The sequence below is a fragment of the Equus caballus genome, chromosome 7, assembly GCF_041296265.1.
Source record: "Equus caballus isolate H_3958 breed thoroughbred chromosome 7, TB-T2T, whole genome shotgun sequence".
In the NCBI taxonomy this organism is placed as follows: domain Eukaryota; kingdom Metazoa; phylum Chordata; class Mammalia; order Perissodactyla; family Equidae; genus Equus; species Equus caballus.
This window is the reverse complement of record NC_091690.1, coordinates 53,527,303-53,599,391: the sequence shown is the minus strand read 5'-3', so window position 1 is coordinate 53,599,391 and position 72,089 is coordinate 53,527,303. Positions and strand designations below refer to the sequence as shown.

The following is a 72,089-nucleotide window of genomic DNA, read 5'->3' as shown; positions in this document are numbered from 1 at the left end:
GCATCTTGAGGAAGGGGTTCCTTTTTCTAACAAGCACGAAGGTATTTCATAAGACAGGGGCAGCCTGGTGATGGCAATCCAGTAGTTTCTTGCTACAGACACACTACCCTGTCCATGCACTCTGGACTTCAAAGAGGAAAGGAGAATGAAGATAATAATCACTGCCATGGCTACTTGTTAGCTCATAAGGAAGTAAACACAGCTGGGGCTGTGTCTTCCTTCTCTGTCTCCAACTCATTGGGGCACCAAATGTCCATTCCTCATCCCTGTTAGTTTATCACTGAGCTGAAGAAATCAAAGTAGTGAGTTATCAACTGTCCTGAGGTAAGAAGTACAAAAGGTTGTTGTCCTCAACAGTTTTCCCTGAACCTGGAACCAATTTCCTAGTTTACTGGAAGTCCACTTGTGGGATAGAAAGTTGCCCTAAATTTAACCCAATCTCTACCTTTTCCCCAAGACAGGCAGGTGCATATTTTCTTTTAGCTGTTTGATAATTAGACTTTAGGGATATTGCTCAGGAATATATTCTTCATGCTTCATTTCTATCTCTAGTGCTGAAGTCACCAAAGTATCCCAGGAATTCATGAACTGCTGTCCCTAGCAATATAAAGCTACATCGCGTTTGATACACACACAATTATTTCAAAAGCAAAGTTTACAACTAGATAGAACACCTGTTTTTTACAAGTCAAACACTAAAGGACCAATATAAAACTGGCTGCAAACACATATCAAAGATGCTATCACTTGGTTAAAAACAAATTAATCTCTGGCTCATTCTTTCTCAGAGTGTATTCTTCTTACTCTGAAATTTCTGGGCAGTTATTGAAAAGTAAGCCTATGAAGGGGAGAAAAATATTCCTTCAAAGGCTTTGTGGCTGTTGGAAAATGGCTATGTCTACCAAATCAAAGAGTGCTACATTTATTTCAAACCACAAGATTGGAACCAAACTGTTGCCTGTCAACTGGAGGATGCCAACTTTTTTAGTGGATAATATTTTTTGAAAAAAACAAAGACACAAGAAAAATAGGAGGGGTCTGGGTCTCTAGGTATAGACCGTGAGAGACTTGTGAGATAGGAAAAAATCTTCAGTGGGTCAGACGATGGTCATACCATACAACGACTGAAGACACACAGAAGACACCCTCACTGCAAAAAAAAAAAAAAAAAAAAAAAATAGTTTCAGCCTTCAAGTATGTACCGCTGGCTATGCTCCAGTTGCTGTGTTAAAACTTGGGTGAGGGAACTCTTATAAGGTAAGACGTAAGAAGAGCAGTCTTTTATACTCCTTGCTACCCTGGGAATAACCCCCCTGGCCTATACTGGGCAGTTTAAACCCGGTCCCGGATTACATCAATAGCTCCCTCAGCCCCGGAGCTATCTAATCTCTCCCAAGACAGATTTTAATTCTAGGAGAGGAGGTGAGGGAGGCGGGGCAGAAGTTCTGGAAACCCTTCGAATCTTCAGCGTGTACAAATCCCTTTCAGATGAACAGGCAAGGCTAAGGTTCTTGTGCCTGAGAGAAATATGTAAATTTCCTCCTCCTATTTGGAAACCCAGAGAGCAGAAGAGGCACGGAAGCGATGCGAGCAGTAAGCCGGCCTAGCGCACAGGGAACCAGAACCTCTGGCCCTCCCCACCCGCACTATGGCATGGCCGCCAGAGCCCGCTGCCCTCCCCCGCCCTCCAGGTGCCAGGGACCTCGCCAAGCGCTGGAAGCAACGGAACTCAGGCACTCTGATGGGCTGTGTCTGCGGCTGCGGCCCTATTATGAAAGAGCAGTGAGGTCTCAGCACTCAGGGTGCACCTGCACTGAGGGCTGGCGGGTACCCCGCTGTGCCCCCTCGGCGTGCCCAGGGCCCGCACTCTGAGCATCGCGGGTTGCCCACCCGAGGGGAAGCCAGGTGCGTTCTGCACGCGCGAAGAGCACCAAGCCCTCTGGCCTGCCCAGCTAACGCATCCTTGAGGCGCCCAGCTGTCTTCGCCCCGGATTCCCGAGGGGCTCGCTGGGCGCTCCTCACCTGCTTGCCCCGGTGGAAGAGGAGCTGGCACTTGGGCCGCAGGTCGAGGAGTGCCCACACCCGCTCACGCAGCTCCTCAGTTGCGGCTCTGAGAGACACGTCCTCAATGGTGCTTGTCTGGGAGCCATGGATAGAGCGAACCTGGATCCACATCTTGGCGCGAGGAGAGGGGGTGGCCCCGCTTTGTCTCCATCTGCACTCTGGGCGCTGCGACCCACCACACGCCGGCCCTCCTAGTGGAGCTGAGGAGGGAAGGAAACTGGAACAGTCGGAGGCACTGCCGCCACCGAAGACACTGCTTCACAAATAGAAAGAAGTTTTTATTTTTAACATTTTTATTAAGAAGTAAATTACATACATGAAATTCACCCATGATAATGTAAGTTAAATGATTTTAGTAAATTTATAGAGTTATGTGTGCATTACCACAATCCAGTTTTTAGAATATGTCTAGCACCTCAAAAAGTACAGTTGTGCTCAATTGTAGTTAATTCCCACACCTACCTGAGCCCTAGGAAACCACCTATCACTATCTGCCTCTGTAAGTTTGCTTTTTCTAGATATTTTATGTAAATAGAATCATACAGAATGTGGTCTCTTGTATCTAGCTTCTTCTACTTACCAACGTTTTTGAAGCTCATCCATGCAGATGCATGTATGAATACGTTGTTCCTTTTAATTGCAGAATAATATTCTATTGTATGTTTATCCCACATAGTGCTTATCCAGTTACAGCTGATGGACATCTGGATATTTCCAATTTGGGGCTATTATGAATAATGCTGCTATGAACATTCGTGCACGTGTCTCTGTGTTGACATGCATTTTCATTTCTCTTGGAGAGATATCTTGGAGTGCAATTACTGGGCTATATGGTAAATTTATGCTTAACTTTTTAAGCATCTGCCAACCTATTTTCCCGAGTGTCTGCACCATTTTACATTCCCACCAGGAAAGCATGAATATTCCAGCTTTTGGACATTTTCACCAACACTTACCATTCAAGAAAAACTTCAAACAGGAAAATACGCTTGAATGTTGAAGACCAGTAATGAGTAGAAATTTAACTGGAGAGTAGGTTTGGGTGACATTCAAGAGACTTTCAAGAGTGAGGCATATCAGGAAGATACATGGAACTTATGGCTGAGATATTAGAAATAACTTTGGATATGTAGATGGAACACAGACCACTGAGAGTCTAATTTGACATATAGAGGATTTTATAAGCAGTTGGGCACCAGAGTCGTGCTGTAATTATATGTGCAAGATGAGGATTTTAGGATTGCCCTGACTGAGAGAAATTGGAGGCAGAGGGCACAGTTAGGAGGGTGTAGGAGCAGTCCGGGGAAGACATTGTTATGCCAGTAACAATGACATGGGTAGATTTTGGAAGAAAGATGTATTAGTTAGGATTGCTACTGTAACAAATAGCTCAAATTTTGGTGGCTTAAAAAGACACAAATTTTTGATCTTCCAATTTTGGAAGGCAGAATTCTAAAATGTATAAGCAGGACTGCCTAGCTTCTGACAGCTCTAGAGGAGAACCTACTGCCTTGCTTTTTCCAAATTCTAGAGGCCCCCTATACACATTGGCTTGTTTCCTCTACCTTCATCTTCAAAGTCAACACTATAGCACCTTCAAATATCTCTCTAGTCCTAGTTTCCTCTTATAAGAACCCAAGTGATGACATTGAGCCCACCCAGATAATTCAGGATAAATTTCCCTTCTCAAGATCTTTAACTTAATTACACCAGCAAAGTTCCTTTCATCATCTAAGATAATGCATTTGCAGATTCCAGAGATAAGTACATGTACATCTTTTGGAAGCTATTATTCAGCTTACCATAGATGTGTGTGAGTTAGAATTTGCCAACAATTACCTGATAAAGTCTTGAGCTGAGAAGGCGGAGGGTCTGTCATGACACTCCTTGATGATTCTATTTGGCATGATCATCTCAGGGTCCTGGCTCATGTAAAGATAAGGCTGCATTATACAAGTCTGCTTTACTGGTAAGTGATAGAAGAGAATTTTGTGATTGATCTGATAATACCTGAGCAGGGGTTCAACTGGACACTGTACACAGGGACTCAAACACTATGAGGATTTCCTTTCAGATTATCATCTTTATTTTTGCACAGTGGCTACCTGACTTGGAAAGAGTTGCTAAAACCAGCAGATCTCAAAATTAACCCCTGGTAGCTTCACTACTAAAGAGGAACTAGATTAATTTTAGCTATTCGTGTTTTAAAAAAAATTTCAGAAGAGTTTCTAATTGACACATTCATGTGCTCTTTCCACCTTGGACCAATCAACTATGGTCAGGAGACAGTGTTACCAGCAGCCCCTTCAAGACCACGTTTGTTTGTTCAATTTATCAAAACTTTTTACTGAGTATTTACTGTGTGTCAGTCATTATTTTAGGCTCAACTCCACAGGATAAATAGGATCATGAGGGTATGGAGGGCAGCTTGTCATGTTATAAAGGATGATTTAATAAACCTAATTAAGAAAATTACATTTGTGGAGACATCAAATGAGTTAGGTGAGTGCATGTATGGGGAAAGAGTGCCCCAGGTGGGAGGTGGCCTTGGGGTAATGTGGCTGGAACAGAGAGGGCAAGGAACACAGTAGAAGAGGAAGACAGGTATCGGGCTGATCATGTGCGTCTTTCTCTGCCATTGAAGGTCTTTTGCTTTTATTTACTCTGAGTCATCTGGGGAGTCATTGCAGAGTTTTGAGCAGACACATGACATGAAGAGGATTTTAAAAGATCAGTCAGGCTCCTGGCTTGGGAATGCATTGTAGGATTTGAGGAAGCCTGCCTGGCGCTGAGTGCAGCAAGCCAAGTGAGATATAGGTAGCTGGGACCTGGGGAGATAGGAGTAGAAGGATTGTGAAGTGGTCAGTTGAGCTATATTTTTAAAGTAGAGCCAAGAGGATGTGTTGAAAAGCAGGATATGGGAGTGAGAAAAAGAGAGGAAATAAGCATGATTCCAGGGTTTGGAGCCTGAACAACTGAAAGAATGGAATTGGATCTATTGAGACAAGGAGGGCTATGGGGAGAACAAATTTGGGAAGGAAAGGGGATGACAGCAGTTCATATTTTGAAATGTCAAAAATGAAATCTTCCAAATTGACAAATATAAGATGCTTCCACTTATATGAGGTAACAAGAGTAGTCAACTTCATAGATACAAAAAGTGCAATGTTGGTTGCCAGGAAATGGAGAAAGGAGGAAATAGGGAGTTAGTGTTTAATGGGGACGGAGTTTCAGTTTAGGAAAATGAAAAAATTCTGCAGACAGATGGTGATGAATGTTGCCAAACAATGTGAATATACTTAAAGTGTACAGAATTCTACACTTAAAAATGGTTACAACAGTACATTGTGTGTTATATAAATGTAACCACTATAAAAAAAAGATGAAGCAGCATGAAACAACAGAGAACATTTGTGAGATTGTAACCACAGGCACACTAGGGCCAGTTTGGACTAACCCCACCTCTTATCAACACAGTGATTTAGAGTTACTTTTCAGAAAATTTGTAGTCACACGACCAAACCATGTGCATAAGAGGAAATCTTGACCTAAAATAACACCTGAACCAAAGATTCTCCTCCCAAAGAAACCAAAGGTCCGGGACATGGCCAGAACTCGAAAGTTGAACTCTCATCAGAAGCAAATGGTCCATCGTCTAGGAAGATTCCGTATTAAAACCCCTTTTCCACCTTACCATAAATGTTTAAAACCTTACCATAAATGCTTAAAGTCCTTCAATCAAAACCTCCCTCACCAGCATTTCCATGTGCCAGCCCAGCTTTTCCTAACCTCTTAAATTTTGCCTCAGATCCTGAATCAGGGAGATAGATCTGAGAGTGTATGCCTCCTGTTTCCTTGCAGATTGATCTCATATTAAAGCTGGTTTCTTTTCCCCAAAGCTGATGCCATAATTGGCTTTTTTATGCACCTCAGGTAGGAGATCTTTGTGCAGTAACAAGATTTTTCAGATAATGTTTTCAATATAGTTATAAAATAATAGACAATGGCTGTGATTTTTTTTTGGATAACAGTTTTAACATTAGTCCTCAACAATCTTTACCAGGATGCTTAACCTACCACAATATTAACATTTTGGTCTATATAGTTATTTTTCCTGAGGGCCTATCATGTGTATGGTAAGATTTTTAACAGATTCCTGTCATCTACCCACTAGATGCCAATACTGAGTTATGATAGCCAGAAATATCTCCAGATATTGCAGGTTGTCCTGTAGGGGGGAAATTCTGCCTGATTGAGAACCACTGGACTAGAACAATACCATGGGTGCCAGAGCTGATGGTGTTAGCTTTCAAAGAGATGGCAATCACTGGAAGAGAAACATTTTAGAGGTGATAAAACATCAATTCCATCTTGGAAAGCTTGAGGTGAGGTGCAAACAGAACACTCCATTGGTGCTATTGTCAGAGGTCAAATGTATTGGTTTGGTGATCATCAGTCTGCATAGGTGGCATAAATCAAGTAATTGTACAGAGAAAGAGAGAAGGTTCTGCTTAGAGAGTCAGGAGTTAGAAAACAAGCTGACTGTGGCTTGAATCCTACCCATGATCCTTCAGTTCTCAGTACAGGCCCCACTGGATTATGCTGTCATTGAATACTATGCCATCCATCACAACATTAGCCACTGTAGTAACTAAGTAATTATTTTATTAGTGACTGTTAACAACCTCCACATGAAATTTGAATCCCATTCCTTCCCAACTTTGGGGGAAACTATGCTATTCCTTGTTCTTTCTTCATCCTGAATATTCTAATGTCTTCATCCAATATTATACTTTCCCATGACATGGTAATTCCACAGTCTCATTTTTTCATTGAAAATGAAACTCACTCATAGATTCATACTCCCCTTTGGGTATTGCGCCAAACTTTTGGAGAATTTGGTCTATACTTGCAACTTTCATTTCCACTCTGCTCACTCTCTCCTCAACCAACTTATGTGGAGTCTTTCTACCTCCATCACATTTACTTTCCCTGGGGCTTGCACTAACCTTATGTCCACAATAAATTCTAAGGGGTATTTATTTCCATTCTTCAAAATTCTTGATTTTTCAGTAGCAATGTCACTAGTGGCTGCATTTTCCTTCTAAAAATAGAGATTTTGTCATGCATTTCATTCTTATGACAATGGGATTCTGAGCATCAAGTCTATTGGGCTCCTTATAAGATTAACACATCCCTCAGGAAGAAATTCCTAACTTCCAATTAGATCCTGCAAAGGGGAGGCAAGAATTAGGGCAGTATCTTAAGGAACCCTGGGAGACTTCTTTGAAGGAAGATAAAGAAATTTTTTAATCTCCTGGAGAATGATCTTATTGACTGCAAATGTTTTAACGTACCAGATAAAAAGCAATAATTAGAATAAAGAAATTCATCTCTCTCCACAGCTATCTTCAGGGAAACAGAAGTAGCAGAAAGTTTTGTTTCTTCTCCTTCTTCCCCAAGGGAGCTTGATTCTCTAAAGAGTAGAATGAGAATAGAACAATCTACTTAATGAGATGCTTGGAATTCAACCCCCAAGAACCTGGAGACATTAAATAACATTACAGTTTCCACAAGGAAAATTATTTTGGGACTCCCAGAGATATAGGTTATGAACTCCCTGCCTGGAACATCTCCTTGTACTTTCTCAGGACAAGTCAGTATAGGATAAAGAGCCATGACCACCAGGGGTTTCCATGATGCCATCTGAACATCTGAAAGAGCCAGTATATCCTAGCAAAGCATAGGCGTGGGATGGGTGATGGAAGATATAAATGGCAGAGGGAAAACTTCTATTAGACCAGAGTACTAGGGAAACAAATGTGTCTCTCAGAGTGTCTCTAGACCAGCAGCATCAGCATCCCTTGGGAGCTTGTTAGACATGGAAATTCTTTTCCTTCATCCCAGATCTACTAAATCAGAAACTCCAGGGCCAGGCTCAGGCATTTGTGTTTAATAAGCCATCCAGGTGGATCTTATTCACAGCTAAAACTTGAAAAATGCCCCAGTAGCCTTGTTGAAATAGATGATGAAGAATCCACCTGGGGCTCCATCTTCAGCAATCTGAGGGTTCTCCACCTTCAAAATATTATGTACATATAATGATACATTTGTCTTTGACTTTACACTGCTTATGTCCCTTTCTCTTCTCATCTTATGCATTTGTTTGAATTATCAGAATAATATTAAATACTTATGGTTCATAACAGCAATTCTTGCATGTTCATTAATTGTCTTTTCCTAATGCTTTCATGTCCAGTCGAAAGCTCTCTCTCATTGAAAAATCCATATTATTTTTCACTTGAAAGATATATCCTAGTTTTTCCTCCTTTAAGAGCCTGAATCCCTCCTGCATATATGTACACACCACAATTTGCAGGAATGGCTGTTAAAAATTATCAAACACGTTTTGATTCCTATTGAACTTAGCTTTTGTTTTGATGTATTTATGCAATAAATGAATGTGAATAGATTGCCTAAGGTTGAAGCATACTTAAATTCCTGGGATAAGCATTATTAACCCATGGTGTATTGTTACTTAACATACATTTAAGGCTGATCAAGTCAGCCTTAAGAACAAGCAAACAGAAAAACAAACTCACAGATTCAAAGAGCCGCTTGTTGGTTGCCAGAGGGAGCAAGAAATGAATGAAAGAGATAAGAAGGTAAAAACTTCTGGTTATAAAATACATAATTCCTAGGGATGTAATGTACAGCATGTAACTATAGTTAATAATATAATGTATATTTGAAAGTTACTAAGATAGTAGATTAAAAGTTCTCGTCACAAGTAACATAATTTGTAACCACATGTGGTGATGTAAGTTAACTAAATTTATTGGTGTTATCATTTCCCAATATATGCAAATATCAAATCATCATCTTGTCCACCTGAAATTAATGTAATGTTAAATAATTATATCTCAAAATTTTTTTAAAAGTTGATGGAAATTTCCAAAGGGATGGACTCTAGTGAATGCTGTGCTACGTTGCCCAGATCCTCCTTCAGGATTAAGGGCTTATTCTTCCAGATGCAGGTGGTGCAGTCTTCTGACAGCCCTCAGCCCTCAGCTCACATCAGGATTGCTCGTAGCTAAAGGAACCTGCCTCACTCAAGGTCACACCACTCAGATTTCTTGTTGGGGGTGCATGACTTACCAACATAAATCTGCATCCACCAATGTGTTTGCACAGAGCTAGCTCCTGGACTACTCCCAGCCACTGTCTGAGAAATGAGCACAGCAGAGTGCAAGTTCATGCCCATCGCTATGGTCACACAATGACATTGATGACCAGGGTCAATTACACCTGTCAGGCTGGTGACACCTCTTCTTCACATGAGAGAACTGAAGTGCCAGGCAGTAGAAGTTCAATGAGATTTTGCCATGTCTCTGGAAGGCTTATTCCTTTAGAGTCAAGACCTCTAAACCTGCAGAGGCCAGAGGTGTGGAAACTTGAAGCACAAACTCCTGACATGGCTCACAGTGAGTGATGTTAGACAGTGTTGCTTCTACTTCAAACCCTTGATTTCTGGACCCATGTATTCTTTAAATTGGAGATAGAGCACATTATGGTTGTCATTGATGTCTAGTGTTTACTGCATCCTGTGGCTTATGTAGTCAACACTTCCTGTGTATTAAAATGTCTGCATGAAATATGATCTTCTCTTTGAAATGAAATTTCTTCCTATATCTTTCATTGATTTATTTTTTATTCTCCCATGCTCGATACTCTCTTAGGCTATGATTTAACACTGTCCTCCTCTTCCTTGTCAAACTTTATATATGATTTTTACTTGCCACCTGTATTTCCTCAATACTCATTATTCATCCCCCTCAACCTGGATTACTTCTGCCCCTGCCCCTCTATTTAGTGGTAATAAATGGAGTCCTCCTTATATCAACAAATGACTCCATGTCACCAGAAATGTCAAGGGATATTTTTCAGTCCTCATTTTATTAGTCCTTTCAAGAAACCAAAACTATTAGTTACCCCACTTTTATTCAAAAAGGATCTATTTGCCTTCATGACATTGTGGACACAAAGTGATCCATAAAAATGTCCCAAGATTCTTCAAGGGAAGAACGTCACAGAAAGTTGGTTCCTGGGTTTGGTCCCTATAGAAAGTAAACTTTTCTTAGGGGACACTTTGCAATTTTTAAATAAAATCAAAGAAAGAAGAGTTTCTCCTTAAAGGAAATAAATTCATTTCCCCCTTTGCTGCTTGCACAGACACAACATTGACTGAAAATTTTCCATTCACTTACCTTTGTATCCCAAGGAAGTTGAATTGTTTGCAGAGAGGGAAGTCAATAGAAGAAAGTATTTAATGAGACATTGAAAAATTCAACCCTTGAAATGCTAAAAACTTTAAACATGTTTCTGTTGCCCGCTACCTACAATTCTCTGGTCCTAGCCAATGCAACCCCATTGGGCTTCCCGGGGACAAACATCAGAGAACAGAAAGCTTCAGTGATAGCCATCACAGAGGGTCAGTGTATCCCAGTGAGAGCTGGTAGAGTTGAAAGGAAAAGAGAAGAGAAAGCAGGTACTGCGCTTTACCTCTAGAATAATGAGACTGGGGCAGTTCCATATTTATTTAGTCTGCAAAGGTGAAGTTTCTAGTTTGAAGGCACTTTAGTTTCCACTGAACCCAGTCTTTTCCAGTGCTTGTTCTCTTTCCTTCTCTCTCTTTTTGGAATCTAGAGCCTCTCCCCCATAAGAGTTAATTTCCAGAGAGTTTCCACCTCTTCTCCACTCTTTCCCAGAATTGTAGGCTCCTTTTGGATTTCCACCATCCAATCATTTATTCACTAAATACTCACTGGAGATCTATCATTCTTCATGTCCATTTTATTCCTCATATGATGGGATCTTTCTATTGCATTCCCTATTTTGCAGCAGATTTGACTCACTGATAGCACTTGAGAGTTCTATATTGATTGTTGTTTCATCTTAGTGTTCACAATATCATCTAAAAATATTATAATTATTTCTGATGTTCAGCATTTAGCCCAATTTCTTTTTCTCATTTTACCAGTGTCTTTAAATATTCAGAATAATATCAAGTGATTGAAGTTGGAGTAGACTGCCTTGGTCTCTTCATGAATTTAACACAAATATTTTTGTGTTTTAATGTAGAATATCCTTTTGGCTGAAGTTATAAACAACCATTCTTCATTGAGTTAAGACGCTGTCCTTAATTTCCTCATTTAACAGGAGCGTCTGTCCAGGCCACTGACCACAGTAATGGCTGTTACATTTTCTCAAATGCATTTTATATTGTGATTATGGTTATGATTTCTCTTCATTGACTTATTCTTGTGATGAATTGTTAACAAACATCCAGTATTAAACCAGCTTCCCATTCCTAGAACAGGAATTACTTATTCATAGTGTGTTATGCTATTTAAATAGATATGAGTACATTTGATTTAACTTTATTATTCAATTATGTGTGTACATTCAGACATATGTGATCTTGAAGATTTCTATTTTTTTGTCATAGTTGATGTGTTGTATCTCAGTCTTTATTACACATCTAACATTTGTCTGTATTGAACACCTACTGTGTGCCAGGCACCATGTAAGTCACTGGAAAGACAATAGTGAGCAAAGTACTTATGTCCTCTGACCCACAAATAAGCAAAGTTACAAAATTACAGGCTCATCAAAGAATAGTACTGCATGTTGGACTTGTGGGCCCCATCCCTCTGTCCTCTTGACTATAACAATCTGTTCTCCATTTCACTAACGTCTCGAGTCCCTTCTATTCCCAACTCATCTACCCACAGTGCAATCATGAATTCTGTTCTCTAAGCCCAAAATGCTTGCTGTTTCTTTACTTCTCCTGGTTAACAATTACTGATTCTTCCTCTCAAAGTTTAAATATTCATATTTCAGAGAAGACTGTTCCACCCACATCTGCAGACTATATTGGTCCTCAATGACTTTTCTTTCTTCAACTAGTCAGCATTCTCTTGATATTAGTAGCACTGAAGCTTTTTCTCTCATAGAGAATATAAACATTTATTTTTAAATCTTAAATATGACTTTCAATTTTGGGGGTGATTTGATTTGTAGATGATTTGAATATTTTAATCAAATCTATCAATCATTTTCTGCAATTAATTACACTGATTTTCAGTACAACACATCCCCACTTCTGAACATGTACACTGAGCACACACTCTGTGTATTTTATTTTAATGGTTTTGTAATTTTGTTCCCTCCTCCCATCTGTGTAGTCCACATGATTTTCCCTAGTCTTAGAAGAATCCACCTGGTATGCAGGCTCTGACAGAGGGAGTCATAGGGATTTTCATTAATTAGTGCTGCATGGCAGTCAAAAGAGGTAACAGACCTGTTGCATTTACAATGATCAGAATCCATCCTTGATGAATGCTCTATTTTAAGGGAATATTGAGAAATGATGGTCTTGCAAGACAGATTTACTGTGATGGTGAGAACAGAAGCTCACATTTATTGTGTCAATTGTATTTCACAGGAATCACAAGAAAAATTATATGCATTGTCATTTAATTCGCTCATCAGTCTTACTGTGTAGGGAATAATTACTACTCCCATTGTAGAGGTGAGGTATCTGCAGTGAGGAGAGATTAAATAAGTTTCTCAAAGTCACACAGATAGTAAGCTGGTGGAGCAAAATTCTGTTTTAGGAAGTCTGGCTCATGATCCCATTTTCTAAATCACAGCTCTATACTGTACATTGGGAGAGCTATAGATAAAAAAATAATTGTCACAGTATTGATTGTTTGCATTAAAACTCATGTTTTAATCAGTATCACAGAGTTATTAGAATAAAGCAAGTATGGAGATTATCAAAGAGAATATCTTCAACGTCTTCAATTTTGGAAGAATCATATCAATGAAGAAAGTGGTTTATGTTAATAGATCCAAATACAACAATTAAAACCAGTGAGTAGGAGATAAAGAGAGAGAAAAAGATTTCTGCTAAATTAAAGTCTGAATGATTACACACATTTAAAATGGAAATGGGGTACCACTTTACTGAGTGAATCACTGTCATTGGAAAGAGTCAACAGAGGGTGAAGTTTGTCCACCTAAAGGGGAATCAAGAGACGCTGACTAGCTGAGGTGGCAGGTGGATGTTTGTTGAACATTCCATTTGCCTCCTTCCCTGGCAGACATATCAACTACATGGAAGCAGGAAACCACGCAGAAGTATCAGAATTCCTCCTCCTGCGTCTCTCAGAGGATCCTGAACTGCAGCCCCTGCTCTTTGGAGTCTTCCTGTCCATGTATCTAGTTAACATGCTTGGGAACGTTCTCATCATCCTGGCCATCAGCTCTAACTCCCACCTCCCACCCCCACGTATTTCTTCTTCTCAAAACTGTCCTTTGTAGATATCTGCTTCATTTCCACCACCATCCCAAAGATCCTAGTGAACATCCAAACACAGAGTAAAGACATCTACGTAGGATGCCTCACTCAGGTGTATTTTTTATGGTTTTTGCTGGAATAGATGGTTTTATTCTGACCATGATGACTTATGACTTGTTTGTGGCCATCCGGCACCCCCTGCATTACATGATCATCATGAACCCATGCTTCTGTAGCCTTCTGGTCCTGGTATCTTGGTTGATCCATCTATCTCTCTCCCTGTTGCATATTCTACTGATGATGTGGCTGACTCTCTGTGTCTGCACTGAAATTCCACATTTCTTTTGATAACTGGCTCACATTCTGCAATTATCCTGCTCTGACACCCTCGTCAATAACATTTCATTGTGTGCGGCCACTGTCCTGCTCTGTGTGTTTCTTCTCACTGGGATCCTTTCTTCTTACTCTCAGATTGTTTCCTCCTTAATGTGGATGTCCTCTACAGGAGGAAAATATAAAGCATTTTCCACATGTGGATCTCAACTCTGTGTGAAATACTTGTACTATAGGAGAAGCCGGGGGTCTAACTCAGTTCTGCTGTGACCCACTCTTCCAAAGGAAGCTCAATCGCTTCAGTGATGTACACCGTGGTCACCCTTGTTCTGAACTCCTTCACCTACAGCCTAAGGAACAAGGATGTGAAGGGGCTGTTAGAAAAGCCTTCATCTAGGCAACATCTTTTCCATAATGGGCCACTAGCATCAAAACATAGTGGACATTTTGGGCCCCAAAAGCAAATATTGCAATTTTAAATCTCCTTTTTATTTTTATCCGCTAAAAAATATGCTTGATTTTTTTCTATTCCCAAAGCACCTTCTGACTTTTCTTTTATTTGTTTTTGTGTCAGTTTCTGGTCAATAATCTCCTCAGTAATTCATTCTTGACTTTTCTTGGTTATACATTGTCCATTAAATTTCCTTTTTTGATCAGCTTTTTGCAGCTATTCTTAAGATTTCTAACTTTAGATACAAAGTACTTATCATTTTAAGTCCTGATGTGGTCTCCCCAAAAATTCATCTGTGAAATATTGATGGTCTTCATCTTCATTTGGTGGTGTGCTTGTTTTCTCTAGAAGAAATGGAATGAAAATTATACAGTAGTCACAACAAGTGCTTACCACATCAGGACTGTGTTTATTTCTTCACATGTATGAATTTATTTCATCTTGAAATATTTCTTGGAGATATTTTCAATTATCATTGTAAAGTACTAAAGAATGGTTTGGATCCTTTAGATAACAATTTTAATATTACTCCTCAACAGTGTATTTTAGGATTTATCAACTTTAATGATACTGACATTTTGGGTCTTTATTATTTCTCATAGAGAGCTGTACTATGTACTGTATAATGCTGAACAGTATCCCTGGCCCTACACACTAGATGCCAGCACTTATAACTGACATCCAGAAACGTCTCAAGATATTTCTAATTGTTCCAGTGGAGGCAAAATCAGCCCAATTGAGAACATGAGTAAACAATTCATGAATGCCAAACTTGGTGGTGTTAGCTTTCAAAGAGATGGAAATAACAGGAAGAACAACATTTTAGGGATGGTAAAACATCAGTTGAATCTTGGAAAGCTTGTGGCGAGGGGCAAACAGAACACACTATTGGTGCTATTAACTCAGAGGTTAAATGTATTGGACTGGCAATCATCAGTCTTCATGTGTGGCAGCATAAATCAAGTAATTGTACAGAAAAAATGGAGAAGTTCCTGTTGAGAGAGCTGGGAGTTAGAGAGACAAGCTGATGCTTGGCTGAATCCTACCCATGATCCTTCAGTTCTCAGTTATAGAGCCACACCAGATATGTGCTCTCATTGGACACTTACCATCCATCACAACATTTCCCACCATGGTAGTTAAATAATTATTTCTATAATTATTTTCTTAATGACTGTCTCTTAAAAACCTCTACCTGAATTTTGAATCCCATTCCTTCCTAACTTTTGGGGGAACTTACACTATCTCTTATGCTTTCTTTATCCTGTATATTCAAATCCCTACATACAATGTTATAATTTCCGATGTCATGGGGATGTTCCACAGTACCTTTTCTTTCAATGAAAATGAAACTCATTCTTAGACCCATACTCCCCCTTGGATATTGCTCCAAACTTTTGGAGAATTCATTCTACACTTATTACTTTCATTTCCACCCTGCTCACTCTTTCTTAAACCAACTCATCTGGAGTCTTTCTACCTCAATCATAAATTGCTCTCCCTTAGATCTGCCATGACCTTATGTCCCTAATAATTTCTTAGGGATTTTTCCACTCTTCAAAATGCTTAAATTTTCAGTAGCAATGTCACTATGTCTGCCTTCTCTTTCTTGAAATAGTGGTCTTTCTTATGCATTTCATTTTTGTGACAATGGGCTTCTGAAAGCCAAGTCTATTGGGCTCCTTGTTCTATGGGAGAGTCCTGGGGATCTACCTCAGTTCTTGTGTGATTCTCCCCAGAGAAGCTCAATAGCTTCAGTGATGTGGACCATAGTCATGTCCATGCTGAACCCCTTCATCTACTGCTTGATGTACCAGGCTTAGTTTTCTATTGCCATCTAACAAACTACCACAGTTTAGTAGCTTAAAACAATGTACTTTTGAAAATTTCACAGTTTTGTAGGTCAGAAGTCTAGTTTGGCTTAAGAGATTTCTCTGGTCAGGTAATGACAAGGCCAAAATCAAGGTGCCAGTCAGACTGAATTCTTATCTGGAGGTTATAGGAAAAAATTGCTTCTAAACTCACTTAGGTTGCTGGCAGAATTCAGTCCTTTGTGGTTAGAGAAATAAGTCACCTGTATTAGTTTCTTATGACTGCCATACAAATTACCACAAACTAAGTAGCTTAAAACAACACATATTTATCATCTTACAGTTCTAGAGGTCAGAAGTATAAGATTGGTCAGCAGTGCTGCATTCCTTCTGGAGGTTCTAGGAGGAAACACATTTCCTTGTCTTTCCCAGTTTTTAGAGTTCACTGGTATTCCTTTGTCCCTCATCCACTTTTTTCATCTTCAAAGCTAGTAGTGTAGTCACTCTCTCTCTGTCTCCTTCCCTCTCCCTCTCTCTGTAACATGCTCCCATTTTTACGTCTTCTTTTCTCACTCTGATCCTCCTGATTTTCTTTTACAAAGATCCTTGTGATTACATTGGGATTGGGCCCACTTGGATAATCCAAAATCTTCTCCTTATTTCAAGATCCTTCATTGAGTCACATCAGCAAAGTTCCTGTTGCCATGTAGGGCATGTATTCCAAGGGTCCAGTAATTCTGGAATGGGCATCTTTGGGCTCTACTGTTTTGTCTGCCACAGTCTCTATTGCTTAGTACATGTCAATCAAGGGACACTCAACTCCTTGAGGCTCCCTGCATTCCTTAACACATTACCACTTCCTTCTTCAAGCAAGCAATGGTATGCCAAATCTTTCTCAGGCTTCAAATTTCCAGCCTCCTCTTCTTTGACCAACTAGAGAAAACTCTGGTTATTTTTAGGGTTTATATCATTAGATTAAGATTATCCAGATAATTTCCTATTTTAAGATCCATTGAGTCAGGACCTTAATTTCATCCACAAAATCTCTTCACAGAAGCACCCAGAATATGGTTTGATTGAATAACTGGAAGAAACTGTGCATGCTAGGGGCTGAGAATCTTGGAGAACAATATTAGAATTCTGCATGGGAGTGCTGGGAACATTCCTGAGCAGAACATCTTCTTGTCCATGATGAATTTGGGATTTAAATGGATCCTTTCAGTAAGTAGCAATGGTAAAACTTGGCTCATTTTTTTTTTTTTTTTTTTTTGAGGAAGATCAGTCCTCAGATGAGCTAACATCTGCTGCCAATCCTCCTCTTTTTGCTGAGGAAGGGTGGCCCTGAGCTAACACCTGTGCCCATCTTCCTCCACTTTATATGTGGGATGCCTACCACAGCATGGCTTGATGAGCGGTGCCATGTCCGCACCCTGGATCCGAACTGGCGGATCCCAGCCTGCCAAAGCAGAACGTGCGCACTAAACCGCTGCACCACCGGGCGGACCCCTGGCTCATATTTTAATACATTTTCTTCCTGCCCACTATACCTTTGGTATCTACAACTTTATTTTTATACAGTAGGAAAATCAAGCTTTCCCTATGTAGTTTCTTTAAGAATTTCTTTTCTCTCTGCTGTCTGTAAATTTATGTCTTTGATCAATTTGTTTGCATCTACACCAACAAGCAGGAAGCTTAGATTTGAAGCACCTCTAGGCATACCATGAAATAAGAGTAGTCTTAAATAATGATAATGATCCTAATGATGATGATAATAACAATGATCTAAAAGTATTGCTTTTTAAATTTTAATTTAGTTCTATGATTGAATGTGTCTTTATGTGCATTGCTTCTGCTCACACATTTGTATTTCTGCACACATGGTGATTAACACCATCACAATACTAATGGAGCCAACATTTATTAATTATTTGCCATGTGCTAGACTCAATACTAAGCATACCTTCATTTCCTGTAACAAATTAAAGATGGCTACAAATTCTTTCCCATAGACAGGTGATGTCTGTTCTCTCCTTTAATCTGGAATGGACCAAGAGGGTTCAGCAAAAGTGATGCTGCCTCACCTACAAGACTAAATTATGAAATCCTTGGACTCTGAATAACTGCTCTGGCAGCACTAAGCCACCATATAGGAATTCTGACTACTCTGAGACTGGCATGTTGGAGAGGCCATATGTAGGTGCTCTGGCCCTAGTCTCAGCGGAGGCAAACTTTCCAGTTCTCTCTGCTATGGCATCAGAGATATGACTGTCATCATTTTAGGCTTCTCAAGCAGCCAAACTGCTAGCTGAACAGCACCATATAATGTAGAGCAGAAGAATTGCTGAGTCCTCCCTGAACTCTTGACCCACAAAATCAGGAGATCACAGTAAAATGGTTCCCATTAAGCCATTAAATTTTGGCTTGGTTTGTCACGTGGGGATAAATAGCTGGGATATTACCTTAGTTGATTCTCAATTTTTTAAAAATCAGCAAAATTATAGTTATTATTGGTCTCATTTACAACTAAGAAATTGACATTTTGAGAAGCTGGATAACTTACCCAGAGTTCACGGAGGTAGTAAAGTAGTTTCAACTGTGATCCAAACTTAGCATCACAGGTTAAGATTGAAGATGGGGGACCTGACATTTGAGATGAATATCAAAGAATTTGGGAACCATGTTTTAAAACTGCACAATTTGAGTCTATATGGTTTTACCAAGGGAGCTGCATGGAGAATCACTGTATGACTGAATAGGTCTTAAATTGATAGGACATAGAAAGAGACAGAGAAAGGGAGAGGATGATAAACCTTTTGGTTGTTCTATAAGGCAGCCACTAGATTCCACTGTCCTTATCTTCTATCCATGAAGCAGATAGCATCCCATGTTTCTGAACATTATGGCCCTGCCTGTGGCTCACCTGAATCTGCATTCCTTTCCTGACAGTGTCCATGCAATTGTCCCCAAGGCTACAGGGCTTGAATTCATTCTGACACCAATACACAACAATTACCCCAGTTAAAGCTCTCATTTCTAGGGCATCACATCAAGCAAGATACAATCTCCACAACTCAATATATTCAATTCCTTCTTTTCTCTGACCAATACTAAGAGAGAAAATCCTTGAGGAAAGACAGGAAACATATGGTCCATCTGTCTCATATACTGTTCAACCTAGCCCCCTCTTGGCACCAATTATACTTTCCAGAGCTTCTGCATGCGGGAGAAAGGGGTGTTTAGGGTGGCCATCCCTCATCTAGCTTGACACATTTTCTATTCTTTCACATATATATATATATAAATAACCACAGAAAATGTGTAATCATGTATTGTGTTTTTAACCAGATGGTATTTTATTGATTATATTGCTTTACTGTTTTTTAATCAAAATGCTGCATAGGATTTCAAAGTATGATTTCCCGGTTTATTCAGTTATTTCCCTTATCGATGGGCATATAAGGATAGGATTATCTTGCAACTGGCCTTTAGTAACTGGAGGATTATTTCCAGGGTCACTTGGAATCAGGATATTAACTCTTCTCCAAGACATAAGTGAAATATAGCTCGCCCAGAAGTTTCTGTATCAGCTTGATCCATCTTCTATTGAAAATTAATAGATCCATGGTCTGCAACTGGATTATGTAACCAAGTTTTGGCTCTGTGACCAATGGGGTATAACTGTCATTTCAGTAAACTCATGCCTTTGCTTTCCTGACAAAGAGATATCTGCACTTATCTTGGTGGTTTGCAATTTGAAGATAACACACATCCTGGGCTTCTGAGAGAAGTACCTGGGGATACTTGGATGTCTTGGATCCCTGTGATGTTTTTCTATACTTGATTTCTCCCACTGTACTGTACCTCTCTCATTTTAATCCCTATCATAAGTACGTTTTTTGCTCACTTTTAGAATTTTAATGTGATTTAATAAAGCCAAAATTCTGATATATACTATGGAAGTTGCCATTTCAACCCAAATTGTTCTTCAGAAAACACATCTGCCCCTCTCTCAAGGCATTAACTAGTGATCTTTCTTCTTTTTATGATGGAATTGCATCTGGTGTCTTGTTTACCATTTAACACTGGGATCTTACACAGTACTTGGCCTAAATCTTTCAGTAAAGATTTGGCTAAGTAATAAGTTACACCTAGGTACAAAGCCCTTGTCAAGACCATCAGATCCACTAATCTGACATCCTGACTTTCTACCTCTTTTGTTTTCTCTTAAGAACTACCAAAGTACAGAATAGGGGTCATTGGGACTTTCCAAGATTTGTTGTTCAATGCCCTAGGACAGTGTATCCTAGAATGTCTGATCATTTGGTATGCTTTTAAGAGCAGATTCTCAGGATCCATCAACTTCATGTCTAGGTATATATTCAAGAGCATTGAAAGAAGTAACTCAAATAGATTCTTGTACACTAATGTCCATAGCAGCATTAATTACAGTGGCCAAAATATGGAACAACCCGAGTGTCCATCAACGGATGAAAGGATGAACAAAATGTGGCCTATCTATTCAATGGAATATTACTCAGCATTCAAAAGGACTGAAATTTTAATACATGTTGCATCATGGTTGAAACCATTATGTTAAGTGGGATAAGCCAGACACAAAAGGATAAGCATTATATGATTCCACTTAAATGATGTACCTATCATAGGCAAATTCATAGAGACACAAAGCATCCCAGGGGCTTGGGAGAGAGACAAATTGAGGGTTCTTTTTTAATCTGTGCAGACTTTCTTCGTGGAATGATGAAGAATTTCTGGAAATGGATGGTGGTGATGGTTACACAACATTGTGAATGTGCTTAAAGCCACAGAACTGTATAATTAAAAAATCATCAAAATGGCAAATTTTGTTTTATATACATATGTGTGTGTGTGTGTGTGTGTATCCAAAACAAAAATATAAACAAAAAATAAACAAGACAAAGCTGTTGTAATTGTCTTTTAAAAGTATATTCTCAGATTTTTCCCTGGAGATGCTGACCAGGTAAGTCAGGGATAAAATGGTAAGCTATATAATAACAAAAACCTCAACTGATAGTTTTGATAAAGTTAAAATGATGGAACATTGCCCTAAGGCAATGATTCTCAAACGATCATCATGGGAACCAGCAAAATCTGCAATTTGTGAAAAATCAAACTGATCACATCCAAACCCAGACCTACTGAACTAGATAGTAGAAACTTGAGGGTAGGACTCAGAAACTTGTGTTTTAACAAATCCTCAAGGTCATTCTGGTCAAGGTTAACATTTGAAAACATTACCCTAGTGAATCCTGTGACCATTCCTTAGTCAACCATCTTCCTGATGATGAAACTACAAGTCAGAAAATGCTGGCATTTGTCCCCAAGAGGAGATCCAAGGAACACTAGAGTGATTCTTACCAGAGGATAAAGACCCAGAAGATAGGAATCACAGCTGGCCCCACTGTTAGTCTCGCAGGGATAAGGAATTGACAGGTCAGACACCCCTTCCTGTGTGGTCCCTGCCCTTGAGGAGTCAAACTATCAGGAGTAGAAGATCCACTGATCAATTTATCTAACAAGCTTCACAGGGGATTCAACCCCCAGGGCCACAAAACCTGTAACACATCAACTTATAGTCGCCAAGGTTCCCGTGTGCCAGGCTCAAGACACTCATGCCTTCTCCAGGAGAAATCAGCCAGGTCCCATACAACATGCCTGTATCCCTGCTCTTTTGGAGACAGACCTTCTGCCTTCATCACTCATCCTCTATGAGACAGAAAGTTCCAGAGGAGCTGGTTCCTGTGGTGGGCCCACATTGCCAAGACTGCATGTTCCAGTAAGTGTTGTGGGAAATAGAGAAAAGAGGTGGCCACATAGAAAGAACATTTACTATTGTTAAGAACAGGGCAGTGGAAACCCAATGATGTCTATGGAGAAGGAGCGCTAGGGGCTAATTGCTTGGGAGAGTGAATGGCTGGACTCCTTGTTTGAAGCTGCCATTGCATAGTGAGTTTTTACTTCAATTGTATGTTATGTGAGTGGATGGCTGATGGCGAATGTAGGAAGCGGAAGGAAGAGGCTAAACACTGGTCCACTCTTTGACACTATAGCACTTCCCAGGACCACACTATGTAGTGGCACAGTTACCAGTGTGAGTATAGAAATGGATGCCACCAGATACTGGTAGAGCTTTGTGTCCTTCCCAGTGAAGTCTGTATCTCTTCTTGTTCTGTTATCCTATTACTTGGCCCAAGAACTCCAGAGCCTCTATCTTCATCCATCCTAGACAGATCTTTCTGACTTCTCTGTCATCCTAATTTGCTTGGGAACATTTCCTGCTTCTCCAAAAGGTTCTGCTCTTCTTGCTCCTTCTGTACCCTTATTCAAAGTTCTGATTAGAGACCTTCAACAGAGGAGGGTCTGTGTTCCCTAGTATCTAAGACTGCAGTGTGTAAAGACTGGGGTGGGATGGATGAGAGAGGGAAAGTGCACAGAAGAAAGTCCAACATCCAGTCCCCTCTTGACATCCCACCCTTTTTATCTGGGAACATTCTGGGAAACATTGAAACTCACACGTCCCTTCCCCATAGTTCCTCTTAATTTCACTTTGGTCTCAGGTCATATCCTTAAGCAGGGACATGAAATCATTATTAAGATATTGGAATGATATCCTCACCTCCTCTGGCCTTTGTTCCTCCTCCATAAAACAAGTGGCTTGGTCCCTGCAACTCTAAGGACATGAGGATTCCAGAAAAGTTCCCTTTGCCCTTAGTTTTGCCTGCCTTAAACCCATATTTCACTCCACGCACCAGGGAAAATTGTAATATGCATTGTGCTACTCCTTTGCTTGCAGTCTCTCACAGCACCCATCCTTTACCCAATATCCTTTTCAAGGTTCCTGGAGATGTGGTCCCTGCTTACCTCTCCAACCTCATTTTTCACCATTCCCATTTCCCACTTTATGCTTCAGCAAATTGCTAAGAGCATTCTGTCCCATGCTACTTCTTGCTCATGGGTCTTTTCCATTGCTCTCTTCTCTGCCAGAAAAGCCCCTACTCACTCAGTCTTTCCCCTAAATAACTTCTCACTCAGCTCCAGGAATCTATCCCTGACTCCATCACTCCAGGTTGTATTTGGGACTCCTCTCTGTACACTACTCTGCAGACTGCGTTTATCTTAGCATTTAATCCACTGTATTACAATGACCAGTTTCCGCATCCACCTCTACCTCTGGAAGGTGGGCTCCCTGAGGACAAAAAACACAGCATAAATCCTCATATCCTCAACAGTTTACACTTGGCCTGTTTGAAAGAAGCCCTTCTTGCAGAATGTCTTCCAGAACTTTTTCTGTGACTGGCAAACAGTATATTTCAATTCTTCTCTGCCGCCTAGAATGCCTCAATGAAATTTCCCACTAAGACTAGACACTGGAAACAGAATAGGACATATTTATTTGGTGCGTGGATTAATGGGGAAGTGTAAGTGACAAATGACTGTATTCTCTACTTATAATTTCTAACCTATGATCCTAAAACATTTCTAATGTTGGGAAACTTTTTCCTATGATGAATGTTATTATTCATAATTGCATAAACCATTTGAATCACAATTCAGCCACTATTACAATCCCAGGTGGGACTTTACGAAAGAAGTAATCATTGCAGTGGATTTGAATTCTGAGAACCTAAGCACAAACCTTGAAGCAGCCATACCTGCTTTGTCCTTCAGAGCAATATTGATTCTCACCAGTTTCTCTCCCTTGTGTCCTTTGTTTTTCTCATGGAATATTTTTTGTTGTCTCAATCTTTTTATTTGTCATGAGGAGGCAATAATTGACTATCCTAGAACATGAGGAGGCAACATTTGACTATCCTTGGAATGAAACCATCTCTCCGGCCAAATAATTACCAACTCACTTTCACCAAACATAATTACTTTCTAAATCTTAAAAGTTTGCATGGACTGTACATCTCTTTCTTAGGGGAAGCAATATGCACCTGAGAACACATTCCAGATTCAGGGGCTGACTCTTTGTTTAATCACTCCTCGAGTCAGAAAAGGTCATGAAAATAATTTTGAGTTGTATCCTCCATGATGCTCATTAAATACTCATAAGAAGAAAGACACTGCACCAGGAGGTTTACATATGAGCCTGAAAGGAGGAAGGGCAGACATAAGGCAATGCTTAGAATATCACCAGGGGGGAAGAGACAGGGGACATTTCTCCAGTGTCTGCCCATCCTCTGGCTCTCTCATTTCCAGTCCTTGAGGGTCCTGTAACCAGAGGCAAAGGAATAAGAATCTTTATCCACTTTCCTGCTATTGCTTTCTCCTGGAAACTGGATCTTCAAGTGTTTGAGGATAGAGTGCAAAGGAGGCAAGTTCTCATCATTCAGGGGTCAAGTGAGAATATGAATGTTGAGGTACCTCCAGGAAGGGAATTTGGAAGATGATGAGTGTCCTCATTTATAATCTCAGGAAAATAACTTTGAGATAATTAATCCTTTGTGAAATTTCTTGGAAATGTGTAATTTTCCTATTGAGTCTCTCAGTTACTTCCTGGTTGTGCCTCTAGATAATTAGAACAGAAAGTACGGGACATGCACATAGGTATTTCAGAGAAATCCTGTGTAAAAGCTGTTGCTGATGCTTCTGTGGGTAAAGATTCCAGGTGAGAGAGTAGGTAGATGTAAGAGCAAGAGAAAATAAGCTACAATGTTGGGACTGGTGAGGGGTCAACTTTGGAAATGATGGTTGAGAGGAGGTCCTGGCTACTTAATGAGAAGGAATTTATATTCTTTTTCTGTCTCCCTTTCTACCCTTCTTCTACTAGCATCTTCTTTCTTTTATCCTCTCCATGTAGTAAGCTCTTGAAGGGCAAGTGTTGCTGAAAATTCTGGGGCCATAGACACCCAGGAATCAGGCACTATGAGCTGCAACAATGGAAAAGTGTTGGTTTCTATGTTCCTCCATTTATTAAAATTCAGCCTCCAGCCCAATATGGAGAGTCTCCTGTGTGCTAAGAACTCAGATGGTATTGAAACCGGGGGAGGTTGGGAATCACCTAAGCAGGTGACAGCTGTGCCAAGTACAGAACATCAAGTATGAATTAAGACAAGATAGTAGAGACAGGTTTAGGCAGAGGGAGAAGGTCTTGAAAAATTTCCAGGACATAAGAGATTATGACACATATAGGCAGAGGGAAGATTTTCAGAAGGATCAGAATTTAGGGTAAGAGTTGAGAAGTGTGAAGAAATAAGGCAGGCGGGTCAAAGTGGAGCTAGGATACTTTGGATGTTTTCAGAAAGTGGCAGGAAGGTGCTCTAAGGATTTTAAGTAGGCAAGTGATATGATCAGATTTTTATTTTGGAAATATCAAGTGGCTGTGTGGGGGAATTGAAGGTGAAGCTGGAGACCATGAAGGAGGCCCTGCAATAGATCTAGTAGGAAATGACATTGTTTCCTCTTGTCCAATGCAGTTGATGCTACTAACATGCACAGCACACTCCAGGGAAGACCCAGAATCTTGGGTATTTCCCATGCACTCTCTTCTATTCTGCACAATAAAACAAATTGGAATGAAGAGAGCAAGCCACAATTATTAAATGTCAAGAGAATCTTTTAGAAACTGTCATACTTTAAAGATGCATTATAATAATTTGTTTAGAATACCTCCCAATGAGTCAGAAACCACCAGAGCTGATTGTAAACTACTCATCCTCCAAAGGTCAGAACAAAGATGAACATCCATAGTTAAAGAATTTGCATAAAATATGGCCTTTTTTTTATTACTCCAGGGACATTATCTGCTTTCATTTTTTATAGCTAAGAAGACTGACAGTGATGACAGCCAGTGGTGGCATTTTTCCTTTCTAGTTAGGGGCATTACAGAATTGTAAGTATGCAAAAATACTTCTAACAAGACAAAGCAGAAGAATGAATATCACTTTATAATCTCTTATTGTTCCTTGTGCTATGTGACCCATTCCTTTCTGTCTAGGGACAGGACCCCCAGGACTTAGAGTGGAGAGAGTCAGACAGCATATGGGTTCTACATCGGTGCCCTCATCTTCACAGCCAAATTCTAAACATCACGTTAATGTGAGGGCCACATCTGATCCTCACCTTTTGAGGTTCATACACAAACCTCCTGGTGCACTTTCTCTCTCCCTCCAGTATTTAATGAGCACCATAGAGGATTTTACTCAAAATTCTATCTGTGACTTATGTAGTATCTCAGCTTATAGTACTGAAGTCGTTTAGGTCTTGCTATCCATGCTTTCCTTGGACAGTTTAACCAATCGTTAACTTCACAGATGAAGGCAATTTTGTTAAGTGGAAAATGTCCAGGAAACATCTGGACCTGCTCCTGCAGGATGTTGATGATACGTGTTGCAGGAAACATTAAGCATTTATGAACGTGGTTTATTATTTGGTGAAAACATCTTCTTTTTCTTTCTCTCTTTCTTTTTTTTCTCCTTGAGAAGTAAACCTCCATTCTACTCATCCTCCAATACTCCATCCAGATATTTGAAATATTCCCTCAAATTTTATCACCTTTGAGACATGAATGTCTGACCCTTCTCTGAGTCCCAGAAAAGGCAGACAACAAAGATCAAGTTACTGAGCTTGACTGAAGCTCATGTTCCACATTTGTGTTAGCATGAGAATGGTTCAAAGTTGCTCTTAACTTTTTAGATTTGATGATTCTAAGCCAGAGATAAAGAGGATTGATGAATGTCCTGGAGGTGGAGCAACATTATGGATGTTGCATATAACAAATAAAAGAATGCAGGATTCCTAAATTTTGTCATGTTAAAGTGTTTATGCTCAATCCTTCACTTAAGAAATTAAAAAAGTAGGGGCCGGCTCTGTGGCTGAGTGGTTAAGTTCACCGGCTCCACTCCGTCGGCCCAGGGTTCGGATCCTGGGCATGGACATGGCACTGCCTGTCAGGCCACGTTGAGGCAGCGTCCCACATCCCACAACTAGAAGGACCTGCAACTAAGATATACAAGTATGTATGGGGTGGGGGGGGGGGGGCGGCGGTTGGGGAGATAAAGCAGAAAAAAAAAAGATTGGCAACAGTTGTTAGCCCAGGTGCCAATATTTAAGAAAAAAAGAAATTAAAAAAGTAGAGAGACTCTAGAGTCTGTCCAGTGTCTATTTCATGTTCTTTCCTTTATCAATCATCTAGCTGATTGTGTCAGCAACATGGAACCAGGAAATCAGACAATTATTTCAGAATTTTTACTCCTGGGATTTTCAGAAGACTCAGAGTATCAACTCATCCTGTTTGGACTATTTCTGTCCATGTTTGTGGTCACTGTGCTGGGGAACCTGCTCATCATCCTGGCCATCACCTCTCATTCCCACCTCCACAGCCCTATGTACTTCTTCCTCTCTAACTTGTCCTGGGCTGATATCTGTTTTACTTCCACCACTGTCCCAAAGATGCTAGTGAACATTCAGACACGGAGCAAATCTATCACCTATGTAGGTTGCATCACCCAGATGTATTTTTTTATGGTTTTTGGAGGTATGGACACTTTTCTCCTCACTGTGATGGCCTTTGACAGGTTTGTGGCCATCTGTCACCCATTGCACTACCCAGTTATCATGAACTCCCACCTATGTGGCCTGCTGGTTCTTGTGTCCTGGTTTGTCAGCTTGTCATACTCCCTGATCCAGAGTCTGTTGATGTTGCGACTGTCCTTCTGTGCCAATCGCGTAATTCCATACTTTTACTGTGAACTTGCTCAGGCTCTCATGCTTGCCTGCTCAGACACACTTGTCAATCACATCATTTTATATATGGTGACTGGCTTTCTTGGCATTGCTCCCTTCTCAGGCATTCTTTTCTCCTATACTCAAATTGTCTCCTCAATCCTGAGAATCCCATCAGCCAATGGGAAATATAAAGCATTTTCTACCTGTGCATCTCACCTGTCCATGGTTTCTTTATTCTATGGGACAGGCCTTGGTGTGTATCTCAGTTCTGACTCATCTTCCTGGAGGGGCATGATTGCCTCAGTGATGTACACCGTGGTCACTCCAATGCTGAACCCCTTCATCTACAGCCTGCGGAACAGAAACATCAAGAGGGCTCTACAAAAAGTTCTCAGGAGAACACTCTATGGTCAGTGATGAGAACACCCATCGTGGGATTTTGAACTGACAGTGGCTGCAGCAGTTAGCTAAAGAAATTCTGCCTCTTAATCACACAGGATTTTGCTCCTCACCCACCTCCATATTTGATTTTGGTCAGAATTGCCCTGTGAGTACTCTGTCTAAACCTCTTAATGTGACTTCTCTGTTATTCTTAGTTCTGCTCTCCTCTGTCCTTTTTCTTATCCATTACTACACCTCAGCTTGGATTTCCAGCACTGCAGGTTGATTCTAGCCACATCAAGTACTGACTCAGAATAGTTGAATAAGAATTATGAAATATTGCATTCTACCAATAACCATAGCTAGTTCTTATCAAATTCATTTGACAATATTTACTGAGAACTTTTAATGTGCCAGGATGTTGTGGTTGTTATGGAATACAGCAGTGAAGGAAGGAAAAAAACAACAGACAAAAATTGTTGCCCTCACGGAGCTTAAATCCTGGAGCTCAGAGTTCATCAGATCACATTATATGTCCAAACAGAAAATGCACTGATGGATAAATTATTTATTTGGTGATTAGTGAAGCTGAACTTTTCTCCATATGTTTGTTTAGTGCATTTCCAAAATAACATATGAAAATTTATCATGAGAGACAGAAAAACCACAGGGTCCAGAGTGTTGGAACTGATCTGGCTCTAAGAGGCTGTTCGGTCTAGTTGCTTCATTTTGCAAGTGAATTCACCAAGGCCCAAATGCAGAAGTCCAGACAATAACAAAGTCTGCCTGAAAAGGGCCATATCTTCAAGTATGGTGTCAGGAGAGAGCACTGGGTTACAGTTCAAGAGAGCAAGAATTGAATCACAGATTTGCTGCACTCTGGATATCTGAGGCTGAGCAGCTTCATATGATGCAGAACATGCGATGACCAGTGGATCTCTTGATAAGTGTTTATTTTCATATACTCTTCACCATAAAGAAATTGAGTAATGTGTTAAGTCTTTGGAAGACGGTATTTGACAAGTCACTGCAGGCAGGAAAGGCAAACATAAATGTATAAATTATTCATGTTGGTAAAGATGAATCACTGTCCACTGTAGGGTGGAAGGAGTCTGATGAATCTTGCCACCAAGTTGAGTCCTTGTGGGAGATTACCATTTTGAAGAAGCTTATAATGGACTTCTAAGAGGGGCACCTATCTGCCCTTTAATTTCTAGGCTTTGAGTCTAAAAACAGGCTTGGCTTTGGAAACTAGGAGAAGATCATGATTTTCCATTGTGGAAGCTGGCATCTGACTTTTGCTGACTTGCTTTTGATATTTTTGGCCACCTAAGTCAAACATTAGTGTTGATGTCTGCTCATCCATGATCTGTCACCACCACTACAGATCCCCGTAGGTCATGGACCATGGTTGCCATCCAGGATTTGTTGCTCAATCACCTACCTTGCCTCTCACAGTTAATGCTACCATTTGAGTTAAAAACTCAAGATACTTGTAAAACATAAAACTTCTGCTTTAGTATAGTGTCATATTCAAAAACTCAAGCATTTCAAAATTGGAAGAACAGTGGAAATGTTGGATATCCATTGACTAAGACTACCTTAACATTCCCCACAGTTTGACTAACGTTTAAAAAGGTTTCTTCCTGACCATAGACCAATGACCTCTCTTTTCTTAGAGCATTTATTTTAGAAAACCTGTCATTACAAATTCTTTCTCCATCCCTTTGAAATGTAGATAAATCTTCTCTCAGCCTCTTGTCGATTTTACTACCCAGGAATGTCTTTCTTAAAGACCTGAGGGGCCATCCCTTTGAAATGTAATCAAGAAAGGTAGTGTCCCTATCTCTCAGCTTCTATGAGAGGGTAGGAGCCTTATATCAATAAGCAGGGATTATCAAACACAGATGGTCTAGTCATATCAACCAACCTCTCTCTAACATCTTCCAGTACTTTTCCATCAGCTCACCCCAACTTTAAAACTCCTCCCATCTTTTGTTTCAGCAGAGATAACTTCAATCTCTCTCTCCCTTATTTCAATAGTCTTGACTCCTACTGCAATAGTCTTGAATAAAGTCTTCTTACGTGTTTGACTATGATTCAATTTTCCTTTGGTACAATCAGTGACTTTCTAGACTTCATAACAAATTTCTACCAAAGTATTGTTTCGGCATTGAAGTGTCCCAATGTCTTGCCTGTTTAAGCTGGTACTATCACATCTCACAAAAAGCTTCAGACTGGAAGAGCAGCAAAACTCATTTTCTTGATGCATCAGTTTAATTTGGAACAGAATAGCTGAGGCAGCCTGACAGAAAGACTGCCCTTCACAGTACTCAAAATGTGTGAGTTCACTCAAAAGTTAATGATAGTGAAAGAGGAACAGAGACTAACTTGATGGAGAGCACATTAGGAGAATTTAGATGGAGGGTCAGGGAAGGCATTATTAAATGCTGATATTTAAGTGAAAATTTGAGAAGGAAAGGGGAAGAAAATTCTAGGCAGAGAGAGAAATAAGTGTAGTGGTCTACAGGCTGAAAAGAACATGGTCTGTTTGAAGAAATACAAGAAAACCACTATGTCTAGACAAGCGGTTCTCAAAATTAGCATGCAATGGAATCACCTGGGGGGCTTGCTAAACTACAGCTAGCTGGGTTCCAGCCACAGATGTTCTGATTCAGAAAATCTGGGACGGGGCTTGAAAATTTGCATTTATAAGATCCCAGGTGATGCTGATGGTGCTGGTCCACGGACGAGTGATGGAGCTAGAAAGGGATAGGAGAGACTAAACAAGTAAAGTCTTATTTACCCTGGCAAGGAGTGCAAATTTTATTCTAGAAGTAACGGAAAATGACTGGCATGTTTTAACCAGAGAAATCATGTTTTGTTTACACCTAAAAGATCAATTTGGCTGCCACATAAAGGGGGAGAAACTGAATATTGAAAAAGCCACCTATAGGGCCGACCCTGTGGCTGAGTCGTTAAGTTGGTGTGCTCCACTCCTCGGCCCAGGGTTTTTCTGGTTTGGATACTGGGAGTGGACATGGCACTGCTCGTCAGGCCGTGCTGAGGTAGCATCCCACATGCCACAACTGAGGACCCACAACTAGAATATACAACTGTGTACTGGGGAGAATTGGGGAGGAAAAGCAGAGGAAAAAAAAGAACATTGGCAACAGCTGTTAGCTCAGGTGCCAATCTTTAAAAAAACAAAGAAAAGTCACTTACGGCACTCTTGCAAGAGTGAAATGTTTATATGAACTCTTTTTGAAGAATGAGAAAAGCAAATCATATAACTGAGGCAGTGCTGTTCATATGATTTAATTGCTTTGAAAAACAGAAACAAGGATCAAAAATCACAAAATTTGGGGGGACCTGAGTGACCTGAAAGGAAGTAGGTCTCTCACCTGAAAATCTGAATGGCTATATGCTACTGAATTTTAATAGTGTAAGCAAGAACAAAGTAATATGTCTTCTGGCATAAAGTTAAAGCACCTTCCAGTAGTTGATGTCACTTGTCTATCTCTCGACTCTAATGGAGAAGGTTTGGAATGTTCCTCAGTGTTAAACACTGAGATCAGCCCCAAGCTCAGTGCCTTTAGAAATATAGTGAATAAAATAATTGAGGAGCCTTGGCCAAGCTTGTCAAAAATTGGGGGTAGGGTGCTTATGATTGGACCACTGATTCTAGAAATTTGAGGAGGAGAAATTTCAGGAGGATGGGAGAGGCCAAATAAATTATTGTTTTTAAATCATATTTTATTTACACCATCAGGTTTAATATTTTTAAATAAACATTTCTGAAGTATAATACACACGCAGATATGTATGTTACCTTATTGTTTCAAGCTCTATGTTCACTTTCCATGAAATATCTCTGAGTTTGGATTTCATGATTCATTAAGATTTCCTATGGGGACCTCCCTACTGCCTCCAAATTTCTACTCTTCATTTCCTCTCCTTGAATTTTCCCATCACAGAACCTAGCTTTGGGTTTGTAATTCACAGAACACCACTAACTATTAAAAGAACTACCTGGGGACTGTCTTCAAAATTTTCTTAAATTAATTTTATTAGTGTCCCAAGTTGAGTTCCTTGGGAAGCAGAGCCTGAGACAGTGATTAGCACTCAGGATGTTTACCAGGCAGTGCTCCTCAAACCAACACCTGTGGAAAGGTAGGTGTGTAGTAAGGAATTCAGCCTCGCCTAAAGAGAGATGTGGCTATGTCCCAGCTCCTTGGAGGTAACATTTAAAGTTCTGAAATCCCCCTAGTGATAGGAGTGATTGGTTATTTATGGTGGGCCACCCCAGGGACCATACCTGATAGTTTATGCTAGTGAGATGACTCAGAATGCAGGCCAGCCCAAAAGACCAATCCTGTGATTAAAGGGTTGGAGCCTTGAGAAAAATGATAGCAGCCCTGGAAATTGAGTTCAACCATATGGGCAATAATTCAGCTAATCATGTCTATGGAATGAAGCCTTAACAAAAATTTTGCACATTGAAGCTCAGGTGAGCTATCTGGTTGGCAATACTCTCAGTATTGTCACACATTGTAGCCAGGAGAAGGTAATGGGTCTGGGGTCTGGACTCCATGAGGAGAGGACAGGAAGCTTTACATAGGGAACTTACCCACATGCATATGCCCTATGTGTATCTTCCTTTGGCTAGTTCTAATTTGTATCCTTTTGCTATAATAAAATTATCATCATAAGTACAATGCCTTCCTGAGTTCTGTGAGTCATTCTGGTGCTTTATTGAACCTGAGGGATTCCCTCAGTGTGAATTATTCTAGTGAATTATTGAGTGTGAGGGAGTCCCCAAATTTGTAGTCAACAGGGCTGAAAGTGAGGATGGCCCTGGGGACCCCTGAACTTGTGGCTAGTGTTTGAAGTGAAGGCAATCTTTCAGGGACTGTTCACTCAGGCCTTGCAGTTTGGCAAACCCTTTGTAGCAAGGAAGAGCAGTGGAAAATTCAAGCCAAGTTGAAGCCCATCGAATGCCTCTGTAAACTACCAGGGAGCTCTGGAGCTAGGATAACCCCTGGGAGTTGGCTGGAATTAGGGCAAAGGGGCCAAATGTTCACACCTCCACATCAAACAGTCATTGGATGTGGCCTTCTCCAAGAAGAAGGCATGACCTTGATTAATCTGTCTCTCTGCAGCTGAGGCAGATCCCTATACAGGTTGATTGCTGAGGGCTGAGTAACAAGCCTAACATTTTGAGCAACATGTCCCTCATTCCTGACAGATAATTTTTTATTGTGTTAAAATAACATAAAATTTACCATCTTAACCATTTCTAAGTGCATGGTTCTGTGGCATTAAGTACATTAACATTGTTGTGTAAACATCACCACCTTCATCTTCAGAACTCTTTTCATCTTGCAAAACTAAAACTCTGTTCCCATTAAACACTAACTTCCCACTTCCTCCCCCAGCCCCTGGCACCCGCCATTCTACTCTCTGTCTCTATGAATGTGACTCCTCTAGGAATCTCATATCGGTGGAATCGTACGGTATTTTTCCTTTTGTCTAGCTATGTAACATGACCAGGGTTATGTTAGATGAAATGGGAAGGAGAATTATCAGAAAAACTTGGAATTGCCTTTGCTCTGGTTGTCCTCTCTCACTTTCTTCTTGGGAATTATACATCCCAGTTTTCCTACAAAATCCCTAGTTGATAAGTGTTTATTTACACTCAATATTAATAGTGTCCCATTTCAATTACAAAATACTACCCTGTTTGGGGCAGGAAATTAAATAGTTGCCCTACTTGCTCAAGAATCTGATGGACATCATTAAGGAGAAAAATACTACAGATGTCTTGGTACTTAAGGTAGGCTTTAGATCCTCCTAACATATAGAAAATAAGTCAGGGGACAAGTACAGAAATAATAAATAATAAGAAAGAGAGAGGTATGATTATTTTGCAACGACAGAACAAGACTGTTCATCACCAAGAGTCCTGGATAATGCTTAAGGAAAGTGAGAAGGGTATACAGATGTACAATGCATAACTCTGGAGGGACTATGACTTAACTGGGAGTCCAAAATAATCTCCCAACTGCATTAGAGCTACACTAAGAGGGAAAATTTTGTAAAAAGAAAGCAGAGGAACCATATGGATACACATATTTTATGTGACTGCTAATTCAGAATTTCTTCTTGCCCATGTTTGATTTTGCTGCTTTTTCCAGTCCTATGAATCAAAAATAGGGCACAGGTGTAGACATTAGGCTATACTGATGACAATCCTCCACAAGGCATTCCTGATGTGCCTGTTTCTCAGGCTGTAGCTGAAGGGGTTCAGCGTGGGGGTGACCAAAGTGTATATAATTGAGGCCACTGCATCCTTCCTTGGGGAAGATGAGACACTGGAACTGGGGTGCACCCTAAAGTCTATTCCATAAAATAAGCAAACAGCTGACAGGTGAGAGCCACAGGTGGAGAAGGCTTTGTGCTTCCCACCTGATGATGAGACTCTCAGAATGGAGGAAATAGTTTGAGTGTAAGAGTAAAGGATCCCTGTGAGTGGAACACCACCAAAGATGGCAACAAGAAAACAGATCAATGTTATTGGTGGAGGTGTCAGAACAGGTAAGTTTGAGGAGCTGAGGAACATCACAAAAAAATTGAAGAATTTTTGACTTCTGTAGAAGCTAAGATGTGACCATATCAAGTAATGCATCTGGGAATCCAAAAGTCACCAGGACCAACAAGCCAAAAAGGTGGAGGTTCACGACCGGGTAGTGCAGGGGGTGACAAATGGCCACCAACCAGTCACAGGTTATCACAGCCTGGAGTAAATTGTCCAAACAGCCAAAAAGAAAGAAAAAAAGACATCGGAGTTAGGCAGCCTGTGTAGGTGATGGATTTGCTGTGTGTCAGAGGTTCACCAGTGTCTTGGAGGTGGTAATGGTGCTGAAACTGATGTCAGCCAAGGACAGACTGGACAGGGGCAAGTGCATAGGCATGAGGAGGTGAGAGGCAGAGCTGACAGTCAGGATGATGACCAGGTTCCCAAGCACAGTGACCAGGTACATAGTCAAAAACAGCCCAAAGAGAAGGGGCTGCAGTTTTGGATCATCTGAGTGGCCCAGGAGGAAGAATTTGAAACACCTGTTAAAACCTGTGGCTCCATGTAGATGGGACACCTTCTGAAAAAGAACAGAGTGTTGAATAAACAAAACAAGTATACAGGCACCCAGATAAATGTTAATATTTTGGATTCAAGAAATTTCACAACTAAAGTATTCACACTTGAGGACCTTACACCACAGTACCTTCAGAGATATTTCTCAGTTGTGAAATCTCTTTAGAATTCGTTCCTTATTGATGTCTGTGATACCTCACCCTCTCTATACACATCCACTTTAGAGCTACTGGGCCAAAGAATATTAGATAAGCAAAGACATTTTGAGATAATGAATCCATGACCACAGTAAAATATCTGCCCCAACTTTTGAAAGAAAAATATGGAACAAGAAATATCCTTCTCTCTTTAAGAAAAAAATGTAAATTAAATGATATTAAATTGTGCAGGGAGACTAGGCTGTTCTGTTGAGGAGCCTCTGCAAGAATTCTTTTTTTAGGAAAATTAGCCCTGAGCTTACATCTGCTGCTAATCCTCCTCTTTTTGCTAAGAAAGACTGGCCATGAGCTAACATCTGTGCCCATCTTCCTCTACTTTATATGTGGGACGCCTACCACAGCATGGTTTGCCAAGCGGTGCCATGTCCACACCCAGGATCCGAACCGGCAAACCCCAGGCCATGAAAGTGGAATGTGTACACTTAACTGCTGTGTTACCGGGCCAGCCTCTGCAAGGCATTCTTGATGTCCCTGTTCCTCAGGTGGTAGATGAACAGGTTGAGCATAGGGATGCCTACAGTGTACATCCCTGAGGCCACCACATCCTTCTTGGGAGATTGTGAGACAGTTGAACTGAGGTACTATCCAGGGCCTGCTCCAGAAAATAAGTAAACAACTGACAGGTTTGAGCAACAGGTAGAGAAGGCTTTTTACCTCCCATTTGTTGATGGAACTCTCAAAATTGAGGAAATAATTCATATATAAAGTAAAGGGATCCATGAGACTGGAACACCACCAAAGATGGCATTAATAAAATGCCTTAATATTTTATTGGTGGAGGTATCATCACAGGCAAGCTTGAGGAGTTCAGGAAAGTCACAGAAGAAATGAGGGATTTCCACACTTATGCAAAAGGTAAGCTATGATATCATTAAGCAGTGCAGCTGGGAGTCCAAAAAGCTGATCAAAAAAGACACCTGAACCAGCAAGCTACAGAGGCAGGGGTTTGTGATGACCAGGTAGTGCAGGGGATAACAAATAGCTGCAAACCAATTGTAGGCCATCAGAGTTAGAAGTACACTGTCCAAACATCCAAAAAGATCCAAAAAAAAGATAACTGAATCAAGCATCCCACATAGGAGATGACTGTGCTGTGTGTTTGAATGTCCAAAATCATCTTTGGGACTGGGGTAGAAGTAAAACTGACGTCAGCCATGGATAGGATGGAGAGGAAGAAGTATGTGGGGATGAGGAGGTGGGAGTCAGAGCTGAAGACCAGTATGATCAAAAGATTCCCCAGCATGATGACTAGGTACACAGGTAGGAACAGGCCAAAGATTAGAGGCTGCAGTTCTGGATCATCTGAGAGCCCAAGAATCAGAAATTCCAAGAGACCTGTTAGATTCTGTGGTTCCACATAGCAGAGACACATTTTGGAAAGGAAATGAGAGATGACGTAAAGGAAACAAGTATACAGGTACCCATCAGTGTGTCCATATTTTGGATTCAAGCAGTTCATAAATAAAGTATTCATGCTTGAAGATCATATCCCTTTAGCAATATTTCTCAGTTGTGGCAAACACATTCTTCTCAGAACTCTTTTCTCTTTGGCTTTTGCTCCATTCACCTATTTCTATGTGTGTCCACTGTGGAAAGACTGGGCTAAAGAAATTAGCAGATATATTTAGAAATTTTAAAAATCCATAATCACACTAACATATTAGTTCCCTTCTTTGAAGGAAATGAAAGAAATAAGAAATATCCTCTCCCTTAAAGAAAAAAATTGTTTTAATTAAAGGACACAAGTAAGCACTCAAATGTAATTTATTTTATCCAGATGCAGGACAATTAATTTCCTTGACTGAGACTGTTTATGAACAATCTATAAGAACTATGCTGTAAAGTGTCTGACTCAATTTTTTGTGTGTGATGTTTGGCTGCTAACAGTTTTTGAACTGAACCTCTTTCTCTTCCAATTCCACCCAACATGTGGGCAAGCTGATAAAAAACCTTGTCCTCCAGTTATAAAATAAAAGTAATGGGAATATAATCTACAGTATATTGACTATAGTTAATAATACTGTATTGCATATTTGAAAGTTGCTAAGAGAGTAGATCTTAAAAGTTCTCATCACAAGGAAAAAATGTTTGGAACTATTTATGGTGACATGTTGACCAGAGTTATTGTGGTAATCATTTCATAGCATATTTAAGTACTGAATCATTATGTTGTACACCTGAAACTAACATAATATTATATGTCAATTATATCGCAATAAAAAAAGAAAGCCTATGTCTTCCCTCCGTTGGCCACAGCAAGATATTCAAACCTTGCAGGCCCATACACACATGCAGGAACTCTCACTGTGAACCCACACCATGGCCACAATAAAAAAACCAAGTTAGCCACGTTTCTGGAACTCTTGAGTCATTTAACACCAGCTTAGAAGGCATGCTTTGCTCTCCCCAGACAGGGAGATATTTATATGAGAAATAACACTTTTTATATCTTGTCTGTGTTGCATTATCAGCCTAGACATCCAAGCCCAATTCTGAGTGCGAGTCCGTGTTATTTCTGAAGAGGGTCCACCACACTTAATGCAGTGAATGGGGCATTGAGACAATGGCCACTGCCCTCAGAGTTCTTTATTCCCTTGCTCTGGCTTGCTCCCTGGCTCTATGGACTGATAAGTATGCACTTTGAGCTACCACCGGCCAGAAGCTTGCACTTTGGACTGCGCTGCATTGTGCAGCCTTTGTTGAGTCCCTCAAATCCTCTCTTATAGATCTAACTTAGCTAATTTAGATATTTCAATAATTAGATGGCGATTAAAAGCAAGAGTATGGGATTGGATCCTTCCTTAATGTGGCCCTGGGACTTGTGTCTCAGCCCTGACCTATTTGTATGTCTTAGAATAAAGCTGTAACTGATGCTATGGTCAGGGGAAAGACTCTTACCCTGATTGGTGGTGTGCTTCAGCCAGGCATTGGCCCTTGTGGGAACTCAGGGGAAAGAGTATACTCTACTCTTTATATCCTACGGAACACAGCATAGTTAATATGGCTAGAAATAGGTGAATTTGGTGGTTGCTCACAAAAGAGTGGTCATTATGGGAGAGAGGGAAAGAATGAGAGAGAGAGGAGAAGAAGGAGAAGGAGGAGAAAAAGGAAGAAGAGGAGGAGGAGTTGGTGGTAGAGGAAGAAGAAGAGGAAGAAGAAGTGAAAGAAGAAGAAAAGGAGCCATTTTGTGTCTTGCTGAGATCTGCACTCCCCAAAACAGACCAGAACCTTTAAATATTCTGCTGCTGCTGTTGCTCCATGCCTTTGTCCCAACAAAGATCCAGATCCTCATAGTTATAGGGAGAAACACCCATGGCACCACTGTAGCACAGTGAAAGGATTAATTCCAACCTGATTTAAGCACAGGGTACATCAACTCTATAAAACAACCATTATCGTGGAGGAGGTCCCTAATTATGAAGATATTGATTTGAAGCTCTCTGGAAAAAATAAATTTCTAAATATGAGCAGCATGGAGAGGACCTCTCTTGAAGTATATCCAGTGATAAAAGTAAATAGATAAAAAGAGAAAAAGAAGAGAAAGAAAGAAACCTGGATATAAGGAAGGAAACAAAAAACTGAAACAGAGATATACAATTTGATTCAGTTGGAAGCCCACAATTTACTAAAGGAATTTATAGAACAAAAAGTGAAAGGGCACCAATTAGTTTTTGCATCTCTTCAACATAGGTTCTGAATTAACTTTAATAACTGCTTAAATGCTCTGATCGGCAAACTTTCATGTCCTCAATCAATACTGGGTCTCAAATTACAGTAATAGCTGGGGATCCAACTAAATTTAAACAAGGTATCCTCTGTAACCTTAGGGAGGTTCTTGAACACAAAACAAGAGGATGAACACTATGCCTCACCTTCACCGTTGGAACCATTGTCTTGCCTGAATTCCCTGTTGCTATAGCACCTATTGCCCTCAAAAATCCTATAGTGGACATGGGCATTGTGACTAAACTGAAATTAAGTCTTTGGCACTCTAGGAAAAACCTACCCAGTTTTTCACCTCCTCTTGTGTCTCCTTTATTTTTACACAGAATACTTCATTTCTGTTGACCAAATGTGGGGGGTTTTCCCAACACCAAGCAATTCTCCAGGACACCAGCTGAGTGTCGTACAATTTAATTCAATTCTAGCACTATCTGCCTGGAGTTTCAAAACCCATAAGACTGCTCTCACTCCGTTTCAGATGCTAATCATAAGTAGTATGTTCCCAGGTTACCCACAACTTTTGTTTGACTTGGCTATAAATTGGAGGTTTCCGTGACCTCCTTTTCAGGTTTGATTAATTTGCCACTCTGGAAAGAGCACTTGGAAGGAAATGACGAATCTCATTCATTGCTTTAGTCATACAGACCATCCCTGGAAGGGATGAAAGCCCAGGTAGGAAAGCCCTCAGTGTGTGGAAGCCATATTGACTATGCTGTGTTCCTGTGAATTAACAAAGGGTAATCAATAATTAACAGAGAACTTTTTATACATATATCTTTTGTTTTGGTTGCCTATGCTATGAAAACCAAAGTGTAGGTGCTGGGGAATCAGAAATGAATGAGGCTCATTGATAATTCTGACTGGAGTGACCTGGAAAGAAAAAGGAAAGTTTGAGCAGATTGGTTGTTTTCTTATTTTATTTTAACATTTTGCTTAACCTTCTATTATAATTCACCAATATATTATAATTTCACCAATATACAAAATTGAGATATTTTACTTTATTTTTTTTCTAAATCTTCAAAGTGAAATATACTGACAGAACGTCTCAGTTTGGTCTAGTCACATTTCAAGGGGTCAATAGCCACATGAAACTAAATCGTATGGAAAGACATTGTCCTGTTCCCTGTGAATAGAGTCTTGCTGCTCAGATCCAAACCTGAGTTCACCCCTTTTTACCCAGGACCTGGTACAAATTAAGTAAAAATTCTGAACTCCTTTCCTCAACTGTAAAATAATGATAATGGGTGCACCAGTAGCTTGGGAGGTGATAATACAGATGAAAATTTAAAATCTACATAGCACATTGCTCAAAGCCTGTCACAGGAAACACTCAATAAAATTTCATGACCTTATGGCTTTTCTCCTCATCGCCACCATGATCATGATCATTTTGGAGAATGTAGGATATGTTTTTGAGAAGTCCAATTCATGTTCTGGTGTGGGCGATGCCTATGGAACCTAGAAATGGTGGTGGAGGAGAGCAGAATTCTAAATGAGAGTTTTGAAATCCCCAACAGAAAAAAACCCATAAATTTCATTGGCCTCTGAGCTGAAACATTGCATATTGATATCCTCTCATCTGGCTATCTCAATTGTTTTGTGTGTCTTGATAATGAGGAAACAAGATCCTCCACAGTCCCTCCCCCGTCCACAATCTCCCTGGGTACTCACTGGTCCATGCTGTATCTCTGCTGAGTCATAAGCTAGGAGTTTGGATCCACTTCCTTCTCCTGCCTGGTGAATGATGAGGACTGAGGCTCTGTCCCTAGGACTGGCAGGAAGACAGGCTCAGGCATGGACCCCCTGATGGAGATGATGACTCTGGGTGGAGGAGATTCAAGTATGAAGATAACTGGGATAAGCACATTGGAAGGCTGGAGGCACTGGCTAATTATTCACTCATATATGGCCTTGAGAGCTCAGTGCACAGAGATCATAATTAGTGAAATCAGTCCATGTTATACTAAACTCTGAGGACTTCCTAATATTAGCAGAAAAAGAAAAGGAGAAACCTGAATATATTTAGAAGAGTCTGGGCCCTTCTTCTTCTCAAAAGAAAGCTCATTTGTACACTTCATTTCTGAATTCCAATTTCAAAAATATTAACATAAAGAGCAGACTCTTTTTTTCAATTTAATTTATGACTTTTTGACTTTGACAACTTCAAATTCATTGTGTTAATCATTAAATTTTATGGAGAATTTATTCTTCTATAATAAGAATTTGAAACTATTTCCATTTTCTCAGTTAAGATTTCTGTCTCTAAGAGAAATATTCCCTTTCTTAGGGTTTTTTTGCTTATTTAAATGACAGCCTAAGTTCTTTCTTTTTTTCTTTTTTTAAAGATTGGCACCTGAGCTAACATCTGTTGCCAATTTTTTTCCCTTCTTCTTCTCCCCAAAGCCTCCCAGTACATAGTTGTATATTCTAGTTGCAGGTCCTTCTGGTTGCATGATGAGGGATGCTGCCTCAGCATGGCTTGATGAGCAGTGCTTGGTCCATGCCCAGGATCTGAACCAGCAAAACCCTGGGCTACCAAAGCAGAGCATGTGAACTTAACCACTCAGCCATGGGGCCAGCCCCAACAGTATAAGTTCTAATTTTTCTCCTTCACTGATATATGTTCATATACTAGAAAACTATTGACTTCTATGCATTTATTTATAGCTTTCTACTTGTCTTAAATAAATCAGTGTATATAACAAGACTGTAATCAATGTGTCAGCTAGGACTGCAGTGCCCTCAAGATTCACCTGGGAAAAAAAACTGTTTTGAAGCTCCTTCTCATAGGTTTTGGAAGGATGCAGTTCCTTGTGGACTGTTGGCAAGAGGTCTTCCTCAGTTCTCCATTACACGGGCTTCTTACTGGGGAAGTTCACACATGGAAGGTGGCTTCCATTAGAACAAACAGACATATGACAGAGAAACGAGGGCCAGGGAGATGAAAGCCAGAGTTTTTTGTACCCTAATATCAGAAGTGATATCTCATCAGTTTTGCCATGTTGTGTTGGTTGGAAGCAAGTCATTAGGCCCAAGACACATTCAAGGAAATTGTTCTCCACAATGGCATGAACAATGAAAGTGGAAGTTGTTGGGAGCATGTTAGTATCTGCCCACCATGCAGGCTTCACCCTCTATCAGGATGCTGCTCTATAACAACCACAAGACTCTGGGGATGACTCTCTGCTTCCCGAGATAGTCCACATCCATAATACCACAATGCTCTCAGCAAAATTTCCTTGCAGAAGAACTGGTACATGGGTAGAAATTGCCTTTGATTTGGTATTTCTGTAGGATCCACAATCTTTCTTCAGGATATGCAGTCAGAAGAAGCCAACATGGTTTCTTTTAGATTACCAGGGTCCTTCCATTGATATGACACCAAGCTGCAGCCATTCTGTGCCCCAGTTCAGCAAATGTCCTGTGGCTTCTGAATTCTACTCATTGAGAATAGCTCATTTGCTCCAGAATGCATTTTGATTAGATTACTTTGTGTTCACAGATCTTAAAGTTTAAATAAAAGTGCATTTGGCCTGTCTGTTTTGTTCTAGTTTATAAAGTGAGTTATATGGAAATGATGGTCCTTTACAACCTTCTACATCCTACCATTTGGTCCTCCTGGCACAGCGGTCTCTGGATAAGGAATTCAGATATTGGTTTGTCATTAACTGATATTAAGAAAACTTGACAAAACCAAGATAGTGAAGTAGGAGTGCCCAGCGTCTGTCCCCCTGAAAAAGATCAACAATTAGACAGCTATCCATGAACAAACACAGTTCTGGGATAGCTCAGGAGTCTACTTAAGAATTTTCAGCCACACAGTGCAACAAAACACCCAAGAATAAACACACAAAAGGGAAGGAAGAACAGCTTCAACTTACCTGCATCATCCCGTCCCCCAGCCCAGCACTGGTCAGCACCAAAAGGAAACTCCCCAGCTGGCAAGAGATCCTCTCACTGCGAAAGAGATTGTGGGGTGGATAAGCAGCTTCCCCACCCTTTCAGTGCCCTGCACAAAGGACCTGCCTTAGTTTCACCCCACCCAGAGAATGGCAAGGCTTAGACATATAGACACAGATAGAAACAGGGAAGAAGAGCAGGACCACAAATATTAGCATGAGTGGGTATGGCACTTGCATAAAAATAGACAGAGAGTTCAATGGCACAGAATTGAGAGCTCAGAAATAAACCTCTGTATATACACTCAACTAATATTTGACAAGGGAACCAATAACACTCAATGGGGAAAGGATATTCTCTTCAATAAATGGTGCTGGGAAAACTGGATAACCACATGCCGAAGAATAAAGTTGGTCCCTTATCTCACACTGCTCACAAAAATGAACTGAAAATGATTTAAAGACTTAAACACAAGACAGGAAACCATAAAACTCCCAGAAGAAAACATTGGGAAAAATTCCTTGACATCGGTCTGCAAGTGATTTCCTGGATACAACACCAAAAGCACAAGCAACAAAAGCAAAAATAATGAAGTGAAGCTATACCAAACTAAAAATCCTCTGCATAGCCAAAGAAACAGTCAACAAAATGAAAAAGCAACCTACAGAATGGGAGAACATATTCAAAATCATGTATCCGATAAGGGGTTAATATTCAAAATATATAAAGGTTTCACACAACTCAGTAGCAAAAAAATAAACAGCCCATTAAAAAATGGGCAGAGGAACTGAATAGAAAGTTTTCCAAAATCTAACACATGGGCAACAGGTACATAGAAGATTCTCAACATCATTCATCATCAAGGAAATGCAAATCATATCCACAATGAGATATCAATTCACACCTGTTAGGATGGCTATCTTCAAAAAATAACATGATTAATGTTGGTGAGAATGTGGAGAAAAGGGAACACTTGTGCACTGTTGGTGGGAATGTAAATTGGTGCAGCCACTATGGAAAAAAGTATGTGGGTGCCTGAAAAATTAAAAATAGAACTACCATATGATCCAGCAACCCTACTACTGTGCATATATCCAAAGGAGATGAAATGAGGACTCTAAAGAGATATCTGCATTCCCATGTTCATTGCAGCTTTATTCACAATACCAAGATATGAAACAATCCAAGTGTCTGTAAACATATAAATGGATAAAGAAGATGTGCTGTGTATATATACAATGGAATATTACTCAGCCACGAGAAAGAAGCAAATCCTGCCATTTGTGATTACATCAGTGGAATTTGAGGGCATTAAGCTAAGTGAAATAAGTCAGACAGGGAAAGGTAAATACTGCATATCTCTTATATGTGTAATCTAAAAAAAACAGACTCACAGAAACAGAGAGTAGAATGACGGCTACTAGACAATTGTGGTGGGGAAATGGGGAGATGTTAGTCAAGGGTACAATCTTCCAGTTATAAGATGAATCAGTTCTTGGGATCTATTGTACAGCATGGTGATTGTAGTTAACAACACTGTATTATATACTTGAAAGTTGCTAAGAGAGTAGATCTTAAATGTTGTCACCATGAAAAAGAAATGGTTGTTATGTGACATGATGGACAAGTTAGCTAACTCTATGTTGGTAATCAGTTCTCAATGTTTAAGTGCATCAGATCAATACATTGCACGTCTTAAAATTACACAATGTTATATGTCAATCATATCTCAGTAAAATTGAAAAAAGTAACACATCAACCTTAGGGTAGATGATGATGAAAACGATAATCATATTTATTTAGTTCTTACCATGTGTTTATTATCTGTTTAATCCTAGAGTACTCTCAGCTAAATAGCATTAAAAATGAAGCATTAGAGGCCATGAGAGTTAAAAAAATATATTCCAATGTACTCAGCTAATAAATTAGAGGAGCTGATGTTGTAAATCTAATTTCAGCCTACAAAGCCCATATGCTTAAACTGTCCACTGGCCTGTTAATTATTGATTAGGACAGTTTGCCCTTATTGACCCACTACTATATACTAAATAGTGTTCTATTCAGTCCATTTGATTGCATCTTCTTAACCAAGCTCAGTTAAGTGCTCTTGTTTTCATGACTCTACAGATAAGGCATTTGAACAGAAATGTTATGTATCATACTCAAAGTCACACAGTTTGTAACATCAGGTTACTTATGAATTACTGGAATGCTTATTTAAATTAACTTCTTTAATGTTATAATAGGATTTGCTGTTTGATGGGAAACTACTATTTGACTGGTCCATGACACAATTGTATATAATTGTTGCACAACTTTGAAAGATAAACACTATTGCACTTTAATTTCCTGCTGAGGATTTTGAAGCTCAGAAAGGAACAATGAGTTGCCAAAGGTTTCAAATTTTTGAGCCAGTATCTGGGTAGTGGAGTGACTTCGTATCTCACATTCTTTCTATTATCTGTGTTTCATATTCTATTTAAGTATTGTCACACCATGTTTAGTGTTATCAGACCATTAACACTCTTATAGATCTAAATCTAGAGAAAACACAATGTGCTACACTGGGGGAAGTCTACAATTTGACATCAAAAGGCAAGATAAGTTCCCACTTTTCAAGGTCCTTTGATTATCATATAGGCTTGCAGAAGTGGATACGCAAATATAGAAATGTAGTAATTGTATTGGGTGATATCTTCCCACACACTACTATGGCTTAATCATCTATCAAGTTCATTCCTTTCTCCAACATCAAAGTTGCTTATCAATGTAGTTGGTAGGTGATTTACCTTAGAGGTAAAAGGCAGAGTAAATTCAACTAGTTCTTGGACAGGTTTTCAGAGGACCAAGATTACTACCCAAAAACTATGGGTGACATCTCTAAGGAAAGAGGGTTACTCATTTTGAAGAACACAAATGGACCCCAAAGACTGAATTATCATGAAAGAAGTGAGGGAAGTATGGTAACAAGGTGAAACCCTAACCAGGCTGCTACTAGAGAAAGGAAAGAGTTCATGTTTGCTGACAATATGGACCTTTGCTGCATGGAGTAAAGTAAAAGAAGATAAAGTTCAATTCATTTATGATGAAATTTGTGGTTTAATAATCTTCAGATACCAATAGAGCCACACATCAACTAGCAATGTCATACTAGTACTTCAACCTCAGTTGTACACTCTTAACAAAGATATATATTTTAAACCACTTTTATATTATGAGCACATTTTCAATGTTCTAATTGCATGCAATTCATAATATACCTCTTACCCCATACTATGATTTATCATTCATGAGTCAGTCATGAAAAATAAAACCAAGCTAATTATTTCAATGAATTTAATTGAGTATAGGAAGTTGGTTAAATAGATACTGCAGGACAAAGGCAAAAAGAGAACAATGTGGTGCCAGATGGAAGCCAATAAATACCAAGGGCTTATGGGTATTAGACGTGTAATTAACTTTATAGTGTGTTGAAATTAACAGGCCATTATTAAACGTATGTAACAGGAAAGCCAGATGGAAAATAGAGCAGTGATTTTAAGACACCTACCTTAGCACCATAAGATAATATAGAAGGGTGAGTTTGAAATAGAGAAATAATACCTTAATAATGAGCACAAGTGAAATCTTACAGTGTGGAAGTATAGTGTATTTGATGAAAATCAGATTACTGGAGTTAGAATAAGCTCTCTTATAACTTGCCCCTTTGAGCTTCACCTCTTTAGGAACTCACAACTGAACCATCTTGGATGCTTTTAAAAATCTTCATACCTAGATGCATACTAGACCAATTAAATCAGAATTTCTGGTGATGAGACCCAGTCATCAATATTTATAAAACTCCCCAGGGGATTCCTATAAAATCCATGTTTGAGGACCAATGAATTGCATCCCCAGACATCTCCTGAATAAACAGATTTCACGGATTCAAAATTTGTATGGAAAAATGCACAGGAAACATGGAAAAGGATGTAAAATTTAAGTATGCGACAAGAGACGTGTGCATTTCATCTGATACCAGGGTCACTGAGGAAAATATCTCATGCATTCATTATGTACAAAGGATCACAGAACAGTTCCCTAGTCCAATGAAGGGCAAATCAAAGGAAGTAACATTCATATATGAAACATGGAGAGGAATGAAAACCATGATACTGAAAAAAATAATATGACCAAGGAACAAGTATTGGCTGGTCTACATGTTTGGTTTTGCTGATTTTTCCAACCCACACTCCAGAAAGGATTGCATACATACTGAGATTAGATTAGTCTGCCGTAGAGTCTCCACAGGGTACTCTTGATGTCCCTGTTCCTCAGGCTGTAAATGAAGGGATTCAGCATGGGAGTGATTATGGTATACATGATTGAGGTCACCACATCCTTCCAGGGAGAAGGTGACAATGAAGATCCAAAGTAAACCCCAAGGCGTGTTCCATAAAATAAGCAAAGAACTGAAAGGTGAGAGCCACAGGTGGAGAAAGCTTTATATTTCCCAGCTATTGATGGAACTCCCAGAATAGAGGATATAATTTTATAGTAAGAGAAAAGGATCCCTGAGAAAGGGAGAAAACAAAAAATGGCACCAACAAAAGACATGACTATGTTATTGGTGAAGGTGTCAGAAGAGGCAAGGTTGAAGAGTTGAGAAGGGTCACAGAAGAAATTAGAAATTTCCACATTCTCGAAGCAGGTAAGTAGTAATACAATCAAATTGTGCATCTGGGAGTCCAAAAGGCTAATTAAAAAAGATGCCAAAACTAAGAAGCCACAGAGACGTGGGCTCATAATGACTGAGTAGTGCAGAGGGTGACAGACGGCCACAAACCGGTCATAGGCCATTGCAGTCAGAAGTATACCATCCATACATCCAAAAAGGATAAAAAAGGACATCTGTGTCAGGCAGCCCACGTAGGAGATGACTCTGCTGTGAGTTTGGATGTTCACAATCATCTTGGGGACAGTAGTGGAGATGAAACCAATGTCAACCAAAGACAGATTGGAGAGGAAGAGGTACAGGGGGGTGTGGAGGTGGGAGTCAGAGCTGATGGTCAGAACGATGAGCAGGTTCCCCAAGATGGTGACCAGGTATATGGACAGGAACATCCCAAAGAGCAAAGGCTGCAGTTCTGGATCATCTGAGAGGCCCATGAGGAAGAATTCTGAAACACTTGTTAGATTCTGTGGTTCTATGTAGCTTGGACACCTTTTGAAAAAGAAAAGAGTGATGGAATAAAGAAAACAGTAAATGGACACCCAGCACTGTGTCCCTATTTTGGATTCAAGCAATTCACTTGTAAGGTCAAACATCCCAGTACTTGAAGCGATATTCCTTACTGCCTCAAATTCAGCTTTTTTAGAACAGTTTCTTCATTGATTTCTGAGTTATTCATCTCTTTCTATACACACTTACTTTAGAGAAACTCAACTGAAGAGAACTAGAGGAGCAAGAACATTAGAGATAATAAACTCATGATCACAGGGTGGAAATTAATAAAAGAAACCTGATGTAAATTGAAGTAGGAAGGCCTATAAGGGGAGCTCTCACGGTCTACACACATGGGCAATTAAATCAAACAGGAAGAGAGTTGAGCTTGCATCTTGGACAGGAAGAGAAACTGCTTTACTACTAAAGATTTCTCTCCCCACCTGGCAACAAACCAACCAAGGAGAAATGTCACAGCTCAGCCAATGAGGAGCTGTTGTCATGCTAGATCGTTATTTTCCCCTAATAGGCTTTCATTTACATCTGCCCCTCCCTACTCCCCCTTTTACTCTATAAAAGCAGCTCACACTTTTTTTCCCCCCAGATTTGCCTATGGTTCACCATATCATGTACATCCTGGGTTGCACTATTTTTGGCTATTCTTGAATAAACTCATTTTGAGGGTAAAATAACAGTTGAATTTGCTTTTTTAAGTTCACAACAGTAAAATACAGCCTACTTCTTTGAGAAAAATATAGAATAAGAAATACCCTTCCCCTTTTGAGAAAAAAAAAATCATTTGAATGTAAAGAAATTAAGAAGTAGTTAAATATACCTTATCTTATTCAAATACAATGCTAGATATTCTTCGTTTCGAATATTTATAAAAACACTCTATAAAAGGCCAGACCCCGTAATCTGGATTCTAAATTAAAGTTGAATGTTTTTAAAGAGAAAACACTTTTATATGATAGTTATCTTCATGAGTTTTATCATTCTTAGTTTTCTGTCTCCCCTCCTTCACGGAAATAAGTGATTACTTAAATATGACACTGGCTTTTGAAAGTCATTTCTTATATAATTCCTATCTTTGGCTTTGGTGTACTTCAAATATTTGTAAATATAGTTTATCTAAGTGCACATAATCATAAGCATTTATGACTATGAAGATGGTGGTAGTGTACAGAGCATCTGTCAATGATTAAGCAATAATGAAATTTAAGAAACCAAATTTTTTAAAAAATTTTATACAGATTTATTTGTGTCAGCTCCATACAATCTCAGTAAAAGGTTTGGTGTGTGAAATCACTCTTTGTTTTTTCTGGACTCCATTCTGTAGTGGCCTGATAATACTGCTTCATTGTTTTTTTTCCTTTTTTTTCCAGCTTAATGGAGGTATGATTGACAAAAATTGTATACATTTAGGTTATACAACATGCAGGTTTTTTTAAGGTGTACAATGTGATGATTTAATATAGATATTAAATGATTACCACAACCAAATTAATTAACACATCCATCACCTCACATACTTGCCTTTTTCTTGATGTGTGGTGAGAACACTTGAGATCTACTCTCTTAGTGGATTTCAACTATTAGATACACTATAATTAACTGTAGTCACCATGCTGTGCATTAGATCTCCAGAACTTATTCATCTTCTAACTGGAAGTTTGTACCCATTGACCAACATCTCCCAATTTCTCCCACCCCTCAGGCCCTGACAGGCACAGTTTTTTTTTTTGTTTTTTTTTTTTTATTAATGTTATGATAGATTACAACCTTATGAGATTTCAGTTGTACATTTTTGTTAGTCAGGTTGTGGGTACACCACTTCCCCCTCTGTGCCCTCCCCCCACCCCCCTTTTTCCCTGGTAACCACCGATCAGATCTCCTTATCAATATACTAACTTCCACCTATGAGTGGAGTCATATAGAGTTCGTCTTTCTCTGTCTGGCTTATTTCGCTTAACATAATACCCTCGAGGTCCATCCACGTTGTTGTGAATGGGCCAATTTTGTCTTTTTTTATGGCCGAGTAGTATTCCATTGTGTATATATACCACATCTTCTTTATCCAATCATCAGTTTCTGGGCATGTAGGCTGGTTCCACGTCTTGGCTATTGTAAATAATGCTGCGATGAACATAGGGGTGCAACGGACTCTTGAGATTTCTGATATCAGGTTCTTAGGATAGATACCTAGTAATGGGATGGCTGGGTCATAGGGTACTTCTATTTTTAACTTTTTGAGAAATCTCCATACTGTTTTCCATAGTGGCTGTACCAGTTTGCATTCCCACCAACAGCGTATGAGGGTTCCTTTTTCTCCACATCCTCTCCAACATTTGTCACTCTTGGTTTTGGATGTTTTTGCCAATCTAACGGGTGTAAGGTGATATCTTAGAGTAGTTTTGATTTGCATTTCCCTGATGATTAGTGATGATGAACATCTTTTCATGTGTCTATTGGCCATATTCATATCTTCTTTTGAGAAATGTCTGTTCATGTCCTCTGCCCATTTTTTGATTGGGTTGTTTGGTTTTTTGTTGCTAATCAGTGTGAGTTCTTTGTATATTATGGAGATTAACCCTTTGTCAGATAAGTGGCTTGTAAATATTTTTTCCCAATTAGTGAGCTGTTTTTTTGTTTCAATCCTGTTTTCCCTTGCCTTGAAGAAGCTCTTTAGTCTGATGAAGTCCCATTTGTTTATTCTTTCTATTGTTTCCCTCAACTGAGGAGTTACAGTGTCCTAAAAGATTCTTTTGAAACTGATGTCAAAGAGTGTACTGCCTATATTCTCTTCCAAAAGACTTATTGTCTCAGGCCTAATCTTAAGGTCTTTGATCCATTTTGAGTTAATTTTGGTGTGTGGTGAAAAAGAATGGTCAATTTTCAATCTTTTGCATGTGGCTGTCCAGTTTTCCCAGCACCATTTGTTGAAGAGACTTTCTTTTCTCCATTGTAGGCCCTCTGCTCCTTTGTCGAAGATTAGCTGTCCATAGATGTGTGGTTTTATCTCTGGGCTTTCAATTCTGTTCCATTGATCTGTGCACCTGTTTTTGTACCAGTACCATGCTGTTTTGATCACTGTAGCTTTGTAGTATGTTTTGAAATCGGGGATTGTGATTCCGCCGGCTTTGTTTTTGCTCAGGATTGCTTTAGCAATTTGGGGTCTTTTGTTGCCCCATATGAATTTTAGGATTGTTTGTTCAATTTCTGTGAAGAATGTTCTTGGGATTCTGATTGGGATAGCACTGAATCTGTAGATTGCTTTAGGTAGTATGGACATTTTAACTATGTTTATTCTTCCAATCCATGTGCAAGGAATGTCTTTCCATCTCTTTATGTCATCGTCAATTTCTTTCAAGAAAGTCTTGTAGTTTTCATTGTATAGATCCTTCACTTCCTTGGTTAAGTTTATCCCAAGGTATTTTATTCTTTTCGTTGCGATTGTGAATGGGATTGAGTTCTTGAGTTCTTTTTCTGTTAGTTCATTGTTAGTGTATAGAAATGCTACTGATTTATGCACGTTAATTTTATACCCTGCTACTTTGCTGTAATTGTTGATTATTTCTAATAGTTTTTCTATGGATTCTTTGGGGTTTTCTATATATAAGATCATGTCGTCTGCAAACAGCGAGAGTTTTACTTCTTCGTTACCTATTTGGATTCCTTTTATTTCTTTTTCCTGCCGAATTGCTCTGGCCAGCACCTCCAGTACTATGTTGAATAGGAGTGGTGAAAGTGGGCACCCTTGTCTTGTTCCTGTCCTCAGAGGGATGGCTTTCAGTTTTTGTCCATTGAGTATGATGTTGGCTGTGGGTCTATCATATATGGCCTTTATTATGTTGAGGTACTTTCCTTCTATACCCATTTTACTGAGGGTTTTTATCATAAATGGGTGTTGGATCTTGTCGAATGCTTTCTCTGCATCTATTGAGATGATCATGTGGTTTTTGTTTTTCATTTTGTTGATGTAGTGTATCACGTTGATTGACTTGCGGATGTTGAACCATCCCTGTGTCCCTGGTATAAATCCCACTTGATCATGGTGTATAATCTTTTTGATGTATTGCTGTATTCGGTTTGCCAAAATTTTGTTGAGGATTTTTGCATCTATGTTCATCAGTGATATCGGCCTGTAGTTCTCCTTCTTTGTGTTGTCCTTGTCAGGTTTGGGGATCAGGGTGATGTTGGCTTCATAGAATGTGTTAGGGAGTTCTCCATCTTTCTCAATTTTCTGGAACAGTTTGAGGAGAATAGGTGTTAAGTCTTCTTTGAATGTTTGGTAGAATTCTCCAGAGAAGCCATCTGGTCCTGGACTCTTCTTTTGGGGAGGTTTTTGATTACCGTTTCTATTTCCTTACTTGTGATTGGCTGACAGGCACAGTTTTAATCCCTGGTTGGATGACTTTGATTTTCTTAGATTCCACATATAAGTGAGATCATACAGAATTTGTCGTGCTATCTCTGAAGTATTTTCATAAGCATAATTTCCTTCAGGTCCATCCATGTAGTCACGAATGGTAGGGTTTCTTTTTTTATGCTGAATAATATTCCAGTGCATATGTGTTTGTGTCTGTATCACATTTTCTTTATCAATTTATCTTGGAACAGACACACTTTACTATCTTTGCAGAGATATCTTGCATATCTGTGCTAATGTGAATAATACTGCAATGAACACAGGTGTGCAGATATCTCTTCTAGAGACTAATTTCATTTCCTTTGGACATATTCCCAGAGGTGGGATTGCTGGATCATATGATAATTCCATTTTAATTAGCAGTAGTTTTTAACTTTTTGAGGAACCTCCATATTGTTTTCCATTATAGCTATACCAGTATTCACTCTGACCAGCAGTGTGCCAGGATTCCCTTCTCTCCACATAATCACCAACATTTATTGTCTTTTGTTTTTTGATCATAGCCATTCTAACAAGTGTGAGGCAATATCACATTGTGATTTTGATTCTCATTTCCCTGATGGTTAGTGAAGTTGAGTACCTTTTCAAATACTTGTTGGTCTTGTCTTTCTGATCATAAGCCCTCTTTTTTACAGTTGAGGAGTTTAGCACTAGGGGAAGTCCCATGGTCAGGTTTAAGGCCCAGCTTTCTTAGGTCAAGTTAGTAGATTTTGATGTTAATTTTTCGTGATACAGGGATTGCAATTCTATAAATTCAGCTAGCTGAAAGTAATTCAGGTTTATTATTTTGGCAGATCACACAACGATTTAATTGAGAACAAATGAAAAATAAAAAATATATATATATATATAAATGTTCCTAGATAGTTTCCTCATCTGTAAAATTGGGATAATAGTTGAACCTACCATATGGGAATATTGTAAGGAAGAAATCATTTAAATTGCTTAGAGCAGTGGTTCTCAATTCCAGTTGATTGATATACTTACTTGTGGTTATTTTAAAATATACAGATACACTGGCCTTAGCCTAGAACCAGTTAACTCAAATTCTCTACATGTGAGGTTCTTGGTCATTTTAATGTGCAGCTTGGGCTGAAGAACACTGCGTTAGAATATTGCTCAACATTTAGAAATGCTCCATTAATATTACCTATCATTGCTATCATCAGTACCTACCACAAATATTAAGATATAAACATTTAATAATACTTGCTTCAGGTCTCATATTTTATAGAGATTTGAAACGTGACTGATAATATTTGACGTTTCTTGGTATCTTGGCTCAATCATGTTCCTCTGCATACCTGTCCTCCAAAGGCAACCAGTGTCATGAATTTGATGGGTAATTATCTTGTCAATGTTTCCTTAATGTCAATATTGATTTATGTATCCATAATCAGTTTTCTTAAAAGGTTACCCAAACAGTGGACTACACATGTTGCTGCTGAAATGTACTTGTTTATGACAACATGGTGTTTAAGTCTCTTTGTGAAGTACATACAACTACTTCAAACGTTTTACTGATGCACACATTACGTGAGGGAAGACATCGTTTTATTCAATTTATAAGTTTATACTTACATACTTTAATATAAATTTTAAAAATTTAATATATATTTATAATGTAATATTTACAATTTAATATACTATATTGATATATTAAATAAATATTTATTTTAAATTCTATACTTTATATCATATTATTATTTATATCACTTTCTTCTTAGAGCAATTCTATGAAAATTCTTGTACCTCTCTATATCACACAAGTGAAAATTTGTAAATAATAGGTGCATGTTCAATTTTAATAATAAATAATTGCCTATATTTTTTGTCTCATTACTGAAACGACTTTCTATCAACTGCATCCTCTAGTTGTTAAGGTATACATTTGAAAATATTCTTGAAGTCTGACTTGTGATAATGATTCCATGATAGATCCACATTAAATATTCATTTTGTACAGAAAATATTTTCACCCTTAGATTTCAAAACTGATTGGAAAGTGCATGATTATTCATAGAAAACCCTATAATCCACTACATTAATGCCATTATTGCCTCTATACAGCAGTAGTTCATTACCATATTTCACAGATGGACTCACTGAACCGAAAGAGGATGAATCACTTTCTCTATCTCCATTTGCTCCCGTGGGACCAAAGTAGGTTTGAAAAGAACTATGCCTTAGCTACAGTGGAGGTGATAGAGAAGGGGTGCATGGACAAGGAGATCAATGTTTGAGTCATGAATCTGTTACCAAACCTGAAGTGAGTTCGCTCACCCATTGTGCAGCAAGCCAATCTCTGACACCCGGTGTGGTGGAAGAAAGTAGGAATTTCATTTTTGCACAGCACTGAGCAAGGAGAGAGGGCAGCTAACGCTGAAACACCAAACTCCCCGAAAAGCTAAAAGGAAGGGCTTTTATTTGGGGTTTTAGGTAGGGGAGGGGGAGCATATGGCTTTGCTGGTCAGAGCTTTCCCACCAGCCTGTCTTTGACCTTGAGACTACTTGCAGAGAGGAGGGAGCTCATGACCTTGCTGGTCAGCAGCTTTCCCACCAGCCCATATCTCTTTGCGGGAGGAGATAGTCCAGGTGCTTGTCCTTGACAGTGTCTGTCTCCATGGAGGATAGTGGATTCTGGAGCCAGGAAGCCAGAAAGTAAGCAGGGAATGAGTGTTTTGGTTTTAACCCCATATATGCTGGGTTTAATGTGGGGAAACTGATATCAAGGTCGGTATCAAATCTTTCACTGCCCACGTGTGAAGTGTGTGTAAATCTCTCAACCTCTCTGTGTTTCTACTCCTTCTTAGAAATGGAGACTCTAACACCCATCTCTGGAACATGTGTGACTCCTAAGGGAAGTCTGGAACTGAATAAATATTTGATTAATTTTTTAACAAAAATTTCAATCATATTGGAATAGCGTGTTTATTAACGAAATACAATCCAAAAATTTAATGACATTTTATGGATTATATGGCAGAGAGTTCAGAGCCTTTCCTGTCTCTGCACACTGGAGCATAAAATGACCTGAAACCCTAAAGTGTGTCTCAGCCCTACACCTGATTTACTTTCTGCTTCATTTCTGCCTCTTTTTTTCAGATTTGTGAAAACCTCTGCAATGGTTTTAGATGACTGAATGCTGTAGATACCATCAAATGGGAAAAAAAATAGGTCCCTCAGAAAGTCTATGACATAGACACAAACAAACACTATCTTATCTTGTCTCCAGTCCTATGGGACATTCCTGAAAAGGGATGAATGGTCAAATGTGTGGAAGCCACATTGCCCACTCATTATTTCTATGAATAGAAGGTCATTCAATGAATGGAAGGGTCTATTCAATATTTAACTGAGAGCTTTTTTGCTTTCAATTCCTCCTCTGTGCCAAAAAGATAGAGGCTCATAAATATATGTGACTCAGTCATTTCTCTCCAAATACTAATGATGTATAAACAATAATAAAGTGTCCTGTCAGGAATGTAGGAAAACCATAACTTCAGGTCACCAGATATTTAAGCCAAATGACATGAGAATTAGCTTTATCATTACTACTAATAAAATATCTAAAATTTATTTTGGCCTTACTTTGTACATTCGTCTCATATTTATTGCAGATAGGGCATCTATTATTGGTTTAATCCTTATTCAGTGGTGCTGTATTAACTAGGAACCAACTCAGTGGACAACCTTAAGTCCCAGAGATACTAAGAACTTGCCTCATAACACTCATAATAAGAGAGAAGGCAAGATTCAAAATAAATTGTCAGTCTCTGAGTCCCATGCACTCAACTTCATCGTTTCCAGACTTTCTGAAACTTTTAAGCAAAGGAACAGATGTCATAACCACAGGTACATCTGAGATACATTTTTAAACTGTTTCCATTTCCTGAGTAGGAATGGACCCCAAGACTCTGACTTTATGTTTCCTTCTGTGATTGAGTAGGCTAATAATAAGAATGTAGGAGTAAGTGGACAGGTGAAGTGAAATACAGAAGAAGGGGCAAGAGAGAGAGATCTACCCTAAATTATTGTGTGCCAACTCACTGTCATCATTGCGTGTGATCTCAGCCACCTTTCCTATAGTTGATGCAGCAAGTGCTACCTCCTGCTCTCCACTATGTTTTACCAGAAACCCCTAAAAGAAAGAGCACAGTGAGAAGGGGTCTCTGCCAGGACTGACAGGGAATTGAAATGTCTATTTGGGTGTGCAGGTGAGAAGACTGGACAAATATTCTGAGTCTGGCATCAGACTGCCCAGACTCAAACATGGCAGCAACTCTTTCTAACTCACAACCTGGTAAAATTAACATAAAATGCTGCCACTCTTTCCTCTTACATAAAACAATAATAATGTGTACACTTATAATTTGGGAGACATTATGCAAAAGAAATCCAAAAAGATATATAAAACACACACATTAGTATCCTTCACTTAGGAAGCCGTCAATAAATATGATCTTATGATTAATGTCATCCTCCTCTTCATCTTCACTATTGCCTTCATGACCATTTTGAAGTGCCTAGGGGAAGTTTAAAGAGACCCATTTGCTTCTATGGTAGGGGAGATGCCAATCAGAGCCAGAACCAGTGACAGTAGGGGCAGAACTCTGAATTGGAATTCTCATACCTCCAACAGAACCAAGAACATAAACTTCATAGGTGTCTGATCTGAAATTTTATATATCGATGCCCTCCCATCTGTCTAGTACAGCTGTCATATTTGTCTTCTTGAAGAGGAAATAATTCCCCCAACAGTCTCTGCCCCAATCACCATCTTCCACAGCACTTACTGGGATGGGCTGCATCTCTGTTGGAGCATGACCAACGAGGATGGATTCACTGCCCCTCTCCTGCCTGATGTGTGACGAAGGCTCAGGGTTCCTCCTCAGTGCTGGGAGGAAGACAGATTCACGCTGAGACCATCTGAGGTAAATGCCCATCAGGGAGGAGACAGGCTCAGAGGTACAATAGTAGAACTGACAAAGTAAAAAGCTGGAGTCACCAGCCAATTACTTAGAGTTGTATGACCTTGGGGGCTCAACGCTCAAAACTCATAATTAGCCAATTGGTCTATGCCATCTGAATCTCTGAGGATTTGATAATATTAATGGAAGAGGAAAAACATACAAGTGAATGTCCTTGAAAGGGTCTAGGTCCTTCCTCTCCTCAGGAGGAATTTCAACTGTACTCCTTGCTTCTCACTTCCAAGTTAGAGGATCTTAGCATAAAATTCAGCTTCTTTTCAATTTAGCAAATCACAATGATTAAAGATTTAAGTGTCTTTAAATACAATACATTTAAGAAGAAAATTACATGGTCTGTATATAACCTAGAGTTTGAAGAGACTTAAGGCAAAGCAGGAAATCCAGTTATTATTTTAAAAAACAGACTTCTTTGGCTACAGAAAAATTAAATGATTTATACGGTAAAAGATGAAATATTAGAGCTAAATATATTTCAATTCAATACATGCATAGAACACATTTGACGATGCACTTGAACTCTTGATTAATTGTGTTACTAAATCTGTGTTTTGAAAGATCTTTATTAACTCTACAAAGGCCATCCAGTGAAAACCACAGCGAACATGATTACCAGAGAAACTTTAGAACCATTCCTAAATAAGTGAAGAATGCCTGGCATCAGTGTTATTTCACAAAAATAAAATCAGAAATACATATTTCAAACAGAAAAAAATAAAAAATTTACAGAAAATGTTCCACTGAAAACGCAAAATATCAATGATGACACTTTGGCTTGGTGTCCAAATAAAGCCCTACATACGGGATTGATTGAATGGAGGACAAGACTATTTCACGGCTTTGCAGGTTTACCAACATGGGAAACTCACTGTAAAGACTCTAGGAATGTGGGGAAAGGAAGGTAGAAAACCTTTTGCTGCGCAGGCTGTGAGGTGAGCCTCCAGCCCAGCCTTGACTTTCCATCTTCGGAACAGCAGCTGGGCCTCGTCCTGCCTCCAACCCCGACCCCATGTATGGGCCCCGCCCTCCACCAGTAGACCCGCTTAAATACCTGGTTCTAGCTCCAGCCTTGGCCTCTGGGCTTCTTCCTGTCCTCGGCCTCTAACATGAGCCGACCCGGGGATCAACCGCATCCACGCGGGAGGAATCTACAATTTATGCTCTAAAGCGGTGGAACTTACGTCACGCCTGGAACGCCGAAGCCTCGTCCCTTCCGGGTCAAGGAAAGAAGCAGAAGTGAAATCACAAATTTCTTACATTCTTCTCCGTTGCGGCCTAGGCACAGCCTAAATCTTATCAAGAAGGTCTGGTCCAGTCTCTGTGGGCTCTAGTGAGGCTCAGGAGAAGGGTAGGAATTAAGGACAGGAATCAAAGTACGCTTTCGGTCAAGGAGGCTGAGAGGCCTGTTTAGAGATGCTAGGCCTGCACGGTTCACATTCGCGTAGACTGCTGGATAGCCCGCTGGTGCTATAGATCCCCAGATACCCAGGGTTGGAAAATGTGGAAAAGGTGCTTTCATAGGGTCTTTTCATCCACACTGCTCCCCTCTTCAGAAGCCTCCAAAACAAGCTTTGTGATTTTTCTCCAAAAGGAAAAGAATTTTTCCTGTTGGAGTGACCTTGACTCGGCCCCCCGTCCTTGCTTCTTCAGGGGCCTGGCAATTCTGGCATATTCTGGTGAGCACTGGGGGAAACTTGGTTCCAAATGGCCTGTTTCCTTTTGTATACAAAAGAATGTTTCAAGTGAGAATTTGGCTTTGTCTTTATGTGTTTCTTACTTGTGTTTGAAACACTACATTCAAGTAGAAAGATAATATACTTTCTTAGATGTCTATGGTGTGGGTATTTCCGTATCTAATTAGAAACATATATAGAACACAAGTGTTTCTGCTAAAGAGAAACAAGGCTGTTACCTGTCTCTTCGTCTGAACTTCCTAGGCCTGTACATGCCCACAGAGCTTCAAACCAGAGGCCTCCAGGAGAAAAGAATGGAGGCTTTATAGCACTACCTCCTGAGTAATTGCATTACTCCTTAACTGGGTGTTTGGAGTGAGGGTATTTTTCCGACATTTTTCTTTTGAAAAGTCTTAAAGCTAAAGAAAATGTAAACAACTAGTACAAGGAGTGTCCACTGACGTAGATTCATCCATTTTAGCATTTTGCATGCTTGCTCTGTCTCTAGATAAAGAAATACATTTTCTAGTGAACTCTTTGAGAGTAGTTAGAAAATATGCTACAGACGTGATACTGGACATTTAAATACTCAATAATACATCTCCTTAAGATAAGGACTAAATCGTACTATTATTTCACCCAAGGAAATTAAAAATAATGTCATCTAACGTCTACTCTGTAAAAACAAAAATTATTTACGTTGTTCCAAAATGTGTTTTGGATCTAGGACTCTATCAAGATTTATATGTGACGTTGCTTATGTTCTTTAGTCTCTTTTAACATAGAACAGAGCTATTGTTTCTTGAAATATTGACTTTGAAGAGTCATGTATTCTTTTAGAAACTCACATTTTTTGATGTTTCTAATTTTATTTTCATGGTGTGTTTAAGTGTTTCTTACATTTCTTTTAATTCCTGTAAACCGGTAATTGGGTCCAGTACAGAGATGAGCAAACTTTTCCTCTGAAAAATCCCAGGTAGAGTCCTTTATGCTCTGTGGACCATATGGCCTGGAATTAATCAGCTCTGCCTTAATAGTGCACAAACAGTCACAAACCTTAGTGAACAAATGAGTATGGCTTTGTTCCAATAAAATGTTTTTTATAAAAACAGGCTTGTGAACTGTAGTTTGCCAGCTTCTGGTCTAGAGGTTTCATGCGTTGGAGATTTATGTTTTATGCTCTTTTGAATGACAGTCCAGGTTCTAGTTTCTCTGTCCAGTAGATGTATGCTGTTACATTAAACAACTGTTTATTTTGACGTATTTTCTGATAGCTTGATAGTTTGCCTAGATACTTCAAGTGGTCTCAGAGATGTCTATATTTAAAATGTAGGCCAGGGCTACAGTCATCTCAAGGCTTTACTGGAGAGTATCTAATTCCAAGCTCACTTACATGGCTGTTGATAGAATTCAACTCCTTTAGGGTCAGAGGATTGCCTTAGTTTCTTGCCAGATGGGCCTCTCTATCTGGCAGTTGTCAATATGGCAGCTGGCTTCCATCAGAGCCATCTGGTGAGAGAGCAGGCAAGATCAAAGCTGAGTCTTTCTACAGATTAATATTGGGAGGGAAAACCCATATATTTCCAAATTCTGTTCATTGGAAGCAAGTCACTACATCCATCCAACAATCAAGGAGATGTGGATATACAAGGGCATGGACACAAGTGGCAGGGGGAATTGTGAGCATCTTTGAAGCCACCCATCAAACAATCCTGACCCTCTAACAGGACTGTTGGCTGTAAGAAAAATAAGACAATGGAGCTGTTCTTCTAGTTTTCCAGCATCTTCTCCAACCCATCACACCATCATCTTTTTAGGAAAAATTCCCTGGGTAAGAACTGGCACATGGAAGAATTTGCACGTTTGGGGTTTGCACTGTTTGGGGTACATCTGCAGATCCCACTATGCTGCTCATTGCCATACAGTCAGAAATCCCTTTGGTTTCTCTTACACCAGTAGAGTTCCTCCATTGATGTCATCATGCCCATCAATGTCTGAGCAAGCCATAGCTATCCAGTGCCCACATTTAACAAACATCTCATTTATACTCAACTAGAGAAGATTAATCTCTCTCTAAATGTGTTTTCTTTAGAATCTTTGTGTTGAAATCTTTAATATAATGTGCTTTGGGCTTAGAAAGTGGGATGTGTGGGAGTCTGTTGCAAACTTTCACATCTTATCTTTGCAGTCTTCCTGCCTCACAGTTCTCTGTATGAGGATCTCAGAGATTGATTTCTCGTTAACTGATATGTAGAAAACTAGAATATATACCCAACTAAGTTGGAGATAAAAGAAAAGATGTTAATTATGTGTGCGTGAATCAATGGCAGAGGAAAATTTGGGGAGACCAAATGGAGAAAGTGTAGAGAAGGATTAGAAGAGAGATGAGTAATGAGATATTTTAGATATTAGGGTCACTGCTAAACTGAGTTTAGAAGACATGGTATGAAAACCAAAGATATGTTTATGAGTGATTTGTTTTGTGTTTTTCCCAGTCCCCTCTCCCTGCTATGATGAGTATCCTTGATGGAAACAAAAAGACCAACACCTTTTTATATTCTCTTTTTAGATGTCCTCTTGATAAATTTCTATCCTTTTATTCCTTTATTATTTGTAGAACTTATAAGCCCACCCTTTATTTTGTGACTTTTTTCCCCTTCGTTTTCTCCTCAAATCCCCCCAGTATATAGTTTGTATATATGTATTTTTTTAGTTGTGGGTCCTTCTAGTTGTGGCATGTGGGACGCCACCTCAACATGGCCTGATGAGCAGTGCCATGTCCACACCCAGGATCCAAACCGCGAAAACCCCAGGCCACCAAAGCACAGTGTGCAAACTTAACCACGTGGCCATGGGGCCGGCCCCTATTTTGTGACTTTTAATCTTGTACATGCTATTAGATGGGCAAATATAGTTCCTGTTGAATATTAATACTAATTGAAATAAACCAATGATAAATGTCTTCTCTGAAGAGTTTATAGAACACTCTCTAGGACTTCCACCAGTTCAGGGAGAAAGGGAAATGCTGACTATGTGGATTAAAAAATATGTTCACTTTCTCTGTTAAGAGAGGGAATAATTTATTCAACATTATACAAAGTAAAGTTGTGCCTAATCTCTGCCCTCACTGTGCTAGATTTGGAATATAAGCATTAAGGATACTATGTCCCAGTCCTTAAATTGCTCATAGTTTCATTTCCAAAAATTAGAAGGTCTCCTTTCTGGCATCCAGGTTAGAGCACACTCAGTTTTAAAGTCCATTGTCAGTGAAATTGGTAGGTGATTTACCATAGAGGTAAAAGGCAGAGTAAATTCAACTAGTTGTTGGACAGGTTTTCAGAGAACCAAGATTGCTACCCAAAAACTATGTGTGACATCTCTAAGGAAAGATAGATACTCATTTTTAAGAATGCAAAAGGTGCCCAAAGACTGAGTTATAATGACAAAAGACAGGGAAGCCTGGTAACAAGGTAAAGTCCTAACCAAGCTGTTACTATTAAAAGGAAAGACTTCATCTTTGCTGACAACACAGACTTTTGCTGAATAGGGTAAAGTAAAAGAAGACAAAGTTCTATTAATTTATGATGAAATTTGTGATTTAATAATCCTCAGACACCATTAGAGACATACATTGACCGGAAATATGATATCAGCACTTAAGTCTCAGTTGTACACTCTTTACAAAGTTTATATTTAAAGCCACTATTATTTTATGAGCTCATATTTCAATATTCCAATTGCACTCAATTCATGATATACCTTTCTCCTTATGTTATGATTTATCATTCAGAGTTCAGCCAAGAAAAAAGAAACCAAGCTAACTATTTCAACAAAGAGAATTGAATACAGGGAGTTTATTAAATAGCTGCTGCAGGCAACAGGAAAAATAGAACAATGTGGTGCCAAACAGAAGCTAATAAATACCAACAACTTAGGAGTGTAAAGGGAATATTGAACTTAACTTTAGAGTGTAGTGAAATTTACTGCCAATTATTAAATATACATAACAATAAAGCCACATGGAAAATAGAGCTGTGATTTCAGAGACCCACCCTAGCATCACAAAGAAAAGTACAGAAGCATGAATGTGGAGCAAAGAGACAATAGCTTAATAACTAGCACAAATGAAAATCTTACAGAGTTGAAGGACAAGGTATTTGAAGAAAAAAAATTGAAGAAAATGACATTGTCTGAAGCTACAATTAGCTCTTTCAGAACTTGCCGCTTTGAGCTTGATCTCTTCAGGAACTCACAGCTGAACCATCTCAGATTCTTTTAAAAATGCTCATACCTATACGTACACCAGTTAGACTAAATCAGAATCTTTGGTGATGGGAGCTGGTCATCAGTATTTATAAGACTCCCCAAGAGATTCCAATAAAATCCATGGTTGAGATCCAATGAGCTGCATCCTCAGACATTACCTGAATAAATAGATTTGACAGATGCAAAATTCATATGGGAAATACGCAGGAACCATAGAAAAGGATGTGGAGTTTAAGCATATGACAAGAGGGTTATGCATTTCACCTAGATACCTGGGTTATTGAGGAAAACCTCCCATGCATTCGTTATGATGTACAAAGGATCCCAGAATATTCCACCATTCAATTAAAGACCAAACAAAAGAAGCAACTTTTGTATATGAAACATGAATAGGAATGAAAACCATGAGACTGAAAAAGTACATGACCAAGGAAGCACTATTCACTGATTTAGATGTTAGGTTTGGCTGATTTTTCCAACTCAGATTCCAGAAAGGGCACACATACCTCTGAGATTAGATTAGTCTACTGTAAAGTCTCCACAGGGCACTTTTGATGTCCCTGTTCCTCAGGCTGTAAATGAAGGGGTTCAGCATGGGGGTGAGTATGGTGTACATGATCGAGGCCACCACATGCTTCCATGGAGAAAGTGACAATGTAGATCCAAAGTAAACTCCAAGACCTGTTCCATAAAATAAGCAAACAACTAACAGGTGAGAGCCACAGGTGGAGAAGGCTTTATATTTCCCACTTGTTGATGGAACTCTCAGAATGGAGGAAATAATTTTATAGTAAGAGAAAAAGATCCCTGAGAAAGGGATAAAACCAAAAATGGCACCAACGAAATACATGACTATGTTATTGGAGATAGTGTCAGAACAGGCAAGGCTGAGGAGTTGAGAAGGGCCACAGAAGAAATTGGAAATTTCCACATGCTTGAAGCAGGTAAGTTGTAACACAATCAAATTGTGCAGCTGGGAGTCCAAAAGGCCAATTAAAAAAGATGCCAAAACTAAGAAGCCACAGAGGCATGGGCTCATGATGACAGAGTAGTGCAAAGGGTGACAGATGGCCACAAACCGATCATAGGCCATCACAGTCAGAAGCATATCATCCATACATGCAAAATGGACAAAAAAAGACATTTGTGTCAGGCAATCCACATAAGAGATGACTCTGTTTTGAGTTTGGATGTCCACAATCATCTTGGGGATTGTGGTGGAGATGAAACCAATGTCAACCAAGGACAGGTTGGAGAGGAAGAAGTACATGGGTGTTTGGAGGTGGGAATCAGACCTGACCACCAGGATGATGAGCAGGTTCCCCAAGATGGTGACCAGGTACACAAGGAAGAAGAGACCAAAGAGCAAAGGCTGCAATTCTGGATCATCTGAGAGTCTCATGAAGAAGAATTCTGAGACACCTGTTAGATTTTGTGGTTCTCTGTAGCTTGGACACCTGTTGAAAAAGAAAGCAGGGTTGGAAAAAAGGGAGCAAGTAAATGGACACCAAGCAGTGTGTCCGTATTTTGGATTCAAACAATTCTCTTGTGATGTTATGAACCCCAGTACCTTCACCAGTATTTCTCTGTATGACTAATATTATCTTCTTAGAACTGTTTCTTCATTGATTTCTGTGTTATTCACCTCTATCTACACATACTTACTTTACAGAAACATGACTGAAGAGTTCAGAGTAGCAGGAAAATTTGAGATAACAAATCCATGATCACAATAAAATACAGCCTACTTCTTTAAGAAAAAACATAGAATAAGAAATGCCCTTCCCCCTTTCAGAAAAAGAAATCATTTAAATTTAAAACAATTAAGAAGTAGTTAAGGACATCAACAACTTGGAGGAGTGAGCTGTTCCCTTTGTCTCTCCCCCTTTTGAACTACAACTAAGTAGACATTCACTGACCAATTAAGGAAGCCCACACAGCACAACAGGATGCCTAAGAGACAATGCAGCTATACATCTGAGAGTGGATGGACTGGCCCTCCAGGAAGTGGCAGAGATAGGTGAGCACACCCTGCACTCCCCAAGTAGCCCTGTGCACACACACAAACACTTTCCAACCTAGTGCAAGAGGCCAAAAAGTTGGAACATGCAGAGGGGCAACCATAAGAAGAGGAGGTGGTAACCTTTAGCCTGTACTTGTGGTCACTCTCCCAGTGAAGAAAGGGAGCCCACCATGCCCCTGTCCCATAAACGAGCAGCCATAGCTCAGGCCCCAGCATGGAAGCCCTGCCTACCAAGCACAGTGGCCCACAGATTGTGGATTGCAAACAGGGACCTCAGTGGATTTCCATGCTGGGGCAAACACTTCCCCAGTGTGTGCTAACACTCACAGTGCAGCTGCACTCCCAAAAAAGGAACAGATCCCGGTGGCTTCAGGAATAGGTGTGGCAGCTTTGAGCCCACTGTTGATCACTTTCTTGTGGGGAGGGGAGCTCAGATTGCCCCTGAGGAGCCAAAGAGGGGCCCTAACTTAGCAAGGAAGCCAGGCCAAACAAGGAGAGTCCAACAAGTGCCTGTATGCACCCCAGGCTGGAGCAAGCACCCATAATACCCCCACAGCTTCCAGCAGATGGGTGGGGCCAGAAACACTGCTCTTGCTCTCCTCTAGCATAACAGGGGGAATCTGTGTCCTAAGAATACCACAAATGCCCTGACAAAAGATTCGTTCATTAAACACCATGAGAAACTACAGCAACAATTTAAACCAGGAGGAAAATAACAATTCTCCAGAAAGAAACACTGTAGACACAGAAATATACAACCTAAATAATAGAGAATTCAAAATAGCTCTCATAAGGAAACTCAATGACATAAGAAAACACAGAAAGACATTCAAGGAGCTCAGCAATAAAATGAATCTCTTCACCAAAGAGGTTGAAATTATTTTTTTAAAAAACCCAAGCAGAAATTCTTGATATGAAAAACACAATGAAATAAATAATAATCTAGAATCATTAGAAATAGAATTGAGCTTATGGAGGAAAGAATTAGTCTTCGTGAGGATAAAAATATAGAAATTCTACAGGTGGAGGAGGAGACAGAACTAAGATTTAAAAGAAAATGAAGGAATTCTTCAAGAAATATCCAACTCAATTAGGAAAAACAACATAAAGATTATAGGTATTCAAGAGGGAGAAGAGAGGGAGAAAGGAATAGAGAGCTTGTTCAAAGAAATAATTGCTGAGAACTTCCCGAACATGAGGATAGTTTCAGAGTTACAGATAAACAAAGCTACTCGAAGGCCCAACTTTATCAATGCTCAAAGACCCTCTGAAAGGCATGTAATAGTCAAAATGGCAAAAGTTTTGGATAAAGAAAGACTATTAGAAGCAAGAAAGCAGAAGAAAATAACCTACAAAGGAAACCCTGTCAGGCTTTCAGTGGTTTTCTCAGCAGAAACCCTACAGGCTAGGAGAGAATGGAATGATATTCAAAATACTGAGAGACAAAAACTTTCAGCCAAGAATCCTCTATCCAGTGAAACTTTCCTTCAAACACGATGGAGCAATAAACACTTTCCCAGATAAACAAAAGGTGAGGGAGTATATTGCTGCTAGACCTCACCTACAAGAGATAATTAAAGATGCCCTCACACCAGCAACAAAAATGCAAAGGTCTACAAAGCTCTGAGCAAGGAGATAAATAGACAGACATGATCAGAAACATGTAGCTCTCTACTAGAACAGAGAGGCAAAGGTTCAATTAAAACTTAAAACAGAAAGGGAAAGAAAGCACCAAAAGCAATGATAAACACTTCAACTTAGCCACAAACTCACAAAATTAAAAACAGAACTGTGCGTAACAGCAATTACTCAGAAGGGGAGAGGAAAGGGAAGGAACCTTCTTAGGTTAATGGAGATAAGAGGCTATAAGAAAATGGACTATCTCATATCCCATATCTTTCATACAATCCTCATGGTAACCACTAGACAAAAAATCAGAGCAGAGCCACAATTCACAAAAAGAGAGAGAACTGAGAAATCCCACTCTGAAAACTAACAAAATGAAATGGCAGTCAGAAATACAAAGGAAGAGAAACAGTGTAAACATAAAACAATCAGAAAACAAGAGCTAAAAAGGCAGCATTAAGCCCTCATGTAACAACAATCTCTCTAATTGTAAATGGACTAGAGTAGCTGGATGGATTAAAAAACAAGACCCAACAATATGCTGCCTCCAGGAAATGCACCTCAGCTAGAAAGACAAACATAGGCTGAGAGTGAAGGGATGGAAGACAATACTCCAAGCTAATGGCCAATGAAAGAAAGCAAGTGTTGCCATGCTTTTATCAGACAAAGCAAACTTCAAGTTAAAAAAGACAGTGAGAGACAAAGAGGGGCAGTATATAATGATAAAAGTGACATTCCTCCAAGAGGACATAACACTTATTAATATATATGCACCCAACACAGGGCACCAAAGTACATAAAGCAATTATTAACAGACATAAAGTGAGAAATTAACAGCAACGCAATAATAGTAGGGGACCTTAACACCCCACTTACTTCCAATGGACAGATCAACCAGACAAAAAGTCAACAAGGAAATAGTAGATTTAAATGAAACACTTGACCAGATGGTCTCAACAGACATATATAGAGCATTCCATCCCAAAACAGCTGAATATACATTCTTCTCAAGTGCCCATGGAACATTCTTAAAGATAGACCATATGTTGGGTAATAAGGCAAGCCCAAATAAATTCAAGAAGATTGAGGTCATCACAACCATCTTTTCTGACCACAATTCTATGAAGCTAGAAATCAATTATAAGAACAAAACTGGGAAAGTCAGAAATATGTGGAGACTAAACAACATGCTATTGAACAACCATTGGATCATTGAAGAAATCAAAGAGGAAATTAAAAAATGCCTGGAGATAAATTAAAATGAAAATACAACATGCCAACTATTATGAGATGCAATAAAAGTTGTCATAAAAGGAAATCCATAGCAATACAGGCCGACCTCAACAAGCAATAAAAATCTCAGATAAGTAATCTGAAAATACACCTAACAGAGCTAGAAAAAGAAGAACAGACAAAGCCCAAGTCACCAGAAGGAGGGAAATGATAAAAATCAGAGCAGAGATAAATGAAATAGAGATGAAAAAACAGTAAAAAGGATCAATGAAACTAACGCCTGGTTCTTTGAGAAGATAAAAAAAACCTGACAAACCCTTAGCCAGACTTACCAAGAAAAAAGAGAGGAGGATCACATAAATAAAATTAGAAATGAAAGAGGAGAAATCACAACAGATACTGAAGAAATACAAAGGATTATAAGGGAATACTATGAAAAATTATATGCCCACAAATTTGATAACCTAGAAGAAATGGATGACTTCATACACTCGTACAACCTCCCAAAAGTGAATCAAGAAGAAACAGAGAATCTGAACAGACCAATCACAAGTACAGAGATTGAAACAGTAATCAAAAACCTCCCAAAAAACAAAAGTCCAGGACCAGACGTCTTCTCTGGAGAATTCTACCAAACAATCAATGAAGATTTAGTACCTATCCTTGTCAAACTATTCCGAAAAATCGAAGAAGATGGAACACTTCCTAACACATTCCATGAGACCAACATTACCCTGATACCAAAACCAGAGAAGGACAACACAAAGAAGGAAAACTATAGGCTGATCACTGTATGAACTCACTGTATGAACTGTGTCACTGATAAACTTAGATGCAAAAATCTACAACAAAATATTGGCAAACCAAATACAGCAATACATTAAAAGAATGATATACCGTGATCAAGTGGGATTCATTCCAGGGACACAGGGATGGTTTAAAATCCACAGATCAATCAATGTGTTACACAACACTAACAAAATGAGGAATAAAAATCACACGATCATCTCAATAGATGCAGAGAAAGCATTTTACAAGATCCAATAGCCATGTATGATAAAAACTCTCAACAAAATGGGTATTGAAGGTAAGTACCTCAACATAGTAAAGGCTATATGTGACAAACACAGCCAACATCATACTTACGGTGAAAAACTGAAAGCCATCCCTCTGAGAACGGGAACAAGAGAAGGGTGCTCACTAACCACTCCTATTCAACATAGTACTGGAGGTATTGGCCAGAGCAATTAGGCAAGAAAAAGAAATAAAAGGAATCCAAAATGGAAAGGAAGAAGTGAAACTTCTCTATTTGCAGATGATATGATTCTATATTTAGAAATCCCTAAAGAATCCACCAGAAAACCACTAGAAATAATCAACAACTACAGCAATGTTTCAGAGTACAAAATCAATTTGAAAAAATTAGTTGCATTCCTATACACTAACAATGAACTAGCAGAAAAAGAAATCAAGAATACAATCCCATTTACAATTTCAAAAAATTGATAGCATATCTAGGCATAAACTTAACCAAAGACGTGAAAGACGTGTACACTGAAAACTACGTCACTATTCAAAGAAATTGAGGAAGACATAAAGAAATGGAAAGATATTCCATGCTCATGGGTCCAAAGAATAAACATAGCCAAAATGTCCATACTACCTAAAGCAATCTGCAGATTCAATGCAATCCCAATCAGAATCCCAATGACATTCTTCACAGAAATAGAACAAAGAATCCAAAAATTTATATGGAACAGCAAAAGACCCCAAATAGTCAAAGAAATCCTGAGAAAAAAAGAACAAAGCTGGAGGCATCACAATCCCTGACTTCAAAACATACTACAAAGCTATAGTAGTCAAAACAGCATGGTACTGGAACAAAATCAGACAAACAGATCAATGGATCAGAACTGAAAGCCAAGAAATAAAACCACACATCTATGGACAGTTAGTCTTTGATAAAGGAGCCAAGAAGATACAATGGAGAAAAGAAAGTCTCTTCAATAAATGGTGTTGGGCAAACTGGACAGCTACATGCAAAAGAATGAAAGTAGACCATTATCTTGCACCATAAAGAAAAACTAATTCAAAATGAATTAAAGATTTGAATGTAAGAACCAAAACCATAAAAACCCTAGAAGAAAATATAGGCAGTACACTCTTTGACATTGGTCTTAGCCACATCTTTTCAAATACCGTGTCTAGTGAGGTAAGGGAAGCAAAAGAAAAAGTTACATGGGACTACACCAGACTAAAAATCTTCTACAAAGCAAAGGAAACATCAACAAGATGGAAAGACAACCCACTAACTTGGAGAAAATGTTTGAAAATCATTTATCAGACAAGGAGTTATTATCCAAAGTATATAAAGATCTCACACAACTCAACAACAACAACAAAAACAAACATGCAGATCAAAAAATGGGCAGAGGATGTGAACAGACATTTTTCAAAGGAAGATATACAGATAGCCAACAGGCACATGAAAAGATGCTCAAAATCACTAATCATTAGGGAAATGCGAATCAAAACTACAATGAGTATGACCTTAAACCAGTCAGAATGGCTGTAATTGCCAAGACCAAAAACAAGTAATGTTGGAGAGTATGTGGAGAAAAGGGAATGCTCACACACTCCTGGTGGGAATGCAAACTGGTGCAGCCACTATGGAAAACAGTATGGAGATTCCTCAAAAAACTAAAAATTAGAAATACCATATGACCCAGCTATCCCACTACTGGGTATCTACCCAAACAATTTGAAATCAACAATCCAAAGTAACATATGTACCCCTATGTTTGTTACAGTGCTATTCACAATAGTCAAGACATGGAAGCAATCCAAGTGCCCATCAACCGATGATTGGATAAAGAAGATGTGGTGTGTGTGTATATATATCTATATATACATACACAATGGAATACTACTCAGCCATAAAAAAGACAAAATCATCCCATTTGCAACAACATGGATGGACCTGGAGGGTATTATGCTAAGTTAAATGAACCAGACTGAGAAGGACAAACACCATATGATTTCAGTTATATGTGAAATATAAACAAACACGTGGACAAAGAAAACAGTTCAGTGGTTACCAGGGGAGGGCGGTGGGGGGTGGGCACAGGGGGCAAAGGGGAACGCTTATGTTGTGACAGACAAGAAATAATGTACAACTGAAATTTCACAATGATGTAGACTATTATGAATCTCAATTAAAAAATAAATTAAGAAAGAAGCAGTTAAACATACCTTATTTTATCTAAATACAATGCTAGATATTCCCTTCATTTAGAATATTCATGAAAACACAGTATAAAAGGCAGGACTATGTAATCTGGATTCTAAATTACAGTTGAATGTTTATAATCAGAAAACATTTTTATGTGATAGTTATCATCATGAGTTATATCATTCTTGGTTTGCTGTCTTCCCTCCTTCATGGAAATAAGTGATTGCTCAAATTTGAGGGGGTTTTTTTTTAAGTTGTTTAGCGAATAATTCCTATCTTTGGTTTTGGTGGACTTCAAATTTTGG

At 39.3% G+C, this 72,089-nt stretch overlaps 3 protein-coding genes and 3 pseudogenes across 3 annotated transcripts; 2 read left to right on the top strand and 4 right to left on the bottom strand.

Annotated features, from left to right (window-relative positions):
- On the top strand, positions 13,246–14,187 carry OR7D24P (olfactory receptor family 7 subfamily D member 24, pseudogene; annotated as a pseudogene).
- Positions 27,218–28,150, top strand: OR7H11 (olfactory receptor family 7 subfamily H member 11). The gene has a single exon (NM_001391743.1). The coding sequence runs from the start codon at positions 27,218–27,220 to the stop codon at positions 28,148–28,150; it is 933 nt and encodes a 310-aa protein (NP_001378672.1).
- Positions 34,347–35,226, bottom strand: OR7E230P (olfactory receptor family 7 subfamily E member 230, pseudogene; annotated as a pseudogene).
- OR7E251P (olfactory receptor family 7 subfamily E member 251, pseudogene) lies at positions 35,920–36,839 on the bottom strand (annotated as a pseudogene).
- Positions 47,372–54,991, bottom strand: OR7E226 (olfactory receptor family 7 subfamily E member 226). Its single transcript, XM_014741525.2, has 2 exons — positions 54,963–54,991; positions 47,372–48,314 (listed from the first exon to the last, which is right to left on the bottom strand). The coding sequence occupies exons 1-2, from the start codon at positions 54,989–54,991 to the stop codon at positions 47,372–47,374; spliced, it is 972 nt and encodes a 323-aa protein (XP_014597011.2).
- Positions 54,992–64,184: 9,193 nt separating this feature from the next.
- OR7E222 (olfactory receptor family 7 subfamily E member 222) lies at positions 64,185–65,072 on the bottom strand. The gene has a single exon (NM_001391889.1). The coding sequence runs from the start codon at positions 65,070–65,072 to the stop codon at positions 64,185–64,187; it is 888 nt and encodes a 295-aa protein (NP_001378818.1).
- Between the last annotated feature and the right edge of the window lie 7,017 nt (positions 65,073–72,089).

Coding starts and splice junctions, on each gene's coding strand:
- OR7E226 (XM_014741525.2), bottom strand. CDS start 54,991: ATGACTCAAACATTGATCTCCTTGTCCAT. Junction 48,315..54,962: donor ACATTGATCTCCTTGTCCAT/GCACCCCTTCTC, acceptor CTTTTTCAAAAG/GTGTCCAAGCTACATAGAAC.
- OR7E222 (NM_001391889.1), bottom strand. CDS start 65,072: ATGAGACTCTCAGATGATCCAGAATTGCAGCCTTTGCTCTTTGGTCTC.
- OR7H11 (NM_001391743.1), top strand. CDS start 27,218: ATGGAACCAGGAAATCAGACAATTATTTCAGAATTTTTACTCCTGGGA.